Genomic DNA, 72,089 nt, shown 5'->3' with positions numbered 1-72,089 from the left:
AACTGGATATATTACGTACTTATTATACAGCTAAACTAATGCAATGCCCATATAAGGATGATGAAAATACCTGTAACATGGTAAGTCTATTCTACCTGTCTTTCCCCCTGCTATGTAAGTCCCTAATAAGTTCTGGGCATTTACAGGTTAATTAGTGGGCTTTTGTCCCTTCTGCAAGCTCCTCTGTGATGGACAGAGTTGAGGTGGTGACTCATGGCCTGGGTAAGCCTATTTGTATTGGTCTAGATTCTGAGCCCGCCCCCTCTGAATCCTAATCAGGGGAGTATCCAAATTTAGTCTTCAGTCTTGCTCTAGAGAGAAAGGAGAGAGCATGTGCTGTCAGTCTCTCCCATTGTGAGGATGAGCAGGCCCACCCCAGGCGCAGGCCTGGGGAACATCAAGACTCATTGCCCCTACTATCGGGGTAGGCACCCTCTAGAGGTCTGGGACTTCAAAGACTGTACAGCACTGTAGGAAGAGTTGCAGTGGCTGTATACTATGCTGCTAATAAAGAATCCTGGTTCTAATATATTCCCCTGTCTGGGTGTCAGTCATTGGACAGGGGGGGGAGAAGGATGCTGTGGTGGGGGCTGATATCCAGAGCACCCTGGAGCCCACTACAGCTGGAAACGTTGAGAACCCGAGAAGAACTACAGTAATAGAACCCAAAAGTCTGTCCTGGTCTCAACAACAACTCAGAGAACTCAAGATCTCCTGCTCCATACAGGTAGTGCACCACACAAATAGCGTAGACTGTAGAATCTCCCAGAGAAGGTGGGAGGAAGGGAAGGAATACACACCAATTATGCCAAGCTAAACAGAACGAGGTTCTCACTCACTATTTCTACTACGACAACTGTAATCTTGTTACTGGCAGATGACCCTGAAGTAGCTCTTCTCTCTTGGCAAACAGACTGGTCTAGAGTCTCCTCACTATCTCATGCTCCCGACCTCCTCATACATTCCTTACAAACTGGTCTACACTGATTAACCCTTTTGTATACCATAATGTGTCTCAAAGACCCCACACCATAATCCAATTCCCAGGCCCAATTTCAACACTACCACACTGAGATAGTGCTGATCTGGGAATTATAGCACGTAAAACTACCATTGACTTTGCCATCGCTGATAAATAACCCGCATTGTGTATAACAATGCAGCTATAAATATAATGTAACAGGAAGAGGAGTGGGGGGGGGGATCTTAAAATAAACAGAACCCTACTAATATATCACACCCCTTTAGTTTATGTTTTTCACAATGTTACAATTCTGTCTGAACACGCTGGGCAGCTGCCTGTGTGAGGTGGGCAGAAGGGAGCAGAGCATCCACTAAGGTGAGTGAGTGAGGAGGGGGGGCAGATTCCATTGGGGGGGACAGGACAAAAGCCTAAAAAAGACCTAAATTGAGATCATACGAACTTGAACTAAACCCTAAAGTGGTAAAAAAAAATGATCCCCACAACCGGCTGGTCAAAAAAGGTGAAAGCAAGAGAAGGGAGAAAAAAGCTGCCTCCACTGCACAAATCCCCCACCTGCTGCTAACATGTAGGGGAAAGATTATATAAGGCAGCAGGGGGGGCAGGACGGGGAAGTCTCCCACAAGATTCTGTTTAGTGGGGTGTGTGTGGGAGGGACAGATTCGGTTTTGGGAGGGGATGCCATTTTGTGTGTGCTGTGTAGGGGGGTTCCATATTGTGTGGAGGGGGCCGGGGGGGATTACATTTGTGTGTGCCGCAGGGGGTGCTATATTGTGTGTGCCGCAGGGGGGGGATGATTATATTTGGTATATTGAGGGGAGGGCAGTATTATGTATATTGCGGAGAGGGCGAAACAAAAAATGTAGGGGCGGCAAAAAGGTACAGTATGGGCCTAAGGGTGGCAAAATTGTAAATCCGCCACTGTGTGCGCTGCACATATCTACATACTGTAACTGTCGTATAAGATGTTGTGGGACTTATTCTACATGAGCTGATCGGGACGTTTTGGGCGAAAAATTCCCCATTTACTTATTTTGCCTGAAAACAGCCCGATTGGCTGTTTTGCCTCATATAAAAAAATTAAAAAAAAGTCACTAAATGCAGAAGGTTATTTATCAACGTTTTCCCATTTGCAAAAACTCACTCAGTTTTATTTAATAAAGTTTTTTTATATATATATTTTTTGTGATGAATACAGTGCAGTTTTCCTGTGTAAGTTTCGCTCTGGTTTTGCAGAAGGGAGACTATTAAACTCCGGAATTGTTTATGGAAACCCTGACAGCCTAGGCAGGTTAATTTGCGTAGTTTCCCAGAAGCCTGATAACTGCTGCTGTTAACAATGGATGATGTTTGAAAGACTGGAGCACACACCTGGGAATCATTAAAAGCTACAACCTTCCTGAAATCTGCCCATGGGGTTTTCTACTTCAGAAAATTAAAAAAAAAAACATTTTCAGACACTTTTTTGCCGCTCAAAAAAACATTTTTTTTTCTGACTGAGTTTCGAGCACTTAAGTAGCTCCTGAAAAAAAAGAAAATGTTGTGCATTCTGTGATATAGGAGATCCACTGTATCTGTGTACCCTAGTCATAAATGTAATAAACAGACGTTACATCAGGGGTGTGCAAACTTTGTGACTTTTCGCCCCCCCCCCCCCTGCCTGCTCTTCCCCCCCTGCCTGCTCTTCCCCCCCTGCTCACCTTCTCTCCGGCGTCATAATGTCATTTGACCTCACGGCATCATTTGCCGCCACGTTGTCATGGCGACGCGTCGCCAGAAGCCGGCTGAGATCAGGTAAGAGGGAATTACAAAGGCCTCGCGCTCCCCCGGCATTTAATTTAAATGTTGTGGGTAAGAGCGCGGGGCCTCTGTAAGCACCGCGTAGCCCCCCGGAAAATCTTACGCCGCCCGGTTTGCGCACACTTGCCTTACATAATATAGCGCAAAAGTTGTTTAATGGCTGGAGGCTTTTTAAAATTCCCATTGTTGCCCTTTCAAATATATGAACGATAAAAAACCCACTTACTTTACTCCAGTTCTCAAGGGCCACCAACAGGTCAGGTTTTCAGGACACCCCTGCTTTGGTACAAGTGATTCAATCAGTGGCTGTCAAAGGCTGAGCTGCAGATTGAGCCATCTATGCTGAAGCAGGGACTGATTGAGCCACCTGTGCTGAAGCAGGGACTGATTGAAACACCTGTGTTGAAGCAGGGACTGATTGAGCCACCTATGCTGAAGCAGGGACTGATTGAGACACCTTTGCTGAAGCAGGGACTGATTGAGACACCTGTGCTGAGGCAGGGACTGATTGAGCTGAGCAGGGATATGCTGAAAACCTGACCTGCTGGTGTCCCTTGAGGACTGGAGTTGCCCACTCCTGCTTTAGTCTCACGTAGGCACTGATGCACTGAAGGGTGCTATGTTTTAGCACTCAACTCCCATTCCTGTGCTGAAGGTTAACACCCTTCCTGGAATCTGGGCCTTGGGATGCAAGCTGCTCTGCTCACCAGTTTTTACCAATTTGGCATTTCCCCCTCACCCTTCATTAAAGTTACGTGGGTAGTTTCAATGAATGCACGAACAAGTGGCATTTATATGATTTGTGTAGTAAGGTTTTATTGTCCTTGTGGATGACTGATTGTTAAAATATTTATAACTCAACTATAAAAAAAAAAAAGCAAAAAATAAAAAAAAAGCCGCTGTGCGCTGTAGAAAAGTTTCCAAGTATAATTATTTATCATTTATTCATATGGTGACACTGTCAATGTATTCCACATCGCAGGACAATCTGAGGACAGAAACCATGGGATTATTACAAGAGAGAAACACAGTCACAGCACAAAGCACCAGTGCAAGGAGGGGCAGGGGACGCCATTCACTGACAAGGTGCCTTTATGATAAGAATTAAAAGGTGCAATCAAATTGCACGTAGTTAGTCGGCCTGGTGAATTTCTTAAGGGTCCCTAAATGGGGACGTTTTTGTCAATCAAGTGTTTTCTTTCCCCTTATCCCCCAGATAAGGGGAGGTGACATCACACTCTCTGACATCACACAGTGACATCACATAAAAGGGAGCAGCCAGAGGAGACCAAGCCCCTCCCAAGTCTCACTATTTATCTATACATTTCTGAAAGTGTTGTATGCGTGTCTGGTTGTCCTATGTCTAGGGGCAATCACATTGGATCTTTGGCCCGTCACTCTGCCTCAGGCCAATGAGATTGCTCCCTTGGCCCGCCCGCCCCCGCACACCTCTCATTGGCCTGAGGCGGAGTGACGGGCCAAAGGTCACACACACACACTCATACACACACACTCTCTCACACACACTCTCACACACACTCTCTCACACACACTCTCACACACACACTCTCACACACACACTCTCACACACACTCTCTCACACATTCTCTCACACATTCTCTCACACATTCTCTTACACACACACACACACACACACACACACACACACACACACACACACACACACACACACACACACACACACACACACACACACACACACACACACACACACACACACACACACACACACACATTCTCTCACACATTCTCTCACACATTCTCTTACACACACACACACACACACACACACACACACACACACACACACACACACACACACACACACACACACACACACACACACACACACACACACACACACACACACACACACACACACTCTGTTGCTTGGCCTCACTCTCCCCCGTCAGTCAGACCGCAGCTCACCTTCCACCCCACCTCCCCCCCCTCTCCCCTCTCCTGGTGCCCCTCACTCTCTCCCCCACCTCCCCCAAACCCGCACGCTCCGCAACATCCCCAGCCGCAGTATCACGTGCGCTCCCGGACTGAGGGGAAGCGCGGCCCGGGCCTCCTGCACTCCCCCGGCCTCCTGCACTCACCATCACGTGCACCGGCTCCCGGACGGAGGGGAAGCGCAGGCCGGGCCTCCTGCACTCACCCTCACGTGGCGCGGGTCTCCTGCCCCAGCCTGTCACTCTTGCCCCCCGCCAGATTCCGAAACCACCTCCTGCCCCAGCCTGATGTCACGGGGATATCCGTGCCAGGAGGGGAACCATCTGCCGCCAGGAAACACCACCCGGTCAAGGTAAGTCACCCACCGTCTCCCACCCACGCACTGTCACCCAGTTACCCACCGTCTCCCACACACTCACTGTCACCCAGTCAAAGTCACCCACCCAGTCACCCACACATCCACCCAGTCACTCACTCACTCACTCACTCACCCACTTTCACTCACTCACCCACTCACTTTCCCCCAGTCACCCACTTTCCCCCAGTCACCCACTTTCCCCCACTCACCCACCCACTCACCCACCCACTCACCCACCCACTCACCCACTCACTCACCCACCCACTCACTCACCCACCCACCCACCCACCCACCCACTCACCCACTCACCCACCCACCCACTCACTCACCCACCCACCCACCCACTCACCCACCCACCCACTCACCCACCCACCCACCCACTCACCCACCCACTCACCCACCCACCCACTCACTCACCCACTCACTCACTCACTCACCCTGACCACCCACCCACTCATCCATCCACCCACCCACTCATCCACCCACCCACTCATCCACCCACCCACTCATCCACCCACCCACTCATCCACCCACCCACTCATCCACCCACCCACTCAGTCACCCAATCAGTCACCCACCCAGTCAGCCACCCACCCACCCAGTCAGTTACCCACCCAGTCAGTCAGTCACCCACCCAGTCAGTCAGTCACCCACCCAGTCAGTTACCCACCCAGTCAGTCACCCACCCAGTCAGTCAGTCACCCACCCACCCAGTCAGTCAACCACCCACCCACCCACTCACCCACTCACCCAGTCACCCACTCACCCAGTCACCCACCCACTCACCCAGTCAGTCACCCACCCACTCACCCAGTCAGTCACCCACCCAGTCAATCAGTCACCCACCCAGTCAATCAGTCACCCACCCAGTCAGTCAGTCACCCACCCAGTCAGTCAGTCACCCACCCAGTTAGTCACCCACCCACCCAGTCACCCAGTCAGTCACCCACTCACTCAGTCAGTCACCCACTCACCCAGTCAGTCACCCACTCACCCACCCACCGACCCCAACCACACCCACCACACCCACCAACCACACCCACCACACCCACCACCCCAAACCCCACCCCCCCACCCCAAACCCCACCCCCCCACCCCAAACCCCACCCCCCCACCCCAAACCCCACCCCAAACCCCACCCACCCACCCCAAACCCCACCCACCCACCCCAAACCCCACCCACCCACCCCAAACCCCACCCACCCACCCCAAACCCCACCCCAAACCCCACCCCAAACCCCACCCCAAACCCCACCCACATCACCCCAAACCCCACCCACATCACCCCAAACCCACACACATCACCCACCGACACCGACCGACCCCACAAATCCACCAACCCCACCAATTCACCGACCCCACCCCCACCCACCCACCAACCCCACCCCCACCCACCCACCGACCCCACCCCCACCGACCCACTGACCCCACCCCCACCGACCCACTGACCCCACCCCCACCCATCCACCCACAGACCCCACCCCCACCCACCCACCGACCCCACCAAAGTCACCCACCCACCCAGCGACCCAAAGTCACCCACCCACCCAGCGACCCAAAGTCACCCACCCACCCAGCGACCCAAAGTCACCCACCCAGCGACCCAAAGTCAAACCGACCCAAAGTCACCCACCCACTCAGTCACTGACCCACCCACCCACTCAGTCACTGACCCACCCACCCACTCAGTCACTGACCCACCCACCCACTCAGTCACTAACCCACCCACCCACTCAGTCACCGACTCACCCACCCACTCAGTCACCGACCCACCCACCCAGTCACCCATCCACCCACACAGTCACCCACACACTCAGTCAACTGAGTCACCCACCTAGCTGTCAAGGGGGGGAAGCCCAACCCTGTTGCCCGCCCCCCCAAAATTACATCCCGGGCAACGCCGGGTATATCAGCTAGTAAATAATAATACTTATATTGTAGGTGCCAGATTTGGGCACACAATGTATCAGTTACCCAGGCGAGCTGCTGTCGGACATTTCTTCCTTCTGGGTTTTCCTGTCTATCAAAATGAACTGTTTACATACAGTCTGCCCCCTTACATACAGTCTGCCCCCTTACATACAGTATGCCCCCTTACATACATTATGCCCCTTACATACAGTATGCCCCTTACATACAGTATGCCCCTTACATACATTATGCCCCTTACATACATTATGCCCCCTTACATACTGTATGCCCCTTACATACTGTATGTCCCCTTACATACTGTATGCCCCCTTACATACAGTATGTCCCCTTACATACAGTATGCCCCCTTACATACAGTATGCCCCTCACATACAGTATGCCCCCTACATACAGCATGCCATCTGACATACAGCATGCCACCTGACATACAGCATGCCACCTGACATACAGCATGCCACCTGACATACAGCATGCCCCTTACATACAGTATGCCCCCTTACATACAGTATGCCCCCTTACATACAGTATGCCCCCTTACAGACAGTATGCCCCCTTACAGACAGTATGCCCCCTTACAGACAGTATGCCCCCTTACAGACAGTATGCCCCCTTACAGACAGTATGCCCCCTGACAGACAGTATGCCCCCTGACATACAGTATGCCCCCTGACATACAGTATGCCCCTTACATACAGTATGCCCCTTACATACAGTATGCCCCCTTACATACAGTATGCCCCCTTACATACAGTATGCCCCCTTACATACAGTATGCCCCCTTACATACATTGTGCCCCCTTACATACAGTATGCCCCCTTACATACAGTATGCCCCCTTACATACAGTATGCCCCCTTACATACATTGTGCCCCCTTACATACATTGTGCCCCCTTACATACAGCATGCCCCTTACATACAGCATGCCCCCTTACATACAGCATGCCCCCTTACATACAGTATGCCCCTTACATACAGCATGCCCCCTGACATACAGCATGCCCCCTGACATACAGCATGCCCCTTACATACACTATGACCCTTACATACACTATGACCCTTACATACAGTATGCCTCCTGACATACAGTATGCCCCTTACATACAGTATGCCTCCTGACATACAGTATGCCCCTTACATACAGTATGCCTCCTGACATACAGTATGCCCCTTACATACGCTATGCCCCCTTACATACACTATGCCCCCTTACATACACTATGCCCCCTTACATACACTATGCCCCTTACATACAGTATGCCTCCTGACATACAGTATGCCCCTTACATACAGTATGCCTCCTGACATACAGTATGCCACTGTGATTACTTTCCTTTGGCCCTCGGATGGTGAGAGCACAGCTGTGCAGTCATTCATGGGAAGGAACATTACAAGGTAGAGGCAGTAAGAGAAAAAGATGAAGTGTAAGAGAGTATTAGAGGCCAATGGAGAAGAAAGGAGACAGCCATGCGCGGTGAAAAAGCGCTCTCTGGTAAACATGTATCACATTCTGTACCCATACATTGTTGATACTATTTTGTAATAATGCACATTGCTGGTGTTAAAAAAAGCCTCATCGGGTGACTTCAATTTTAAACAGATCACATTCTTCTACGGATCTTTAGTTACAGATAAAGATTGTTTTAACCAGGAACATTTTTGACTTTTCATCTCTTCCTTGGTTTGATTCTGGGAACCCAGTGAAGAATACATTAGTGTTTTCAGCTGTCTGCACTTTGCTGCTCTGACTTTTTTTAAATCTGGAGGCTAAAAGTGCAAATTTTTTTGCGGAGACAAAAATAGAAAATGTAGTGATAAAGTGAACCTTTTGAGTTGTATTGATTCCTGATGGGAAGGGGTTACCCTTCTTGTTCACAGGGTTACAGCATGCATCTACGCACAGTAAATGTTATTTTTAGAAGATCAAGAATGTTGAAAACCTGCACACACTTAAACAGGTCTTTATCTTTGTTTTTTGGTACATCTTTCTTCCAATCTGAAGCTAATCCAACGAGTTATCGGAGTGATCTGTGCCAAGCAGATTGTACGTGAATAGAAATAACACAATTTCAATATTCTCTTCCGCCATGTCTGTCTTTCTCAAATTTAGTCAACTTTGGATAATATTTGTTGCAAGTTTCCTAGGCAGATGAGCTGAAGGTCAGCAGTGATGGTTTAAATAACGCTAAAAGGGGAAACAATACCAGTCACTGTACAGTATATACAGAACATCAAGGAACTTCTGGTCTGACTCCTATCGATCCATATCACCAAAACCCATATCACTAAGTCAGGTGCAATTCATACACATCACTGTGATACATTGATGCAGATTGGTGTATGAAGCTTTACAAACATTTTTTGCTCATATGGTTGGAATGGTTTTAAGTGGGGGAAAAGAATTCTGACAATACAAGAAGCACAGTGCAATTCTATAGCGGGAACTTGCTGGGTATTAATGTCTTTTCACGGTTAATAGTTTTCTAACATCAAAGCCCCCCCTTTTTTTCTAGATGCTTTTAAATAACAAATAATGCAAAACTGTGCAATCTTTGGGTTTGGAAAACTTGAACAAACCGACAAACTCCATTATTTACCGGGCTGGGAAATTAAAATGTTAGAATAGTCTTATCTCAGAACTGTGTCAGACACAGGTGGTTTACAACATGAACCAATACTACAGATTTATTACGTTTATTGTAATTGTGAAGGGAGAAGAGAAGAGTGATATCTTAAAATACCAGGCCCAATACATTAAGTGGTTTTCTGCCACACAAAAGGCTCAATGGAATAATATTTTCTCACTGATGGCTACATTCCTTTATTTAGAAAAACCATTCTAAATTCCATTTTTGCACCTGCCCATTTGTTGTACAGATCTCATATTTGGCATAAAAATATTAGTCTGATTTGTATCTTCTTTTTTTTGTTCTGCAAAAAGCATTAGCTCTGCACATTGAGGCGAATCTTGGCAGGAAGACAGGACCCGATACCAGTGGACATTTGTCTCATGCTAGGGATAGTGATATATGCCACCAAGCAAAAGCAGCTTAATACTTTATAACGGGGACCTGAAGGACCCGGAGTCAATGTGTGTTAGAAATCCGTTTATTATATTAAAATGTATGAATGAGAATTGATATCAAGACAATTGAATGAGAATATGTTTTAAGGCTTAGAATTCATATGGAAGCCAAAAGAGAGGAGTTGCAGTTACGGTTTAATGCATAACAGATGTTGGAGGTTGACTTAGCTATCACATTTCAAGGCCTAGTCTGAAATGCTAACATGGAGTAAAAGTTATTTTTTAGGCCGAGTCCATAGACGGACAGGCCGTGCTGAGGCGTGCGGACGCTCTGCGCTGAGCCCCTGCATCCTCAATGAGGATGCCTTGAGAGGGGGCTCACGCGAGCGTCCGCAGGCGTGCTGACGAGTTGGAGGTTTCAGCCGAGCGCCAAGCTGTTTTTCAGCACGCTGTCGGCTGAAAACCTCCAATCACAGCACAGCAGTGTCGACGTCACGGCGCCGTGACGTCGGCGCCGTGATGTCGACAACACTGCGTCGCGGGCGATTGGCCCAGCGACGTCACTGCCCCGCCTCCAACCACCTCCCCCCGGCTCTGATCACGCCCGCTGGCTCGCCTGTATGGGCATGAAATCGCGGAGATTTCAGCAGGCGAGCCTCAGCGTCAGCGCGGCTCGGATCGCATCACCCCTCTATGGCCCGGGCCTTAGTGAAACTGCGAGGAGAGAGGGGGCGGAGTTCGTGATCAATAAATACAGTTGTACCCCGATTTCCAAGACCACTCTGTGCAAGAAATATCTAAGCTGCAATGTGAGAGACAAAGGTTTCTCTATCATTACCATCTGACCACATGCTATCATAATTGGTTGAATGATCACCTGGAAGTAATGCTATAAGAATAAACCATAACGTTGTCTAGTGGACAGCAATCTCCTGAAGTATTGGAATCTTTGTGAACAAGGAATAAGGGGAAATGATTATAACAATGTGAACACCACATTCTACACACCACATTGTACTGTCTTTGCAGTCTATAAGGCAGATACCAGTTAGATATGGCCTACTGTCTCATGCACCCAGTCTGTGAAGTAACATATCTTCAGAGGAATACTTCCTCCTCTTCCTCACTTGTGATGAGGAATTCCTGTATGGGTGTAGCCCATCCCAAGAGCAGTATGGCATCTCCAAGAAGAGAGAGAATCGCTGGGACAGGTGGGGCAGCAGAGGCCTCTCCCCGGTACGAGGGGTGGTGGGTGTCCGTGCCCCTGGGGAGGGAGAGAGGAGGGGAAAGCATGGCGGTGTGACTGACACTGCAGCTGAGGTGGAGATCCTACAGCACAGACACTGGGACCCAACGGAGAGCTGAGGCCCCTCCTCGTCTCACCTTCCAGCATGGAGGCCCCATCACCCCGGGCATTGCATTTTCGCGGGGAGGGAGGGCTCCGACCTTGGCCCGGGGCAATAAGGAGATGTGATGGGGAGACTGGGAGTCTGGGATGTTTTGTGTGTGTGTGTGGGGGGGGGGGGGGGTTGTGTGTGGGGGGATGTTATTTTATGTTGGGTGGGTGTTATTTTGTGTGTGTTGGAGGGGGGATAATTTGTGTTGGAGGGGGGTTATTTGGTGTTGGATGGGTATTATGTGTCTTGAGGGGAGGGGCTATTGTGTACTGGGGAGGTGGTGTTGTTGGGTGTATTTGGAGAGAGGGGTCACTGGGTGTATTGGGGAGGAGAGTTATTGAGTGTGGGGAGAGGTGGGGGAGAGAGGAGGAATGCAAGGGTGGGGGTGTAATAGATGGGGAGTAAGCGTGAGGAGGGGAGGGGGTCAGTGGAAACTTTAATCCGGGGCCCCGGGAAATCTATCTGCAGCCCTGGATATTTGTATTTGGGGGATTTAGTAGTAGTTAATCCTCCAGTTGGTTTATGGGCCTGGCTCGTGTGTGACATCATATGTTATTCTGTCCATAATATGATGTCATCTTTTTACTATGATATATGTATGCACTGTGCACTTTTCTTATTAGTGGCTAGAGGTATATGACACTTTAAGTGGTTGGGGGTCTCATTATAAAGAAGGAGGGCTTCCTAAAGCCTCCTGGAGTGTGGCCTGTCTCCCCCAAACCTTGACAAAGAGGAAACAGGAGGGTAACAGCTGTTGGATTGTGGAATGTTCTGTTCTGTCCGTGTTCCTGCAGGATCTGCGCGCACAGCTCGTTGTTGTTGTGACTTTAGGTTTGGGTTGTGGTGTAGTGCCAGGTCTTGTTTATATCTTCATAAATAATGCCTGTGTGTCTCCTTTGTCTGTTTCTAATTGCAGTCTAAGACAGCTATGGGTTTTATGTGATATGGCGTGCCCCAGTACTTCTCCCTCTTCCAGGAACGTAAGTGAAACACTGAAGGGAATAATTTTAAGGGTAATCACCCAGAATGTTCACGTCCGCACTTCACCCCATTTGCTGTTAAGGAAGCTAGAATAGACTAGTAAAAACAGTGCTCAGCCTTTCGAGTATTTCTAGTTTCTAGTGTATTAGATATAATAATAGTCTGTACTGGCATGCTTTGACAGAATCCAGTCCACGTTTTCTGACTTGGTCAGTCATATCTTTGCAGTAGCGGAACTACCATAGGTGGAGTCAGTTCAGCTACACGAGGGCCCTGACTGTTAGGGACCCGTGCAAGCATACAACTACTCGCCCCACTATAACAGTGTTCTGGCATTTCTACAGGGCCTCCGTTCTCTCTTCCTGCCACCAGGTCCCTACCTGTGCAGTGGAGCATATGGGGCCTTACCCAGAGGTGGAGTCCCAACATGGCAATAAAGCCTCAATGGAAATCCAACTTCCACAATCGGCGCCTGGGTGTCTCTCCGCCGGGTAAGGCACGCATGCCCCACTGCCCAGGTAGGGCCATGGGGCAGGGGGGGGGGAGACGGGTGGAGAAGAGAGACACTGCTTAATTTCTATGACGATGCTCATCTCAAATCAGTAAGCGGATCCACAGGGCTGAGGTAGGGATGCAGAAGGACTGACCAGAGCCCAGCGACAGTGTCCTGTTAGAAAGGGCTAGTGGTAGTGGTGCAGAGTCCAGGTGACAGGGATATTTGATGCGGTGGCTCAACTGGAACATCCTACACGTTTCGTGAAGTTCATTCACTTCATCAGGGGTTGAACTTCGCGAAACGCATAGGGTGTCCCAGTTGAGCCACCGTACTTGGACATTGACGTCATTGAACGCATCACACCCAGCGCAATCTCGGCGAGGAGGGAATCGGGACAACCAGAGCACAGCCCAGGGTGAGAGCCTGGTCTGCAAATAGCCTACAAACGGAAGGTGTGTTACCTGCACTGAGGGGAGCGGACTGCCCCTGAGAGAGAACCCGAACAGCTGTGATGGAGTAAGCTGTAGAGATTGCAGTAGCAGTGCCTGGACAGAGGATTCCCTTTAATGCCAAGCTGGAAAGCTAATATTCAACTGCACATTAACCAAGAACGAGTTTGTGAGTTTGCAATCGCAAGTTTCTTTAAAATTGTTTATTAAAACGGTGTTATGCTATGGTGTTCTTTGTATTCTTTTAATTTAATATAGTGCTCCATCATCTGAAGCTTGCAGAAGGAGTCTACGCATCAAATATCCCTGAGGACATTTCGTATATTGAGCGAAGTACTTTCTATATACATTCACACTGTATCAGTGTTGAATATGTTTAGGTTTCTTTATCTTCCACATACTTTTACATATTGTGCCGCAGCCCTTTGCGCTGGAATGTCAAAATTTATTTAGCTAATCTGTGTGAGGGGATTTGGAAAACCCCCTGGTTTGGACTTTGGTAGCAGGACTCTACAATGGACCTTTATTAATTTTATTATTTATAGTGCGTTTTACTGGTCTTTTAAGGCAGGGGAGCGCATTCTTTTTTTTTTTTCCCTGCGCCCCCCTGCCGGCTGTCCTCCACTCCGTGCGCCCCACTCTCTTCCTCCTCCTTACCTTGGTTCCCGGCGTCATGACGTCACGTTGCCATAGCAACGCGATGTCACATGACCCCACGGCGTAATTTGACGCAACGTTGCCATGGCAACGCGTCTCCAGATGCCGGCGGAACCACGGTAAGTAAGGTTTACATAGGCCTTCGCCACTTCCCCGGCACTTGATTTAAGTCCCTTCGGGAAGCGCGCAGGGCCTCTGTAAACCCCGCGCCCCCCGCCCCCTGCAGTTAATCTCCCAGTTTGCGCACCGTTGTTTTTAAGGTACACATATTATTGTGGTTTTTATCTTTGTGGTTTTTATTTAGAGTATTACTGTGGTTCTGAGTTTATTAAGAGATCAAGACTGCTAAAGTGTTGTAGAGCTTCTTACAGCGTCTTTCCTTCAGTGGAGGGACCATGTTTGAAAACAGTGCAGAAAACACATGGTTCACCTGCATTCTGCTTTTCATATCCCAGTGAAGAGAAAACAAATATCATTTCCAAAGAAAGAAAGAAAATAATACTTTTTTTGCTCTACCAAAAATAAAAAGAGAGAGAAATGTGTTTTACGGAGTCACACAGTAAACCATTTTATAAACAGGCTTTTATTCCGAAACTATGTTAATCCGCCCCTTCCGCGCCATGTGCAACGTTGCAAACTAAACTGTCAAGGACCTTCCTAAGCAGTTCATAATTAAAATATTACGCCTAAAATATTGCCCGAACTTGGCAACAGAATTTGAATGGAAGGAGAGGGGGACTCAGCATGACGTGGCAATGTGCCAGTACTCAGCCTCTGATTAGTATTTCAACAACATTATGGTAATGACTCTGACTAATCTTCCCTGCTCTAGTAGGCATGAAAAACACGAGGCTTTGCTGTGGTTATTGTGGTAATACGATACTATAATTTGCCACAGATGCTGGTCCTCTTTGGTACTTAGAAAATGTACACTGCCTACTTTTTATTTCTGGTTGTAAGGTCTTCCTGAAATTATTGAGCCTTAATGTTATTACCGTGTGTTCATATTTACTATTCATTATATTTACAATAGTCAATATTCCTTTGTTTATTATTCCTTGTGATGTCACTTTCTCCATTAGGTAATGTGGTTAATGCACTGGGACGATGGGCGAGATTTGGATCTTTGGTAGCCTAGGACAAATGTATTTACCCACTTATGGACCCTTGAATCCCATTTGCAAATGTAAGCATGAAACTCAATATCCTAGAACTTGGAAAAATTAGTCAACCTGGATATTAAAGGCCGTTTTTACTTTTGTTACTTATATCACATTCAAGTCAATGGGTTGTAAGGGGACTTCCCAGGAGATCGTTGATCAATTAAGGGCATAAATCTATAAAGTATGCATATAATCCAATGAAGTGTGGGAAAACAGTGACTCTTGGGGATTTATTCAATAAGCCTGAAAACAGCTGATTGCACAGCGATCGGCCGAAGACGCCTATTCAAGTCATCGCGAGTTTATCGTGAGCAGCCACTTCTGCGCTTATGTAATAATCTCCTTTGGGTAGATTCTAAATTTAGACCCTCGCAATATTATCCCTAATTTTTGCTGTCCGCAATATATATATTTTTTTCTTCAAAAATCCGTGGAGAATCTGATAACTGGAAGTAAAAGGACAAGCTTCTGGTGTAGGAAACACACTGGTGAGTAGAGCGGAGAATGGTCTTTAAAAGGGCTTTATGACATTTTTCACAAACGTTTTTCGCAGAATGTTTCCACAATTTCATGTTCTTGAAATTAGCTAAATTTTGCCAGTGTTGTGTAAATTTCCCAAAAATGTAGTCAAAATGGCACTATATAAAGGGTCAGGTTGTACAATTGTTTTTTACCAAGCATTAAAAGCAAATTTGGCAAAACTTGCAGATTTATACACAAATATTCACAAAAAACGTCAAAATTCACCGGGAATCTCAAACTTTGGTGAAGATTTTGCACCTCTCTACAAGATGAGTCAGCGACTTTTAGAAAATCTTTTGATAACTGAGAGATGCCAACAAACTATGACGACATCCACCCAGTTAGATATGTGTCCAAAGTGAGATCGTATCATTTAGAAGGTAGTTCTTCTGCGATGACCTTTAGTAAAAGGACAAGTTTCTGGTATAGGAAACACACTGATGAGTAGGCTATTTCTAGTGTCATATTTTTTTGATTGCTACTGGGTTCCCTCACAGTCTGAAGCTTTCTGCTCTCCTCTTATGTTTTAAGAATATCCAAAACTATGACTGCACCATATTTCTATTCAGGTGTGTTTCTTGGGTCATATATATATATATATATATATATATATATATATATATATATATATATATATATATATATATCCCCTTGTTTAGCTTTAAAATCCCTGAACATGAGCCTCCTTTTCGTGGGTGAGTTTAGAACCATGACATTCTGGGTAATTACTTTTAAACGGCTAGCCATACCGTTGCTTAAAGTATCTTTATAGAGGATTTCTCTGAGGCTGATCTTTTAGATCTAGAATCTCTCCGGGGGCTCCCTTGTTCCAGGGAGTGTGTCTTTTTCCCTGTTTCTTGGTTACGAAAGACTGAGTGCGTACAAGTGGACAAGACGGCGTGGAATCAATAGACTGGGGATTCCTCTCAATATAAACTAGCCCCCTTTTACTCTTATATATGCATCCGTATAAGCATCCGAATATGAATACTCAAGTTTTTGCCAGGTTACGACAGATCCAATGTGATCATTCTTCCTGTAATCATACAGGTTAATAAGAATTTATTGTGTAAATAACCCTTTTTTCAAGAGAATATATAGGTATTGCACTGTGTATTTTTGTTATATTTGAAGTAGCTTTGGGCATCTTTGTCTGTTTTTTGTTGTGTAGAGTTTTAAGGTTGGTCAGTATTAAATCAGAAGGTTAACACCATTTACAGGGGAAGAGATGCAGGGAAGCTTAGGGGAGATCCCCAGCAGCAGGAAGGAGTAGATAGAGGGTGTGAATAGAGGATTTGTGTGGGTGTTTTTTATTGAGGGGTAAAGAAGTTGTTGGGAGAGAGGTGTATAAATAATGGTGCAGTGGGGAGTGGGAAAGTTGGAGAGAACAGAGATGTTCACAAAGGAGTGAGGAAACAGTAAACAGAAAAAGCAATAGGGAGGGCATAGTGAGATGCAGGAGGAGAGACAGTCCAGGTATTGGAGTATAGGAAGAGTACAAATAATCACAGCATTTAGCAAGTCAAGTTCTCACAGTTGCAAAGTTGTTGTTGTTGTTATGCAGAGTCCCGATCTTCCTCATATCTTTACCTCCAATTTCAACTCCAAAAATAACTCTACAGACACTTTCAATGTGACACTTAAGATGTTACAAGGCCATGTTACTATAATACACACACATTCCATCTTGAGAGTTAATTGTAGAGAAGTATCCTGTACTCATCTCCTCACAGGTTATGAAATCTACAATGATATTATTTAGCAGAGTAAAACCACGGGTCTAAAGCTTTAATCCACTCACTAACAAATGTTCTTTTACCTCGTTTTGATCTGGCTGCAAACCAGTGTGGAACCACATTTTCTTGATTTTCATGGACTCCCTGGTTCCCGAAATATTTACCTTTGAAAGCTTGCCCAGGAAAACCATATGAACACAAGAAAGGAAGCTAGAGATTCGTCTTATTGATGCACACCCTAATTAACCAATCATAAGGGGTATCTTGGAAGTAGCTAGTTTTAATGCAATGTTGAAAGCACGGGTAAACTTATATAAATAAATCTTTAACTAGACGTATTCAAATAAAACAGCTTCCAATAATAGCCCTAGTGACACTTTAAAATGTTAGAGAGTGCAGCTGTGTCACACCTGATGTGATGCGCTGGGAAGGGTGTGTCTCAAGCACAGTGCCGTTCTCATACAATCGTGTAACAATCACTTGTGTTGGTTTCTAGCGATAATGTGCTCCCCACTATGACAAACAATGTGACTGCTGGGGTCAGCATCCCTCCAGAGGCCAATAGAAAACTGTTACGTCTGGGGAGAGGACATCCTCCATTTCTATTGGACCATACTCTTCCCTGATGTATACTCCATCCCACCATGAGCAGCCACTTTACCTTTTGTTTCAACATTTCCCCTTCTTCTCTCTAGAGTGTAAGCTCCGAGGAACAGGGCCCTCGTTACCTCTTGTATCTGTTTGCGCGCCTGTCCTTATTTGTATGACGTTCTACAGTATGTATGCAATCGATGTTACTGTGTAACCCCATTGTACCGCGCTGTGGCATAGGTTGGTGCTTTACAAATGATTATTCTAATAATCACTGGTGACCTCACCGCCCATCTATCCCTGAGAATGACGGGGTCCCCAGAGCTTGGGGTAACGTGGCTCAGCTCCTGGAGGCCCCTCTGCATCACATGAACCCTTTCTCTGCAAGGAGACCAGTGCCACTCACGTGTAGCCTGGCCTTTGCGGGATTGCGATCGCTTTATCGCTGTGGGTAGTAATCACATAGTCATGGTCGACCCTGTGATGGAAACGGGAGGGTCACCCCAATTAAAAATAAACATTAATAGCTGTCCCTGAATGTGGTGAGGGCCCCTGGCATGCTGGTCCTCCTGACGTTCGGCGGACATTATAAGGGCAACCTACAGGTAAAGGTGTCAAAAATAATTATTTTGAGCAGCGTAGATTGTAGCTTTAACCTAGGGGTGCTGAACTCCAGTCCTCAAGCCCCCCCCCACCAACAGGACAGGTTTTCAGGATGTCCCTGCTTCAGCACAGGTGGCTCAATAAGTCCCTGCTTCAGCCCAGGTGGCTCAATCAGAGGCTCGGTCTTCGACCGAGCCTCTGATTGAGCCACCTGGGCTGAAGCAGGGATATTCTGAAAACCTGACCTGTTGAGGGGTGTGAGGGGGGGGGGGGCTTGAGGACTGGAGAAGGGCACCCCTGCTTTAACCCATTGCTTTGCACTGAAGCGCAGGCAGCTCCTGTAATGAAGGCGTTGCTGTCAATATATTTTCTTTTTTTTATGCTGAAAACTTGGCAAGGTTCCCCCTCGCACTAATTCCGTTCCTCAGAAAACAAATAGCAGCGAAGCAGAGAACTTGATGCGCCACGGGAAGGTCCCAACCTGATGAAATGCAGGTAATTGAACTGGTCTCAACAGAGGCAGATGGTCCGGCAGACTAATGTATGAGTTGTAATGGCACAGACTTTGAACAATAAGACATGACCAAGCATCTGTTCTGCGGAGCTACTGCAGCACTAGTAATAATTAATGGGGATTAAACATTATTTATTAAAAGAACATTCAAGGTAAAAACCCAACAAGAAGAATAGGAAAAAAAGAAGATGACGCCTTCCAGTAAAACATATCTGGGGCTATATATACTGTAGGTTTATCATTTTCAGTATCCATTAGTATTACAGTGGTGGACTTTACACTTAGCGATCATAGGAGTGCTACACAGAATGAAGATGAGGATGAAGATGGCCTTCATCGTGGGTGCCTGTAAAACTCTCCTGAAGTATTGGCACTAAGAACTTGGTGTGGCTATTGCTGGTTCCCGGAGGGACTTCCTGTGCAGAGGCGCCGAATTGGAGAGTCGTCACTTCCGGTATCTGACTGCATGGATGAGAGACGCGAGCGGACGCCATTACCCTGATCGGACGGCACTTCTGGCACATGAGAGCCAATCTCATATCTGCTATTTTAAATCGTACTTTTGTGAGTGGGCATTTGTTGATTTTAATGTTCGATAAACACTTGTTATAACGTTAATGCACTAGGTGTGCGCCTGTTTTCTTTTTTTCTCTTTTCACAGGTATAACAAGGGAGTAGTGAACCCTTGAAACGGGCTGCAAACACCTGGAGACATTATTTTTTTGGAATAGGACTCTGTTTTTTCAAAGGACTTTCAAAACAAGGTTTTTTATTTCAATTTTTACTACAAGTTTTTATTGAGGCAACACAATTTTTTATATTTTTTATCTTTATTATTGCTGTTGATTGTTAGTATCCTTGATTAATAGGTTTAAAATTTAATAGCTTCTTTCTCACCACCCCGTTGGGTGCATATACAGGCTACTCTTCTTCAGCTTTGTTAGGATAATTAGAGGCGCTACTTCGTTGCTTTCTGTGTGTATATATATATATATATATATATATATATATATATATATCTACATATATATCAAACTGTAGAAAATCTATAAAGTATTTTAACAGCTGAGAGATTCCCACTTTTTTTTTGCGTTTTTGAAAACGTAATAAACTTAAGTAGCAAGTTTGTTGAATTTGACATTAAACAAAGTTATTGTGGGTAAAAAATAAAGTGACAAAAACCCTCCAGTGTACAGTGTACAGCAATTAAAAATACCACTTGTGGTGCATCTGCATGTTTCAGGCAGGTCTGCAACCCCGTCTTTCCCCATTAGCACTTAGTACAATGGTGCTCAACTCCAGTCCTCAAGCCGCCCACCCCAACAGGTCAGGTTTTCAGGATCTCCCTGCTTCAGCACAGGTGGCTCAATCAGTCCCTGCTTCAGCACAGGCGGTTCAATTAAAGGCTCGACTGAACCTCTGATTGAGCCACCTGTGCTCAAGCTGGAGTATCCTGAAAACCTGACCTGTTGAGGGGCTTGAGGACTGGAGTTGAGCACCCCTGGCTTAGCAAACAGTGCTTCCACGGCAGCCAGGGATTCTGGGTATTGACATGCAACTGAGCGCAGTGTGTCACTCTTTACTTCTCGTCCATTTTAACATGGAACCCCTATAAGCTCATGCCTGCTATATTACACAGAATTTACCTGGCAGACGAGGTTAATGGCAGCTGAGTTACGGCAGAGATAATCGTGGTACAAGATAATTTTGGTAAAGATTGGAAGAAAATGATACATCCTGTTTTCCATGTGTGCATGCACTAATTCCCCTTAAACTCCTCCCGGTTTTTCCTATCCATGCTCCTGTAAGGTTTGGTGACTAAAATGACCCAAACACATTAACATGACACAAAGCAAGAGCAATACAATGTATTTACCACAGTATGAACTTTGCGAGGAAAGAATGACATTCTTACCCGCCATCTTTGAGGTAGACGTATTTGTATCAATCAGACTAACACTGGGCTCCCGTGTTACAGTGGGAAGGAGAAGTGCTTTTCATCCTTTGGAACATCTGTAACAGCTGATCGCTCAACTTTCAATCAACTGCAAGTAACGAAATAACACGCAATCTCAGGGGCCGGCTTCATTTCGACAAACCAAAACGTCTAGATCTCTCTCTTCCAGAGGTGGCCGCCTCCAATCCGCAAGGGCCACCATCTGGTCAGGTTTTAAGGATATCCCTGCTTCAGGAAAGGTTGCTCAGTTGTTGACTGATCCACTGATTGAGCCACCTGTGCTGAAGCAGGGATCTGTATATATAAAATGCTTGGGTATGTTTCCGTACAAAGGTTCAGCTGTTACAGGCCTGCTAAGCAACAATAACGTTTTAAGAATAACAATAGCAATGTACACACATAGATACACAGATGGTCACACATACACACACAGACACACACACACACACACACACACACACACACACAAAGATACACAACCACGCTGGCACTGGAAGTAGTGCCAGTCCTCCTCCTCCCCTGCTGGTAGACGTCTCTTTCCAGCCATGCCCAGCCTAGGAGAGATAAGAGAGCCAGGAGTTGCTGTCTCCTGAGCTACAGAACTACTGTCTGCTGAGCTACTGAGCTGCTGTCTGCTGAGCTACTGAGCTGTTGTCTGCTGAGCTTCTGAACTACTGAGCTGCTGAGCTATTGAATTGATGTCTGCTGAGCTGCAGATAGCAGAGGAGATACTACTACAGCAAAATAAAGTTACTTGTCCAACTTCACAAAGAGAGGACACTGGGATTTCCATTATTAATCCGTTGCCTTCAACCCCCACATCATGGGTGAGGGTACTTAAATATGCAATCCCTAGTATGTGACAGAAGCACAACATTTTGTAACCAACTTAATCGAACTGGCTTCCTTAAACAAATGTGTAACATGGCTGGTCCAGATTGCCCCTCTACCCCCTATCACGTAAGTCCTTTGTAGCTACAGGCTGTGAGAGGCCATCCTGTGGGCATTTGACCCCCCCCATGCTACTCTCTGAGTGACAGAAGTGGGGATGACTCATGGTATGTATACAGCCTATCAGGGTACAGACCTTGAGCCCTCCCCTTCGGGTTGTTCAGAGAGGAAGTGACAAATTTTAGTGAGTCTGCTGATCCAACCCTCCTAGGCAGTGGAGGTGTGTGGACGGTCTCCTCCCGGCTGGGAGAGGGACAGGCCAGTCAGTCCCTCATGGGCTGGCTGGCCAGGAAATATCAAGAGGCCTCAATTAACAGAGAGCCAGCACCATCCAGAGGCCTGGGATCCTCTGACCCTCATGCATCCGCTGTATAAGAACAACTGCAGTGACTGCCACAGCCAATAAACCCCTTTGCTTTTATATACCCCTGCCTGAGTGTTCAGTCCATTTGGGTAAGGGGGAAAGAACTGTGTTTTGGTGGGGACTGACTCTGGACACCATGGAGCCCACTGAAGCTGGAGGCACTGACCACCCTGAGTAAAGGAACATCAGATCATCAAAAGCCTGTCCTGTCTCCACTACATCGCAGACAACTCAGCTCTCCTGGACCCTCACAGGTATGGCCGCACTACTGACACCTGTAGCCGCAACAGTATCTTCCAGAGGGTGGTGGTACATGTTTTACAAATGTAACCATGCTTAAAGCAGAAATGTAGTGGCATTTGCGTCTAAATCAAGAATTCCTTTAATAGAATGGAAGGAGTCCATGGAAGGAGTCACTGTTGATAGCTTTAAACCCTGTGACGTTATTTCTGATTAAACCAATCCAAATGTTCTTGCTTTCATTCTCACGTGCATTTTACCATCAAGGCTGATAAGAATGAGCATTAAAACTCATTAACAAGTGAGTGTTGCACTTTCATCTTGATTGAGATATACCGGTCAGAAAATAACCCTTAAGAAGTAGGGGGGGGGGGGGGGAAAGGGATCAGATGCTGTCAACACTATTCCAACTTTTCAAGAGTAAGCACCAGCAACCCATCCTGAACTGTCACTCATTTGACAGCTATGGCTGTGCAAAGCCCCATAAAACCTCGGTAAGACACTGGGACCAGTGCCAGCTGAAAACTGTCTTACCTTGAAAGACTTGCGCTGGACAATATGATTGAACAAAGAATCTAACATCCTCAGTGGTTTTATCACGCGTGTGCATCAGAGCTACAAAGAAAATGTGAAGATTACCAGGGCGCCAGGTACTGCGTTTCACTCTCAGATGTCCTGGAATGAGATAGCCATCTGAAATGAAAGAAATGTATCAAAAATTGGCAAAAATGATAAGAAAATCATGTTTTGCTCTCGAAGTTAAAATTGGGTTTTCTTGGAGGGAGAGGAGAGATAGCGGAAATATCTCTAATTGAGACACGTTCAATGAAAAGAGACAAATTAATCCAGTCCTATGCCAGCGATTCAGAAGAGAAAGGAAAATGTTGAAATCATCCGTTTCAGGGACACCCATTGTCTCAGGATGCACTGATTGACGATGGTTTCCTTTTAACGGAAGAACAATGCGTCCAGCACGGAACAATTCACCAAAACAGATGCATTGCTAAAGCAGCAGTCCCCTTTACACGGTGTAAACATCAAGAACATTGTTTAGATCAGGGGTAGCGAAACTCCAGTTCTCAATGGCTACCAACAGGTCAGGTTTTCAGGATATCCCTGCTTCGGCACAGGTGGCTCAATCAGTGGCTCCCTGCTTCAGTACAGGTAGCTCAATCAGTGACTCGGCTGAAGACTGAGCCACTGATTGAGCTACCTGTGCTGAAACAGGGATATCCTGAAAACCTGGCCTGTTGGTGGGACTGGGGTTGTGTACCCCTGGTTTAAACGATACCGGTAGTTGAGGTGGTTTAAAGAAATTTAGTACTGTGCCAGACATGGAAAAAAAAATCTGCATTTTGCAGAAAAGCTATTTGGGCAATATTTTAAAATACTTGCACAATATTTACGCTTAACAAACAGAGGCGGGGTGGGTTTCTTTTAGGAAGCCTATTTTTCTTTAAATAGAAAGTGGAACAGTACAGGTGAAATAAAAGAAGTCGTGGGAATGTTCATAAATTAAAAGTAGTGCTACTGTTAGTGTGTAAATAAAAAAACTAGTGGTACTATAAATAACACACAGAACCCCAGCAAGCTCATTTTAGGAACCCCTGAGCCCCCACAAAATATATATATATATGTATATAAGTGTCAAAAAGGAGAGCTATTGAGCGTGGCACATGTATACAACAAGCCACAGAGAAGCCCAATGCTACATCCAATATGACAAAAATACACAGTAAAATACTTATATATTCTCTTGAAAAAGGGTCAGAAAAGTTTACCCCTTTGGCCAATGTATCGCAAGCCTGCCACGTGGCTTGCATGCTTACGATGTTTTGGCCAAAGGGTTAAACAAAATGACCCTTTTTCAAGAGAATATATACGTTTTTGACTGTGTATTTTTGTCATATCAGCACTATAAATACCCATACCTCTCCTCCCCCCTCAGTACCACAACGCTCCGACCACTGGATCATTCCTAGGTCATTCTTAGGCTGCGGCCATGGCGATTGCGCCGTGCGCGCAGGATGGCGCGCACGGGGCGATCACATAGATGTGCCTCTATGATGCGGTCTATAGAGTGCGCGAACGCGCACGAGAGCAGAGGCGCCGGCGCTCGCGATGCAGTTGAAGACAGAAAAACCTGTTTTCATGCACGGCAGCCCGGTCAGGTGAGCGGTTCGCCCAATGAGGGCGAACCAGCTCCGTGATGTCACATAAACGCCCCCCCCCCCCCGACACGCCTACCCGTCTCCTCTGCATGCAGGACACAGATCTCTCCTGCTGCAGGCGGCGGGGAGAAGCCGAGCGAACGCTGTCGCCCTCTCCAGCGTTCACCATGGCCGCAGCCTAAGAATTCTAAGTCTCAGCCATGTACGATTTCTTTCTTTCTTCTTTCACCTTGTTTGTGTCTGTAGATCTGATTCTTTCAGACACAATGGCTCCTGCTTCCTTCTCCTGTTGCGCGAGTCATACAAATCCGGGCTCTGTGATTAAGTGCGTATTGTATCATTTCCAAGGAGAAATTAAAATGAACAAAAGCAAAATATTGACTATTTTAACAGTGCTTTAATTTTTTTCTTCTTCTGTTTTTACCCTGAAAACAGGTACAACGGCTCCGATGTTACAGAAATGTAATTTGAACCACAATCTACTTTTCTAATCATGGCACTCTGCGTTATTGTTCAGTGGAGAGTGTGGTCCGTGCACTTGAGACTCTCTAATCATTGATTTGCTCTGAGCAGCATTAAGCACTGGATGGAAGGGTCAGCTCCTAACTCTCAGAACAGCAGCACGTGCTGTTCCATCTCGGTCATTTTATTTTTGAATCACCAAAGTACATGCTAGAAAAAGCCTATGACGAAGGCTCGTTATGCTGCACACATTGTACTTAAGGAAGAAGCTTCTGGAACATGACGTTCCCTCGGGCAGTTGCATCAACGTTTTATATTCTATTTTTTTTTTCTTTCAATAATTCCATACTTTTTCTAGCTCATTAAGTAAAATGACAGGAGAGTGATAACAGATAACAGCTAAACTCGGCTTTTTCTATCGATGCTCATAACTAAACGACTGTAACTGATGATAAAGAAAGCAAAATTCATTATTAACTGTGACATGGTTTTTGTTTGGCAGTTAATTAAAAGACCTGCTTTTGTTGAGAGCCATAGATGCCCGTGCGTATGGTGTTTGGAGTGCGGTCAAGGACATTTGGCCATGGTTGTTTTGCCGTGAACAAATCTCCGTTGGCGTTTCGCCGCAAGTGACCTCGCCACAGGGATCCTTTGCCGCTAATATAACTAACCTTAGCCCTTACTCTAAAACACCCCTAATCTTAACCCCCAATTCTAACGCAACCACCTAACCGTTAAAATCCCCCAAAGTTAACCCCCTACCCTAACTGCAAAAAACCCTAAAGTTAACCCCCGCCCTAAAACGTACCTTTAAAGTAGAAGCGGTTGGCGGTGGAGCGGCGGTGGCGGACGGTCCTCCTCCGGCCAAACGGCCATGATCGAATGTCCCATTCCATTTGGAGAGTGGCAATTCTATTTAGCTATGATCTGAAACATGTTACACTGTAACCCTTTCTCTGCAAAGCCATGCGCTTCACGGCCCTCTGGCAGAGAGAGGGTTACTGCAAGATAAATAAGAAAATACACGAAATCCAGGGGGAGCATAAAGGAGAAACACACAAAAGCACAGAAAATCTAAGTGCCGGAGAATTGTAGGGTGGACAATATTCAGCTCCAAATCTTGGCTCATATAGAGTGTCTCCTTACAAAATGTAAGAGTTGTAATAGCAATAGAGAATCTAAGGCAGTCAATCCATGGTGGGTAACAGCTCGGGGTCATCAAGGGGCCTGACGAAGCCGACGTGATTACGTAGCGAAACACGGAGAGTGGGAGTCACCTTGTTGCACGGAGCAGCCTGGAGAGGAACCGCGGGAAGCTGGGCTGCCACCGGAGTGCAACCGGATCTGACGTCAGACGCCCGGTCTTGCGGTGACGCGACGGAGCAGGGGCTGGAGACGGAGGTCTATCGGGAGCCACGGGACGGTGAGCTGGCTTGCTGACGGTCTCTCTCATGCACTATTGTAGTGTGACATGCCCGATTTTAACTGACACATTGTAAGGGCGCATTTTTAACATTTAGATTAAAAGTTTATACCTGGTTGATCTGTGCTATGCAGTGTTTTCCTCTCTCTCTCTACATTTGGGGTATATCACCTTGAGTACTGTGTTTGCCTTCCTTTTGATGACCCAGAGCTGTTACCCACCATGGATTGACTGCCTTAGCCTCTCTATGTCTGTTACAACTCTTACATTTTGTAAGTGGACACACTATATGAGCCAAGATTTGAGCTGAATATTGTCCACCCTACAATTCTCCTGCACTTTTGATTTTCTGTGCCTTTGTGTGTTTCTCCTTTATGCTCCCCCTGGATTTCGTGTATCTACTGCAACATTTGGGACGAGTGAAGACTAATCCTACCAGAGGGTTTGAGCAGGGGGGGAAATCTCATTATTTTTATGTTACCACCATTTGGTATATCACTATTATTCACGTATATGTGTATGATTCTTGCACTTTGATTCTTTACTTTATTTAAAGTGTTATTATCACTTCACTTTTTTCACAGTGAACACCTGTTTAGTTGTTTTGCGCCTACTTATCACTTTTTTACCAGATAAATAAGAAAAGACCATAAAAGTAAGAACTGATATTTATGCAGCAATGGTCGAAACTGGTAGAATAAGTGACAGGAGTTTGATAAATACCATCAGTGCTTTTCCCCCCTAAGCAGATAGCCAGCACTCCAGCCGGTAATCTAAGTAGTGTCTAGCTGGTGTTTTGTTGATGAATTCCTCTTGATACATTTCCATATAAAAGTGTGAACCCACTGCAGAAAAACTCAGGTCCACACCATAGTTCTACGTGCTGAATGGCTTTTGCATGCAAGCTTAAAAATGAGTAAGGCTCTGGCCTTTGTTGTGGGAGATCCTGGTTTCTGTTATGGTGCCAGCTCCAGGTGACCTTGGAAAAAATCACATTATCTTAAAGTTACTTTCAAACCAGCATTGGATTCTCTTTGGGGCAGGGGTGCACCCTGTGAGTATTTATGTCAGGGGTGCACCCTGTGTGTATTAATGTCAGGGGTGCACCCTGTGAGTATTTATGTCAGGGGTGCACCCTGTGAGTATTTATGTCAGGGGTGCACCCTGTGAGTATTTATGTCAGGGGTGCACCCTGTGAGTATTCATGTCAGGGGTGCACCCTGTGAGTATTTATGTCAGGGGTGCACCCTGTGTGTATTTATGTCAGGGGTGCACCCTGTGAGTTTGTCAGGGGTGCACCCTGTGAGTATTTATGTCAGGGGTGCACCCTGTGAGTATTTGTCAGGGGTGCACCCTGTGAGTATTTATGTCAGGGGTGCACCCTGTGAGTATTCATGTCAGGGGTGCACCCTGTGAGTATTTATGTCAGGGGTGCACCCTGTGAGTATTCATGTCAGGGGTGCACCCTGTGAGTATTCATGTCAGGGGTGCACCCTGTGAGTATTTATGTCAGGGGTGCACCTGTGAGTATTTATGTCAGGGGTGCACCCTGTGAGTATTTATGTCAGGGGTGCACCCTGTGAGTATTTATGTCAGGGGTGCACCCTGTGTGTATTTATGTCAGGGGTGCCCCCTGTGAGTATTTATGTCAGGGGTGCACCCTGTGAGTATTTATGTCAGGGGTGCACCCTGTGAATATTTATGTCAGGGGTGCACCCTGTGAGTATTTATGTCAGGGGTGCACCCTGTGAATATTTATGTCAGGGGTGCACCCTGTGAATATTTATGTCAGGGGTGCACCCTGTGAGTATTCATGTCAGGGGTGCACCCTGTGAGTATTTATGTCAGGGGTGCACCCTGTGAGTATTTATGTCAGGGGTGCACCCTGTGAGTATTTATGTCAGGGGTGCACCTGTGAGTATTTATGTCAGGGGTGCACCCTGTGAGTATTTATGTCAGGGGTGCACCCTGTGAGTATTTATGTCAGGGGTGCACCCTGTGTGTATTTATGTCAGGGGTGCCCCCTGTGAGTATTTATGTCAGGGGTGCACCCTGTGAGTATTTATGTCAGGGGTGCACCCTGTGAATATTTATGTCAGGGGTGCACCCTGTGAGTATTTATGTCAGGGGTGCACCCTGTGAATATTTATGTCAGGGGTGCACCCTGTGAGTATTTATGTCAGGGGTGCACCTGTGAGCATTTAACAAATGCAAAACCGATGCAATACTACAGCAAATGTTACTATTTTTTCTGTTCCTTTTTCACCAAATATACACAGGTTTTGCGAAACCTTGGTAACTATCATAAAGGTTCTACATTCATCCGGAAATTCAGATAAAGATGCACTATAAACTCAGATAAGTATAAAAGTGCAAGGGCACAGCTCCTTCCTGCAGTCCAGCCCCTATTGACTTTAAATACATGCAATTATAATATATTTATAAGGCAGCATAACCTCTGTAGTGATTCAGAGACTCCATAATATATATTGTCTCATTCTGTGTATATATGCATATAAAAATATATATAGGGGTCCATGTCAAAATGGATTTGAAGCAAAAGGTGGCATCATTTGCATGTCATTTCCCAGAATCCCTTGCTGCAGTGGAAGCACTGTATGTTGGGTGATAATGGTGAAAGGCAGGGTTGCAGACCTGTCTAAGACATGCAGATGAGCACACAGTAATATTTCCATTTGAGATATGTGTGTACACTACCGACACACTTTATTGAAGTGTGGTCGGTACCGCAAGCCGGGAAATCTCCCGGCTTGCTAGTGGCCGCCCCTCGGCGTGCCGCGCGTCATAGACGCGCGGTCACGCGTCATCGGGAGCGTGCGCCCTCTGCACGCGTGTCCAGGGGCTCCCCGAGGGAGCCCTGGTGTCCCGCGATCGCGGGACAGCGGCAGGGGGTTCCGGGGGACCCGGCGGACCCGGCAGCGGTAGGGAGAGCGCCCCGATCGGAGGGCGCTCTTCCGCTGCTTCGGCGCGCGCCCGTCACACTCGGGCGCGCGCCAGGCTACTGCTGCGGCACAGAACGGGCAAATGCTCGAATAAACTGTGCCGCAGCAGTATATATATATATATATATATATATATATATATATATATATATATATATATATATATATATATATATATATATATATATATATATTGGTATTAACCACTTCCGTGCTGGTGTGCTGCATTCGGTATTCAGCCATCTGATGAGCATTAGAAGTTAAAAAGAAAACGTACTCCTACTGTGTTTAAAAAAATTACAAGAAGTAGAAATTAACATTTCATAACAGCTACAGTTTTCAATTAGCTTGGAAAATTATTTTCAATGTTAAACTAATATGTTTTATGGACGTACCAAAATAAAATTAACTGAATCGTCACACTTATTATGTGGCCCTAATTTTCAGTTTATTTTGGAATTAGAATTACAAGAGATTAATTTGCTAAATGACTTAATTATGATGGGCCTCTATTTAGCACTTTTTTTTTATTTGAACAACTGTAGGGAAAGTGGTGTTTCATAATTTAGAGTAACTTATAATTGTTTTCATTCATAGAAGAAACCGTGCAATGTAATATGCCTTTAGTTGCCTCTCACTCCGCTGTTATAATGGGGTCTGCTAATCATGTCTTTGCAACAGGTTGCTGCCTCTTCTGGCAGGGAACGGTATAACAGTGAGGGTTTTAAAACCGCCAATAGCCCTCAATAGTAGTAGTAATAATAATAATAATAGTTTTAACATGTTTAATTTCCAGAGAACGTTACAGGTATACAATCGGCTGTAAGCTGCTACGGACGGGGTCCCCATATATGGCAACTTGTAAATACATCTGGATGTCATCCCCTCCTAACGCTGCAGCATGTGTTGGCGTCTTAGTAACTCTAGTTATTGCCAGCACATTGCTGCCACTCTCATGAGCATCTCTAGCCCTTTTTGATAAGTGAAGCATGTAAGGGGGTCTGACCGCTGTCTAAGGTGCTGGAATTGAGGGTTGGAAGACCTTGCAATACCTGTGCAGCTGCTCATGGAAACTGGGGGAAGGGGGTTGGGGTGCTGTCAAGGGGAGGGGGTTCTATTTGTGAAAACCAGGTCCAGGTAGTGGCCGTCCTTGTGGGTGCTGGCTGCAGTCCACTGTTGAAGGCTAAAAGAAGAGGTTAGAGAGAGAAAGCTGTAAGTCCAAGGGAGAGAGGGGTCATCAATATCGCCGTTGAACTCCCCAAGGAGAAGAACAAGGGAGTCAGGTGAGGGAAAGAAGGAGAGCAAGAATTCAAAGTGAGAGAGAAAGACGGGGGGGGGGGTGAGAAGAGGTAGGTGGGCAATAGATGACCACCACGTGGAAAGGGAGAGGAGAAAAAAGCTGGACAGTGTGAGCCTCAAAGGAAGGAAAAGAAAGAGAAGGAGGGACAGGAAGGGTTCGGTAGCGGCAGATTAAGGAGAGGAGGAGCCCCACGCCTCCACCCCTGCCATCAGGGCGCAGAGTGGGGGAGATGGAAAGGCCACCAAAATGTTTATATTGTATTTTATTAGTTTACTTATTACAAGAAAATCAATAGATTGCATTTTCATATTTCTAATGTACTATATACTGTATTTAATTAAAAAAACAAAATTAAATAAATATAAGGAGGGTAAAGAGCCGGCTACCTAATCACAGCCACGTCATGCCCCCATCCCCCCTTTACAGATGGGTAAGCAGCACTAAAAGTAGATTTACTGATGGCATGCTCCCTAATCAATGTGTTGTTTCCATGTCAGGGAAGCTCTGAGCTCCATTCACTTAAATATTACATTGTGCCCTGTGTGCTTAATTAGGATCAGAAAGAAAGAGCTATGTCTGGTTGTTCCTATGCGGTATTGTGCGAGCATAATCTCCAGCAGCCCAGACCGTGGAGATTTGCTGTGCCAGGCAGTCAGAAGAATGCCGCTGTGAGTAGTCAAAAGGGAAGATCATAGGCCTACAAGTTAGACCTCAGGAGACTGCTGCCCCATAGTCTGATATTTATAGGGTCTGCATCTCCGTTCCCTGATAAATATCTCCATGACCTGGAACCTCCTAGCCCCTGTGTACCACTACATATCAATGTGGTGTTTAGTATTTCTCGTATGACTTGTTGTCGTCATTCACACTGATTGTACTGAGCGGTGGAATGCGTTGGTTTCTTCCTTTCTAATGACAATAAAAACCTACGAAGACTACAGTCAAGAGGCACAAGATACATTGATGTTTACTTCAATGCAGATTTCCGTGTGATAGCCCTGGATAAGGGCCAGAGAATCATTGTGGCTGCAAAATTTGATGTACATCACTGCGTACACTGTCAGAGCTGTATAAGAAAAAATATAAATATGAATATTATGTAATTCAATACAATTGGCAATTTCCCACTTATTTTGTCTGCGTTTTGTTTGTGATTATGGTTTTACTATAGTACCACATATACACCCATATTTATTAAACTGGCTTCTGCCATAAGAGCTGGAAGACTCCTTAAAGACCATTGAGGTCAATGTATTCATATTCAGGTCAATGGACTGTAAGGTGTCCTTCAGCGCCGGAATCTGTCTTATGGCAGAATACTGCTTAGTAAATATGGGCCATAGTACTTATTGTGTTTCCATTTTTTTAACCAGGTACCCGTATGTCTTTGGGACACTACCCCTTACAGGCCATTATTGAATACGCTGGGGAGCTATTTTGTCCCATGTGGGAGAAGACTTTAGTTCCATTGTCCATTACTGGGGAATGGCTTCACAGCATACAGAATAAGGGCCATACAGAATTCCTGTGTTACTAGACTCTTTGTAAAGACTACTAATAATACAAAATAATAATAATATTGGGGCTATGGCTGATGTGTGAGGTTCCTCATGGAGTCACCTTGAATAAAGTATAATGATTATTATACAGCACTGTTTGTGAGCACACATCGGCACAATAAAATAATTCACTCCCCGTAGCTCTTTTAGCAGAGAGCCTCTCCAGTGTTTCAGTAATGACCTATATTGACCCATTCACACAGAGATTCAGCAGCTGTGACTTACAGAAGGAGGTGTGTAGACTGACATTTTCAGCATCAAGGTGTGCACTGCCATTTGTACACCACGTAAAATAATAAGAAAAACCCCAGCAATGTTCATCCAAATTGCTGTGCTGTATGTACAGTAGAAGGGAAATAAAATTGCAACTACTTTTAAGATGAGCACCATGTGAGCAAAAAACAAACCCATTCTACCTTTGCCTAATACATTATTTAACTGAAAACAGTGGGAACACAAAACCACCAGGATACATGGGGTTTCGCACAAAATCCATTTGCAGGTAATTGAGGATTGAAAGGACATATTTTTGGCCACTGTGCTGCACAGAAATGAGTGGTCTGTTCTAGAGACGCCATTATAAACAGATGCTAAGAAAGTTACCCGTGACAAAGACAGAGACAATGGCAGGATATGAATTCCAACATTTTAATTAAGAAAAATGTAATATTGTGTACACAGGCTGAACAGGTGCAATTTCACTGCTGTACACACATATTTACACACTATTTACGATGATACTATATCTCCTTTTTAAAGCATGATAGGGTGTAAACATATCTTTAGGATTTTTGTTTCTTTAGTCATTTATTAAGGTTCCTCTCTATAATTAAATGGAAACTTTCTTCTGTATGAATAAACCTTCTCCCCACCATTGCACACATGCAAACAAACAGGGTTTTAAAACAAAATAGAAGAAGGTTTGGTAACGTTTTGTTTGGATGGATAATAGGCCAAAAGACATATGTATACTATATGTGCTTAATAGTAGAGATATGTAAACCGTTTGCAGACCTAAGCAAACGTTGCAAATTTAACCTTTTCTAGGTCTGCAAAAAAGTTTGCTTCGATTCAAAAAGTTCTCAACAAGTTTGCTTAGCGCTAAAAAGTCAGTAGCAATTGCATGTTCGATTAATTTCCATTACCTTTACTTTTGTCATTAGATTTAACTTTGGATTTTTTTTTGCTATTATTGAAATATCAGTGGGTTTTGCGAATATTTTAGAAAATTCACTTTAAACTGCAGAGAGGCGGTTTTTGGTCATAGCCAATAGGAACATCATAGTGATGCAGTTGCTGGAGTGTAGCATGCTGGCATCTATGTGTAGCCCCCTCAAAGTGTGCAAGGTTGCAAGGAACATGGAGCATCTGGGCACACATGTGCTTCAAAAAAATTGCCACGCCTTTTCTAGACCAACCAATGAGAGAAGAAGAAGACTAAGACTCATCTTGACCTGAGCGTCCATTTTCCTAATTTATCTGATGTGACCCCTGGAGTAGGGAGAGAGGGGGTTACATTTGGATAGACAAGAATGTCCTGGGCACAGAGTTATAATGACAAATACATGGTTACAAATATATAGTTACGTAAGTGAACAGGGTATACATTATATACAAGACATTGCATGCACAGTAAGAGATAGTATATGTTGTACGTGTATTTAACAGTTACAGACCAGATTAAAACGTGAGACAGCTTTAGTTTTGAAAGAACTTAGACTGGTGGTGGCTGTGAGAGTTTCCGGTAGATTGTTCCAGTTTTGGGGTGCACAGTAAGAGTAGTCATCAAACTCCCTTAAGGCAAAAAATGTGATATTGTAGGCAAACAAGCATTATTTTTATGGTGCAAATCATTAATGTTGTACCGCTAAAAATAACGCGTCTTTTTACCGTGGCCAATAAAAATATCGAGAATGGCACCAAAATGACTAACAACTGCGGATATTGTCATTTTGCTGCAAGACATCAAATCTTGCTATTTATCGAAATGGAGCTATGTCACGGTAGCTTATGACAAGATATAATGAACACCAAATATCTGGGTTGAACTGAACGAGGCTTAGATATAATAAAATATAATTTATTCCTTAAATAAGGTGAACACATCAATATAGTACAATTAACAGGCAAGAAGATAACACTTACTTAGGGTTGGGGAATGGAGAAGTATCCACTAGCAATTCTCCAGCAGTCCAGTGACATTCAAGATGGTATCAGAAGCACAACTCCAGCACAACTAAAAACTGTAGGGTTGACACAGTTTATATACCTGTGCAACCCTATTCTTAACATTGAACACAGCCTGTTGGTGAACAATTATCTGTATCCACTCTCTAATGTGGAGACACAGACTAACCCATGCCCTCAGGTAACAATTAGACTGGCAGAGTTTGTTGATTGAGTAATACTTAATCCCTAGACATTGGGTAAACAATCAAGGCAGTTAGCTTTTTGATCACCGTGCTTAGGCTACTCAGCCGTCTGGCCTTCATGACCTATTAGCCTAGCAAATGGCGTCTGCATTTTCAGAACAGATCCAAAATAAAATACATATACACTTTAATATCTACACATATTAATAAGTTCCATTCTGGTGGGCTCAGTGGGTCGACCTTTGCCAGTTTTTAATGCCTACAGTGACTCCACATATTGGCCAAATATGAACTCTCTGCGACCTCCAGAACTGGAGATACAGAAATGCACTTTAAAACATTAAAATACCTGCTTATAATGGAACAGGGGAACATACATTTTCAAGGTACAACAAGGTGCAAACCTCATCCCTGGACCGCAGTCCAGTTAACCTCTTGTCTCTCTGGTGAGGTCAGGGGATGGCCATATGGGGTGCAACCCCTTTAATACCGGGCCACCCCCTTTCTCCCTCTACAAGCTAACACCCCCAAAATATTGCAGATTTTAATTACGTATTCCAGGCTGACGTGATCCGTACCTGGCCCAATGTGTATAATGGCCATTACATACATGAGCAAAATAAAATAAACCAACAGGGAATAGATGATAACATATTAACTACAACACATTTAACTACATTTTAACCCCATAGTAGCCCAAGTGGTCAGCTGGTCATGGCGTTATAATGAACAAATAGAACAAGGTTTCAAATGTCTCAGAACTGCAAACCTGGGAAGAACAGAGACAAGTGTCATGTATTTGGTTTACACAGTTGAAATCTGGAGGTTGCCTATGTACAGTACATACTTTAAAACAACAACCCCAAAACACCTGAGTTAAGCACTATTTGGAATCCTGTGTGGCAAAGTCGGGTCGTGCACACATCCCTGTGAATTAATGGCCCTGTCCTGTGGGTTAAACTAGTTCACAATCTCTGGGTTTCTGCCAAAGTTACTGGTGCCGTATTTTTTTGTACTTCTTGAAATCCCCCGCGTCACGTTATACGGAGGCTTTTTTTTGTATAATAAAGCCATCACATTCTTCCAGATGAATATGTGGCAAGGAAAATATGCAAAAACGAGAAGGGAAATGCTGGAGCAGCATAATCAAACAGAAAGATAATGAAACTTATGCTAATAACGCAAGCTGAAGGGGATGACACTGAGAATAGACAGGGAAAGATTGAGCAAATTCAGACACTTCGAAATTCCTCCAAATTTGAGCTAATCTCGACCGATACAGTTTTCAGATCAACCTGTTATTGGCGTGTTAATAATCTCCAGGATTCATTAAAATTAGAAGGCTTGGTAATGTTCTCTGGCTGTGTTTCGTTGAATGTTCAGCTCTATCGTACGTTACATTGTCTCTTTCTCAGTGATGCCAATAAACACGTTCACTGCTGTCGCCTCTTGTGATTGTTTTGCATTATTTGCTAACATTATTGAAGATACAGTAAAGCAATGTTTTACTATGAAGCTTCCAGTGGTTTCACTGGATTCCGTACTGTGAAGGCAGAATATCATATATGATCTTACTTTGCTGTGGTCTGTCATGCACTGAGGAGAGGGAGTGAATTGCTATGCACTGTGTGCTTATTTGCATGTCATTACCCAGAATCCCTGGCGGCAGTGCAAGCATTGTATGCTAAGTGATAATGGGAAAATGCATGGTTGCAGATCTATCTGAGATGTGAATGTGCTCATAACTAGTATCTTTATCCACTGTACTGTGGAGAGTTTTTGTCACTTTTTTTTTTTACTCATCTTAACATATTTAGTTCTGGTATGTATCAAGGCAAAGGAAATAATAAGACATGCAAATGAGCACACAGTAATATTTCCATTTGCTATATGCTTTACTGTGGAGGGCTTTCTGTCACTTTTTTTAACCGCCATAACTTAACTAAGTGTGGTGGAACCAACCCCTGCTTCATTTTGCCAAGCCAGTATAACCAACCCCACACTGAGGAGACCCATTAAGGTCGGAACAGCTGTCTATGGGTGGGTTTACTGGCTATGCATCTTAACCCTGGCTGTGCTGAAAAGCTGTGCAATGCAGCAAGCATACGCTTACAGGGGTCCATGTCAAAATGGATTTGAAGCAAAAGGTGGCACTGTGTGCTCATTTGCATGTCATTTCCCAGAATCCCTTGCTGCAGTGGAAGCACTGTATGCTGGGCGATAATGGTGAAAGGCAGGGGTGCAGACCTGTCTAAGACATGCAAATGAGCACACAGTAATATTTCCATTATATATACCTTTTTGCAAACACGCTCAGATCTGTATTTGAAGAGGACCTGTTGTCGAGCAGAAAGCGAAGATTGTTTTCTGAAAGTTTGTGATGTGCAATAACACGAGGGAGAGGAGTTTTATATTTCTAATATATATTTGTTTTAAGATGGACAAGCCAATTTTATTAAAGGAAAACTCTTCCGCACAAAGAAGTTACTGAAGCATACTGATAATACATCTGTACATAAAAGGATCTTAATAATTTATTTGTTTTATGAAGGGAAGGTTTCTGCAAATTGGTAATTACTTTTTGATCTAGTAGTGTTTCAAATTAAAATCTGTTTTTATCTTGTACTATCAAGATGAGCCTGGACAAGACAGTTTTCATCACAATTACTTGCGATGTCCTGACTATTGAGTGCAGTACAGTACAATGCACCAGAGACATTAATTACACCCATGCTTTGTGATGTAGTGTCCTGTACACAGAAACAAAAGTTTAATTAAACAGCACGAAAGGCAATTGTAATAGTCTGAATTATCCCTCCAAAGCTTCGCCCTATATCATTGTATAATAAATAACATCTGAGAACGCTACATTTGGTATACAACAAAACTAGCAACTTTCATATTTTAAAGTTGGATTTTAAAGCTGCAGTTCAAGCAATATCCTACGTGTGTTTAAAAAAAAAAAATCAGTTCTGTACTATGAGAAAATACTTGTAGCACTTACAAAAAAAAAAACAATTTTAAAAGACATTTTTAATGTATTCTAATGTAACAGGCATTTTTGTTACTATAGCAACCATATACAAAGTCACATCTCCTTCCCCTTCTGAAACAGCATCACCTTTTGAGCCCTGCCATCTCTCTAGCAGTAAACCAATTGAATCTACTGCCTGCCTGGTCACATGATCTTCCTTACAGAAGTTTGTCTGTCAGTGCAGCAGAAGATTACCCAAGATGCATTTAGTGAACCTCTAGCCGATTTTCAGCGATCGATTACAGGAGAACGTATCGATCAGAAATGTAGCTAATTACTTGTCAGTGTGCAGATTGTTCTGATGTACATATTGAATAAAATGTATTTTTTTTTTTTTTTAATACTGCAGCTTTAAAGTACTGTATGAGGGAACATTTCTCCCTATATGAACGTACTGTATATCTCTTCCAACTGATTTTATATATATATATATACTAGCTGAGAGACCCGGCGTTGCCCAGGATGTGAGGCTGAAGGTGAGTCGGGGGGGGGGGGTGTGTGTAGGGGGGGGGGGTGTGTAGGGGGGGGTGTAGGGGGGGGGTTGTGTGTGGGGGGGGTTGTGTGTAGGGGGGGGGGTTGTGTGTGTGGGGGGTTGTGTGTGGGGGGGGAGGTTGTGGGGGGGGGGTTTGTGGGGGGGGGGGTTTGTGTGCCACCGGAGTGTTTGTTGAGTGTTGTGTTGCACGGTATATTTATGTATTTGGGGCCGACAGGAGGGCTTTATTTTTCCGGTGAAGAGGTGTGTCGCATGAGGCTGAAGGAGAGTTGTGTTGGTTCCGGAGGGATTTTGTTTAGTCCTACGGGAGTTGTTTGTTTTATTGTCGATGCACGTGTTTATTTTTTGGAGATGCCAGCCGGGTTGTGGTCACGGTAGTTGGCTACGTGGAGTGGTGTTTGGGCTATTGGGGGGGGGGGGTTTGTGGGCCACCGGAGTGTTAGTTGAGTGTGCAAACGGTATATGTATTTATTTTGGGGCGACAGGAGGGCTTTATTTTTGCGGTGAAGCAGTGTGTCGCATGAGGCTGAAGGAGAGTTGTGTTGGTTCCGGAGGGATTTTATTTTGTCCTACGGGAGGTGTTTGTTGTATTTTCGGTGCACGTGGGTTGGGGGGGGGGATTGTTGTGGGCGACGGGAGGGTTTTGTTGGTGGTTGCGTGGCACGGGAGTGTTTTGTGAGTGTTTGGCGTGCTACAGGAGGGCTTTGTTTGTCCGGTGAAGGAGTGTGTCTCATGAGGCTGAAAGTGAGTTGTGTTGTGTCCTGCGGTTTTCAGGTGCTTACACAATATATATAGAGAGTCTGTACCTGATTCCTTTTGGTGGTAGCAGCCGGTGAGGGTTTAGTGCGTTGAGAGGTGAGAGGGTTTAGTGCGTTGAGAGGTGAGAGCTGTCAGAGCAGTGAGAGTTAGGTGCGTTCCCAAAGCTCAGTGAGGGCTGGGAGAGTGAGGCAGTGGTGAGGTGTGCGGGGGCGGGCCAAGGGGGCCTTGAAACAGTGGTGTGAGTGTGTGAGGCCAATGAGAGGTGTGGGGGGCGGGCCAAGGGGGTGGTGTGAGTGTGTGAGGCCAATGAGAGGTGTGCGGGGGCGGGCAGGCCAAGGGACCAATGAGATTGCCGCTAGGGACAGGGAACACAGCACAGACAGAGAAACATACATACAATGCTTTCACAAATATATAATATATATATATATATATATAGGGAACCATGTTAAAAATGGTTATTGAGGCAAAAAGTGACACTGTGTGCTCATTTGCATGTCATTTCCCAGAATCCCTTGCTGCAGTGGAAGTGCTGTATGCTGGGTGATAATGGGGAAAGGCGGGGTTGCAGACCTGCCTAAGACATGCAGATGAGCATATATATGTATTCCTTAAGTGGTGTTTGTTACATTTTACAGCAAAATAGCTACTTTGTAAATGAGGTTGAAAAAAAAGACATAAGTCCATCAAGTTCAACCTGCGTTAAATTTAGTTGACTGAGACACTCCTCTTATATTCATTGTAATCATAGTATAGCCTATGTAACAGTACTGTATAGCATTTCCCTTGGTGCATGTTACCGGCAGCCAAGTCTCTTCACCTCCTGGTCACTCTATTACCTCACCTTCAGATCCCCCTGTTATCCAGGGAGGGAACCTACCAAGTTGATCCATACCACGTTTTGCCTGCAATTTACTCGGGGCCATTATGTCTAATCCAAGGGTCCCCTAGCCTCAAGAATGTGCTGTATTTGTCTTCCAGGAAATTCCATACGTTTTTCTGACATCATTTTATCCCCGATCTTGTTTTTAACCACCCTGATTGTTGGGATTACGGCTTGTTTCCAGTTTCTAGCGATGGCAATCTTGGCCGCAGAGAGGGTAGACGCTTCTCTTCTAATATAACCAAAGCTAATTTGGTAGCCTTTCCTCATACGTGAGACCTTTTATCACCCATGTTCATTTGGTGGCTCTTCTCTGCACTTTTTCCAGTTGTAGAATGTCTTTTTAAAGGAACGATGCCCAACACTCTACTCAAGGTGTGGTTTTCCTAAGGATTTATAAGGTGGCAGAATGATGCTGTCTTCTCTTCCATCCACACTCCATTTTATGCATGAGAATATCCAATTAGCCACGATCACAATGACCAGAACCATCATTGACAGTATGTCTCCCTTAGGCCACATTTTCAATGCAGGAGCTATTGTGTGGCTTTTTTTAGACGTTCAAAGGATCCGAGTGCAGCTACATGTTGCTTACGTCGAACCGTTGTGAAACAGTGTAGAGCAGGTAACCCATCTTGACACCTCTGCTTTAAGAGGTCACATGACTCACCGTCACAATGCAAAGTGACACAGAGCCTTAGATAGTCATGTTAAAGAAGTTAAAGAGGGGTCATAGGCTTAGTAGTCAGAGAACACCGTGTACTCCCACAAGTGGAGATGGAGACAATGGGTCCCTGTCACATGCTTACAATTGGCCCATTGTGAACTTGGTGATCTTGGTGTAGCAATGATGATGGTGTGGATGCTAGCCGGCGCTGCAGCAGTTTGCAAACCAGACAACATTTCAGTGCTACTACTACTAGTAGTCCAAGCAGCCAGATATGCAACCCAAAGAGACAGCAGCTCACAGTTCGGGAAGTGTTTTAAAAGGTAACAAATGCCACTGCACCCATGACAGAACTCTGCTGCTGAATGGCGAGTTTGCTAAATTGCTTGCTATAGAGTTGCTGTCTTTTAAATTTGTAGAATCTGAGGGTTTTAGAGAGATTATCTAATGTGAGGAGCCACGTTGGGACATCCCAAACAGATAATATTTATCTAACCAGGTGCTTGCTGGACAGTACAGCAAAGTTGTTGCATCAGTGGTTGAGGCTCTTGCGCAGTCATAGGGCAGTAGTGTACATCTCAATACTGAAATGTGGAGTAGTGGTCTTGGAGGTGGTGACTACCTGACTGTTAATGTCCATTGGATGTGTTTTACTTAATGTAGTAATAATACTGTTAAACCGCAAATGGAGGTAAAAAATACAGTCAGCGTCTGCAGCAGCAAGACGTGCCATAGACATGCTACTTTATGTATGCAGAGTTTGGAAGAAGAGGCCCACACAGCTTCTGATGTCTTAGCAGAATTACAGAATGGGATAGAGCGGTGGGTATCTCCCAGGGCACTTGAGGTTGGGTTTGTTGCGTGGGATAACGGTTACAACTTGGTTGCAGCACGAAAACAAGGCAACATGACACACATTCCTTGTATTGCACACAATTTAATAGTTACTCATGTCCTAGCTCAGTGTTGGAATGTGCAGAGCTTTTCCAGAAAAATATGTGCTCACTTTAGCCGATCGATCATACACAGCCTGCAGTGCCCTGTCTAGGCTGCAGGAGCAAAACAACCTGCCTCGTCAAAAGCTGAACATGGAGGTGCCAACACTCTGGAATTCCACATTATATATGCTTGAGGGTCTCGATGAGAAGCAGAAGGCGGTCAATGATTATGGTCTGAGCATGCCAGGTAGCTGCATAAGGCCTTTCTGCAGCCTAGTTAGGTGCATCTGATGGGAGAGCTGTGTAGACTGCTGAGGCCCTTTGAGGAAGCCACCACACCTGTGATCTGCGATGATGCTGGTATAAGCCAGATCCTCCCTCTAATGTTCCTCCTTTAAAAAACATTAATTGATATGCAACATAATGGGGATGCCGAGGATAATGATGATGATGATGATGATGAGGATGAGGATAATGATGATGATGATGACATGGTGGCAATGGTTGATAAATTGCTTAAATGCCCAAGAAATAACCCCAGTGTTGTCTGTATGAAATGGAGAGAGGAATACTTTTAGGGTACACTTTTAGACACTCACTTCAAAGACAGAATTAAATAATTTTTGCCCCATGGTGAAGAGACTGAGGCAAATTGCATTGAGAAGCTAACGGATTGTGTCCAGGCAGAGATGGAAATGAGGTCAATAAAGTAATAGATTCACAGAGGGCAGCGTCCATGGTGGTACATTCCACAAAGAAACAGACAACACATTGTTCATCACCATCTACACCACTTTCTTCCTCTCGGGCCTCAAACCAAGTCGCTTTTGGTGGTATAAATAGTGGTGGTAGTGGTTCTAGGGGCAGTGGCGGTGGCAGCAATAGAAGTGGAAGTCATCAAGGAGGCCCAACACTATGGGAAATGCTCCATCACTATGGCATGATTCATACTAGAGCAAAAGCAGCAGACACCTCTAATGGAACTACTGTAGTGCTATGAACATGTGGAGGCATATATCGGTGATCGTTCATTCCTGCCTCCTGACTCTGATCGTTTTGAATACTGAGCTGCTAAAGCAGAACCATGGCTTGCTCTTGGAAGGGTGGCCTGTGAAGTGAGTTTTTCTCCATCATTCTACAACGACTATAGCACATGTTTGCACATCTTCTGTAGAAGGATCCTTGTTTAATCTAGTTAATATTGTTGTCATACTATACACCTTGTTGAACAGATATTTATGGTGCTTGTTAAACATATTCATATTTGAACTAATCTGAAGGGTTAATAGGTCAAACAAGAAGATTTTAATTGATATAAAAGATGCTCTACTTATGGGGATGTTATGAGCTCTGAAACAGTAGCAAGTGATGCAGAGGGACACTGAGATTTGATGTAATGTAATCTGACTAGTTATGCAGTGAAGCGTCATGAAGGTAATTTCATAGAAATCTAAAGTCATTATTTTCTTAGTGTACAAAAACAAATTCTTGCAGTCTAGAGACATTTTATAAAAGGCTTTAAGAACTTCAGATAGAGGAATGTATTAACTATGTACAATATATAATTATGCCATCCCACACTTTTCTTTATTTATCATGAAATGAAAGAACACAGGTGATGTTCTACTTACCTCTTACAGAAGCAATCAGTTTTTCATTACAAGTTGTTCTATTTTGTAATTACAACAAAGTATATTTTGCCTTTTTGGTGCAATTACACGACATTTATTGTAAGATGACGGGGTTCTAAGGCTGGGTGGATTACTGGAATAATGTTACTCTAAACAAAAAGTGAAAATGAGCAAAACAGTTTAGTCACAAACCGAACTTTCAGAATATCAATATAATTGTCTTATATGGTAGATAACATTTTAGTTAGGATTGTATTTCACCCCAAATGCATTATTTTTCTTTGAAAGAAAACATCAAGAGGAATTGTGAGGTAAGTTTCAAGTAGAGTGTAACGGACGTGCTCACCACAAACCTGGACCGGACCGCGGGGCTGAGGTGGGGATAGATAAACACCGACCTGAGACCGCGAAGCCTGGTCCGGATTGCGGATTTCGTCATCGTGGGTAGCCGAGTTGGGGTTGGAGATAGCAGTAATAATGATATCCAGGCTGAGGTCAAGGCAGGCAGTACAGGAGTGGAGGTTGAGGTCAAAGGCCGGGGTCAGTACCAGGAAGGCTTCAGCGTAGAGCTTCAGCATAGGCACATCAGCGCAAGGGAAAGCCTCCGGAACAGAGCAGTTGCAGCGCAAGGGATCCAGCGCTGATGGTCCAGCACGAGAGGACCTCTGGAACAAGAAACAAGGAGCTTCAGCATAGAGTTTCAGCATAGGAGCTTCAGCATAGGAATGGTCTCTGGATGGAGGAGGGCACAGGAACACGCAGCTTCAGCACAGAAATGACCTCCGGATGAAGGAGGCTTACAGGAACACGAAGCTTCAGCATAGGGCTTCAACACACAAAGACCAAGTCAGGCCAAGCAGAAGTGCTTGTGACACGCACAGATACAGGGCATAAAAAGGATCGAGGGCCTCTGGAAGCAGGGTATGCAGACAGGCCACAGGAATATTGAAGCTTTAGTGCTGGAGATCCAGCGCTTCAGCACAAGAACGGGAAGGCCCAAGGTAGGCCAAGCAGAGGTGCTTTTAGCAAGCACAGGTTACCAGGGAAACAGGAATTATGCTCAGCCCCTTCCTGGGGGGAAGGGCTGACCCTAAATAGCATAGACAGCCAATAGGGGAAGAGCTGCATAGAAGGCAGCATCAAGCAGACTACAGTGTAAGTCCAGAACCAGGTGATTCCAATTGCCCAGTACAGGGAGGGCTTTGCCAGGAAGCTCTATAGCCCTGCAAGGGTGAGTTCCAGCCGAACCCAGGACTGGATCCCTTACATAGAGTTCATGAACACCATAAGTCTTTTTCAGTAGAGGTGTGATTCAACAACACTGGATCTCTTCTCGACTAGAGGTGTGATTTGGAAACACCAGAGCTCTTCTGGAGTAGAGGTGTGATCCAACAACACCAGAGCTCTTCGTGAGTAGAGGTGTGATCCAACAACACTGAACTCTTCTTCAGTAGTGGTGTGATCCAACAACACGAACACTAATCGAGTAGAGGTGTAATCTGCCAACAATAGAACTCTTCTTGAGTAGAGGTGCGATCCAACAACACCAGAACTCTTCTCGAGTAGAGGTAAGATCCAATAACACAGAACTCTTCTCGAGCAGAGGTGTGAAGATGAAGTTGCAGTTTGCTTCTCAAATGTAAAGAAGTTTGCACATTCGTGAGGTTTGTAGCAAGCATAGAGGTAAAGGGCAACTAGAAATATATTGGATGGGCAACGGAAGGGAGCAAGGACTTTATTAAAAATTATGTGAAGTTGCTTCTCCGTGACAGAATATTTTAGTCTCATTCATTTGAATAGAGCTGAAATCATAGACCCTACTTAATGTACATCTTATATTCTGCCCCTTATCCCAGTATATACAGTTACTTAGTTATGCATATTTTAGTTATTTTACTATATATTTGCCCTTACTACTGTACTTCCTCTGGGGGGATTTCCCATTACTCTACACCTTTTCAGTTAATAATCACTTACACCGTTTCCCCCTGCGTATCCCACTGCCCAGATTGATAGAATTCCCCATTGTACTGGTGTTTATTTTATTCTCAAACCCCAAATAGCGGATGTTGGATATCTACTAAAGAGTCCCTGGCTCACTTTCTTTTAGTGCCCATTTGTCTTGGTGGTTTGTGTAATTTTTTACTTCTTCATAACTATGTTAATCATGAACTGTTTTATGTCCCCAAAAGAATGGAGCTATCAGAATGTGGCCCGTCTCTTAATGGATGAGTCCCTTAGTCATAAGGATATCCCTCTGTGGGCTGCATACAGTATGGAAACGTCTCATGTAATTCAAGTTCTGGGCCAATTAGGCTACGAACGCCTGGTAATATATTCCACCCGCACTTAATAGCCTAACATACTTAATTTGTGAGGCCTTTTCGCTGCAGAAAAATATTATGTTGCAGATACTGTACCAACATCCTTCATGTGAATAATATTAAATCTTCTAACAGGTTAATGAAATAAAGTATCACAGTATGTTTTCAATATATATATATATATATATATATATATATATATATATATATATATTACAGTGTACACTGGAACTTATGTGGTATGAAATAGAATTGTAACTACATTTTACTATTGTGACTTCTTACATTTCCATAGTGTATGTATAATTAATGTTTAGAAAAACACTCATAATTAACCAGATATGGTTAAAAGGATTGATGCCGTTTTAAAATACTAAATATTAAATGAAGCTTTAAATGAAAGCTTCTTACTTGACCAGGCGGCACTGTTATTTTTAGGAAGTGAATTAGCAGAATACCAGAATAACTGTACAGGTCGGAATATGCATTGAAACTTTTTATCTGTATTTCCGCTAGTTTATAGATACTATAAAATACGTGTTATATCACATGGTTAACCACAATCTGTATATTATCTCAATTACTGTACGCTATATTTTTTCTACTAAGGCTATAGTCTCACCTCACAACATATATTTTTTCTTTATGTAGCACTGATAGTCTATGTAGCGCTGTACATAGAATTTTGCAAGCATAGTGAGTCTCTGCGCCATAGAGTTCACAATCTATGTTTTTGGGTGCCTGAGGTACAGGGAGACAAAGTGACTTACGCAAGGTCACAAGAAGCTGACGCTGGGATTTGAATCGGGTTCGCCTGTTGCTTTGTTTTCAGAGTCAGAGCCTTTATCTCAGTGAGACGCTCCTTCAGCCCATATTAAAGCTGTAAGCACTGAGCGTTTGTTTCATCGTTTAACCTTTGCGGTGCCGAGAGGTCTCTACAGACGTTCCAGCATTGTGACTTCATCTGTTAGTCACAATCTCCTGAAATTCTCCTCTTCTGTTCTTCACAGCTTCCTGGGAGCTGAGGAAAGCAGGTGGGTATCCCGGCCAATCGAACAAGTGAGAGGTTCCGTGTGGACCTACGTTTGCCAGATGTCTCGTACGTACGGGATTGTCCCTTATTCCATGTACTTGTCTCATTGTCCCAGAAAGGCCTGTCGTGACACATCACTGTCCCGTATTTTAGCGCCACCTGAGTGTAATAGTTCCCTTTTCCGATAAATGTGGCCCTACTAAAGTATTCAAATAATAAAGTTAGGACACTGCCTAGTCATCTCATAATACCATGACACCCATCCCTGTAGGCAATCATTTTTCTCCCACCGATATTTGGTTGAGCGCGTGTCTGCCCGCGCCCGGCCAAGCGCAGAGATGATAATAAATAAAGAATGTAGCACTCATGTGGGGAATACCAGCCAGCTCCAAGCGTTTGCAAATCATTTATCACTCATTATGACGTATCACTTTCATATTGGATTTCGGCGTCCCTTATTATAAAAACCAATATGGCGACCCTATGCAAACCAGGGATACCTTACAGTTATTTTTTTTATTTGAATATATAATTAATATCATAAATGTAATTAACGTTTAAGTTAATGGCCAGGTAATGTCCTGTTTTGGGGGGTTTGAGGTTAGCAGAAAGGAGGACTCTAATGTTTCCACCATGATTTCAAATGATTTTACAAGGGGTCTCACTGGGACTGAGCTGGTGCAAACCTGAGCCACCATGAATTCAGAGGCTCATACTGTACGTACATCACAAAACAACCTCTCATCTCTAGAAAATAGACTGGAAAACAAGCCATTGAAAAGAGGACTCTGGGAATTCACCTCCTTTCACAGGCCACTGACATTTTTTCCCCGTGTAGCAGGAAAACCATGGTTCTTTCTTCTGCAAAGCATAAAAGTGCACTATTGTTTGAACACTTTGCCAAGGCGTCTTACATAAACCCTAAACAAAAAGAGCTGTCTAAAAAAAAAACCCAACACTTAATTACAGTTTTTGAGCTTTAGAATGTGCTGGATATTTGGGCTGGGATCAAGGCTGTAATTTTCCCTAGGAGCTGCGAGCTTTTTTGCCGTGTGACCTTCTGTTTGTTTGGGATGGAAGTTGTTTGAGTGACAATACATAATTACGCGTTTTGTTGTTACAAAACAATGTATGACATGCCGTTCTTATGGCTGTGCTAGCACTGTCATTAATCTACACGTTTGCCTCTGAAGTGTGGGTTAATACGACGTGTGATTACTGCATACATGTACTGTAAGACAGGAGGCGTTAGCATACGGGGTGTTCAAAGTAGAAATGTACTCCACGCCCCCTCCTTGCCTGTGCCTCCACCCCTGAAATGTTAATCTTTTGATGCCGGGAGCGGGAGAGGGGGCCGAGGTATTAATTAGCACTTTTGTTTGCATGGGGTTTTTATATATTTTTAAATACTAGGCGAAAGGAAAAAGAATCACACACACCCCACCACTCAGGATTAGGAAATAAAAGGTTATATGAATTGTATCTTTTTGGAGTTCTCGTACTTTCAGCATTGCTCATTTTACTTAGATGCAAAGTGTCCCAGAATTGCTTCAGGGTATGACTGATGCTGCTAGAATTGTGCACAAATAATCACTACACATGATCCAGACGAAATCCACTGGATAAACAATGCAATAAACGGTTCCCCTTCAGAGTCCAACCATATAGGATAATGAGCAAAAGTAAGTCTTATGTGTGCTCTGTGTGATAACAGGATTTTCTGCTGGATGGGGTGTTTAAGTGGTAAGGGGGATAGATATAAACGGCGGTGCCGTGTCTCCAGCCAGGAGACTATGACCGGCAACACACACCGCAATCCCCCACCACTGCCCTCACTGTCCCAGGGTCACACACACAGAGCAGTCCCACTGCGGGGAGAAAAAGAAGGGTAGGTACTCACGATCTTGACACGTCGCCTTCCGATCACTGGATGAATTGAAGGTACTCTGAACCGGGTACTCTGATGCGTGCTCCAGCCCATGCAGGTATGACAGTGAAAAGAATGACAAAAGAATGACAAAGTCTCGAACGAGACGAAACGCGTCAAGAAGTACCTTGTAGCAGTTTTGTTCTGTGCTGTCATGCACTCATTAAACATGGACTTTTAGACAAATAGCGTGTGGACTCCCTGTTTCATATCCTGACGGCAGCTGTGCACCGCCTGATTACCCGCTTTTCACTCTCATTTTACTTAGAGCTGGCAATATCATCACTAGCTTTAGGCTGCGTCCATGGTCGGGCAGACCGTGCGGAGGCGTGTACACGCTGACCGATCAAACTGCCCAAGGCAGTGATCGCTTCCATGCGGTGTGCGGGCACGCGGATGCGGGAGGGGGCGCGCGTTGCGCAATAAATCAGTTCAAACTGTTTTCTTGGCGCGACAGGCCGGTCACGTGAGCGGTTCGCCCAATGAGGGCGAACCAGCTCCGTGACGTCACTGGCACGCCCCTAGACGTGCCCCCGGATGGCGCGTGTACCATTGCCAGGAAAAGCACCCGCTTTCCCTCAGCTTGCGGGCGCCTCCGCACGGCTGAACTTACTATGGACGCAGCCTTAGACTCCAATACACAGTTGTTATACAGAAATAAGCATCAGATATTTAAGGCTTTTCTTGCTTTCTACATGAGATGTGATCTTTTTTTCTAGAAGGGACTTTGTAAAGTACTATATGCAGATAGCATGAAGACTGGAAGAGTGGCATGACAGGCCAGGTAGCCATGGAGCATGATACTGCTGTATTCTCTCTTCCACAAACAATAAAACAGCTAAGTGCTATGCTAATCAGGGTGGTTTAACTAGCATTCTTTCAACACTTACTGTGCTGTAATACCAAACTGGACCAGCCACCTGAGCACAGAATACTGCATACAACGATCCCCTCCTACCATCTTGTTTCTTGTTGACTAAATGTGACTTCGTACGAGCCATATTTGACTACTTTTCTTTGCCAGTGAAAGCATTTTAATACGTCTTTGCAACACTCCAGAATTTAAATCTTAATCGAAAGCTTTATTGCCGTTATGATATATCTTCATTCACATAGTCGTGCAACTGATGTTTGTTGCGGCCGGAATAGAATTGCTCCGAAAACCAATAAAGTTGCCATAGGACATATATAATCAGCCTGAGACTGGAGCCTCATTGAACTTCCTGATCTGAACCCCCAGGGATTTTTCATGTCCTTTTGGTAATAACCCTCCTCTATAAACAAAGACCACCTGTGCCCTGAACCTTCTATAAACCTGGAGCTAGCAATGAATCATATTGAAGTAAAGGGTAGGGGGGTAGGGGGGGGATAACCCTTGCATTTGTGGCTTGCAAAGGAAACTGCATTAAGGAGCAAATGTGTGTTCCACTCTGTTTCCAGCCTTGAAGGGGTTAAACAAGTGGCAGAATCGAAATGACAGAGAAAAATGACAGCATATTACTACCAGCTGCATGCGCGTTTCATGACCATTACCTCGGGTCCTACTCGCTTTCTTTAGGCAGCGAGAGAGGATGAGTACCATGTAAAAGCAGAAACTGACGGCTCTGGTCCCTGAAAATGAGATGTTGTGTCCTGCATTTGTTAAGTACATCACGCTGCTGTGTTATCCCCACATCATGCAGCAGAGCTATCGCCACTGAAACACTGGGCCTCATGCAGAGAGCATCGTTATTTCGAAATTCGCCATTTTTTGTACAATTTCGCGCAGAAACCGGCAGAAAATGGCGAGTTACGAAAAACGCGCCATTTTGTTTTTTCTATTGCTAAAACTCGCCTCGCGGCTGGCGAGAACCTCCATCTCGCCATTTTTAAAACTCTCCGAATGCAGAGAGGTGCGAACGGCATGTAGCGGCTGTTCGCGCCAAGAAAATGGCGCGATTCTCGCATTTTTGCCGCGCCAGGAAAAGATGGCAAGATGGCGCTCACCGCCTATAGTAAAGGGGAAAAAAAAGGCGCGAATTTGTTTTTACACGTTTCTGAAGCGCGCATCTCGCCAATTTAAACTCGCCACACGCATCCATGTTAAACATAGCAGAATTCGCACTTTTCTGCATATGGAGAATAAAACTCTCCAAAAAATCTACTTTTTATGAAATTCGCCAATTTTAAAATTCTATGCTCTCTGCATGAGGCCCACTGACTTTCCATAATCTAAAGCAGGGGCTGGGCAACTCCAGTCCTCAAGGGCCACCAACAGGTCAGGTCTTCAGGATATCCCTGCTTCAGCACAGGTGGTGTAGCCGAAGACTGAGGCACTGATTGAGCCACCTGTGCTGAAGCAGGGATATCCTGAAAACCTGACCTGTTGGTGGCCCTTGAGGACTGGAGTTGGCCGCCCCCGTTCTAAAGCTTTGAATAACCAGTATTTCCTCTAGAAATAAAAAAAACATTATACAAAACATGAGATACTGTCGCTGTTTTATTGCAGTGTAAGTGGTTGCCAACATACAGTACATTATGAGCAAATAATGCACAGACTTGATGTGCTTTGGCGAGGTATTCGTAACTGGGAGGGAAGCAGACCTGGAAATTAACAAAAGGGACGCGTTGCTCAAAGCCTTATGGATTCTGTATATACAGTACGTCACCCACTGCCTTGTGAGCCTTTTGGAGTTTGCTGAAATTAACCATGTCAAAAATAGCAGAAGCACACAGACATAAATGAAATAAACTTATACTATCGATCATTGAGAAATGACACAAAATAAAATCGATGTTTCAGTCTCACAAAGAGGCCGTCTTCATTGTGTTTCTTTTGTGATTTTCCTTGACACCAAAGCACACCGTTTACTTAATGATGTATTAGTGTTTTTGAATTTGTGGTACTTTTTAATGACAATATAATAAAACAAATAAAACGCGTTGGGGCCTATTCTCGTAGCTCTTAGCACTTAGAAGTGTATTGACATGCTTTGCTATTCTGTGAGCCCTTATCACATGTCCAATCCGTGTTTAAAACGCTTTTTTTCCCCACTGCGGTTCTGCCAATCCGATCGGTTTGTCAAAAAAGCCTCCAACTCACATTTTTTGACAAAAGCTGCAATTATCGAAGCTTTGTTCTGCAAACCGCTTCTAAAAACACGCATTTTTTTCACGCAACCTCAAGGGGGCGAGATTGGCATTGCGAATTCCCTCCAGAGCCTGACATATGGGTTTGGCCGAGAGAGCAAAGTCAGACTGGGATGGAGTTAGCGCCACGTCCGGTCATTCCACTTCTAAAGCACGTGCAATCCGGGGGGTTTGGCTGTTAAACTGCGCAGTTTGTTACTTTTTCGAGAAGCGGTTTAGAAGATGCGATTTGCAATAGAGAATAGGGTTTTTCCTTACATTTAATTCTGCTATCTCTGAACATGGGAAACCGCGCGGTTTGGCGATGATAACTTCGGAGCCGCGAGAATAGGCATTATTCTCTATAGAATAGGGTTATTCATTTAACTGCAATAGTGCCAATCGGGGCAATGGAATCTCCCATTGATTTTAATGGGAATTTTTTCCACGATTGTGCCCCACTCGGCACTATTGCAGTTTATCGAATAACATGCAAAAGGATAATAATAACAAACTCATAAATGAGATCATTAACAATGTGTCCAATCACAACTTAGATATATGAACACTTAGATATATGAATCTACCAACAGAGGTCTTAATAGATGCTGACTTCTCTTCTTGGATTTCGCATTATGGATGGATGCATACTCACGCAGGAAAGTGATGCATCAGATCTAAAGCAATGTATCTGCTGGTCTGAAGGAAGACATTGTCATCATGACCTACTAGAGAGAGCAGGGGCAGCTAACTCCAGTCCTCAAGGCCCACCACCAGGTCAGGTTTTAAGGATATCCCTGCTTGAGCACAGGTGGCCCAATCAGTGGCACTGTCGTTGACTTGGTGGTGGCCCTTGAAGACTGGAGTTGGACACTTCTGCACTAGAGAATGCAAATAATACACCCACTTTCTTGAAAACTCTTTGTTTAGACCTTATTTTTAAAAAAAAATGACATTGTAGGTCAGTACAAAATCAATGTAAGTAACAAGAGGGCAGTCACAGCGTAGCCACAGAAGAGAGGATGGGGAAGGGTACCGAAAATAAGTAAGGGTTAAATGGGGGAAAAGTAGGTCGCAGACATAGACGTTCAAGATTAATGTATAAGGCAAATACTTAAAAGAGAGTAAAATAAATAACAGTGGTCTCAGTCTACACAAGACCAAACTGCTAATTCTTTCATTTGTGTTTTAAACTGAGAGACATGGATAGAGGCCGAATTATGCTGATTGAATAAATCAAAACCAGGGTTCCTATTGTACAGTATAACAGTTTTGGTAAGTATTGTGCAGTAGACTTGACAGTTTGTCTATGGTTAGAACATCGGTGGTTCGATCCTTTATGGTTGCTGTTGAAGTTGGAGTATTTCTTTTCCAAGCCTTGGCAATGTCACTTTTGGTGGCAGTTATATATTATCTTCGAGTAATTTTCTGGAGTGTCTGTCTCACCCAGACTTGTTCAATATAAACATCAAAAGATCCAGCGATACATTAAAGGTCTAACATGTTGATAATTAGTGTTTGGATGCGTTTAAAGTGATTTAGGTGTTGGGACTTGTCCCCCACATAGAAAGCATTGTGCATTTATTCCCACAGTACCTACAACAAATCCTTACAGGAACAAATCCTCCCTAAGTCTGCTGGTCAGAAAGCGTATTGTACAGCAGTTGCTAATGCCAATAATAGACTATGGGGACATAGTATTTAGCACAGCACCCCAAACCCAGATTATCAAATGTGATGCCATTTTGTTCTCCAATGCAACTACAACAAACATCACTGCGAAATGCCAGAATAACTGGATTGGCCATCACTTGAGTCTAGGCGCAAAGTTCATCTTTCCTGTCTTGCCTTCAAATACTTTCTGGGCAAGCTACCCGCCTATCTACACAAGTTCCTCACCTCTACCACGTGCAGCACTTATCATCTGAGATCTGAATCCAAAAGACAGTTCATGGTCCCACGGTTCAACAAAGTATCCGGCCGCTCCTCCTTCTGTTACCGTGCATCCCAAAACTGGAACAATCTACCAGAAACTCTCACAGCCACCACCAGTCTACTGTAAGTTCTTTGAAAACTAAAGCTGTCTTACATTTTAATCTGATCTGTAACTGTTACATACGCCTATAATATATATTATCTCTAACTGTCCATGCAATGTCTTGTATATAATGTATAACCTTGCTCACTTAATGTAACTATGTATGTGTAACCATGTATCTGTCATCATTACTCTATGCCTAGGACATACTTGAAAACGAGAGGTAACTCTCAATGTATTACTTCCTGGTAAAACATTTTATAAATAAATAATAAAGGGGGAGTGGGAGGGATAAATATTATATAGTCACATAGGGGTAAGATGCCAGCTATGTAGGAGTTTAATATTGGTTTCTTTTATTACAGAACATATGGATGACTTGGATGTCATCCCAGTCCTCCGAATCCAGTTTTGCGTCATCATGAGTCGCATTTTCAGATCATGGTCATCTGGCACTGTAAGTTGCTAAAATTAATCTTTTGTGTGCTTATTATATTGAATTTACGGTAAAGGTTCTATTCATACATAAAGAATAATCGAGTAGCTACTTGAAATCAGGATTCAAAATAAAATGTCTAAGTTGGAGGTACTGAAAGAATAACCTGTTGGACAGGTTACGGCCAGCATGAAAGTAGCAGAAGGGTTTAATAGGGCCATTTTCAAAAAGGTCCTTGACTTTTAGCACTCCCATTCGTTTCCATGGATTCAAGTTTTTGTTTCTGTCCGGTATACAGTTAGGGTTTTCAAAGAGGAGCGTTAAGAGGGAGGAAACGGATGAGAAATTGTTTAAATCGAGTATGTGGTAAGCTGGTTCGTAGGTGCTTCTTGAGTACTGCACCCACAGGAGTGAGGAGAAACCCTCAATTTTGGCTAGATCTCTCTCAATATCAACTCGAGGTCTCAGACCTGCCAGAGAGGACCAATAAATAAGGTGGCTTAATTTACAAGTCTTATAGTTTCTCTGAAAGTCTGGCAACACTAGAACTCCCAGTAAGATTGATTTAGTCATTATGGAACTTGTTCTTGGCTTTCTCCCTTCCCACATACACTTAGATACAAATTTCTTTAGATTATTAATGTATATAGATGGGATACTAACTGGGAGGACTTGGAAGAGATACAGAACCCGTGGCAGGATATTCATTTTAATAGAGGCTATCTTGCATATCTAAGAAATGGATACATTATCCCATAATGCCATAATATAATGTATAACCCGGTTCATTTAATGTACCCATGTATTTGTCATCATAACTCTGTGCCCAGGACATACTTGAAAATGAGAGGTAACTCAATGTATTACTTTATGGTGAAACATTTTATAAACCAATGTGTGGGCTAGTTTGCATCAAAGAGAAAATCATACTTATTAGGGACATAAACACCTAGATATTTAGGGCTCTTTTTTTTTAATACATTTGTTTATTTGTATGTTTTGGGGAGGAAGTGACCAAGTGTTTCCGGCTTAGAAAACGTTACCTTAATATTAAGTGCAATCCAAATGTATGAATCCAAGTGTGGCACCAGCCACGAGAGAAATCTTATATTCTCTCCTTTTATTTTGGGGTCCCTTATTATTATTTTTAGCACTTTATCTTGGATACCATAGTCTCCACAACTATGGCAACAAAAGGGGACATCCCTCACTGGTCCCATTTTATATCGAGAATGGTAGTGAGGTGAATCTGTCAGATTTCACTTTTGCAGAAGGTGATGAGTATATTGCTCAGATACTATTTAGAAATTGGTGCTCTAAACCAGGGGTGCTCAACTCCAGTCCTCTAGACCCAACCCCCCCCCCAACAGTTCAGATTGGAAGGACAGTCAAAGACTGAGCCACTGATTGAGTCACCCGTGCTGAAGCAAGGACTGATTGAGCCACCTGTGCTGAAGAAGGGGCTGATTGAGCCTCCTGTGCTGAAGAAGGGGCTGATTGAGCCACCTATGCTGAAGCTGCGGTAAACCCATTTTATACAAGACTTCCAGCACTAAAGCCCAATCAACCCTGTCAAAGGCTTTTTCCATGTCTAATGCCAAAAGCACAGTAGATTATTTAGATGAGTTATAATGCTGCTTTAGATTAATTGCCCAATTGATGTCCACTGCCGGTCTCTCTGGGATGAACCCAACCTGGTCAGAGTGGATCAGAGTGCCGGGATGACCATGAAGTCTACTGACTGGCATTTTAGAAAATATTTTTGTGTTTATTGAAGTAAATGGGGCAATTATTGGCGGTATCAGATTTGACAGAATATGGGACATAATCTCATTTTCCGCTCCAGTTTGGTATTCAGCAACTGGCCCAACTCTGTTTTCCAAAGCCTTGGTTCTCTTTGAAACTGTTCATAGTTCATCTTTAAGATCTGATAAAGCTTTTTTTGTAGTTCTTTTTGAAAGGTTTGTTTTATTATTTTAGTAACATTTTGGTCTTTTTTTCATAGCAAGTCGTTTCTCTGGGTCAGAGTCGGAGTTTCTGGAATACAAGGTGAGCCATCCCCCACCGATGATGAGGCATCTCCCATTGATGATGAGACATCCCCCATTGATGATGAGCCATCCCCACTGATGATGAGCCATCTCCCATTGATGATGAGACATCCCCCATTGATGATGAGCCATCCCCCACTGATGATGAGCCATCTCCAATTGATGATGAGCCATCTCCCATTGATGATGAGCCATCCCCACTGATGATGAGCCATCTCCCATTGATGATGAGACATCCCCCATTGATGATGAGCCATCTCCCATTGATGATGAGACATCCCCCACTGATGGGCCGGTGATGTTTTTGGTCTTTTTAACTTTTGAAGTATCCTAGGTTTAATGAGTAGATGGCTTGTTTGCTCCACTAAAATCTTACTTTGCCATCTTAACTGGTGCTACGTACACGCTCCCACCCACTTTGATTAGGTGGTATTTATATATCTTTTGATTATCTTCTGCAATTCAGAGTATTTTTATCACTAAGATATTGTATTGTATGTCATTTATAATCCTTTTTCATACCTGAACTTTGTAATGACATCAGAAGAAAATACTGTTAGTAAACAACTCACTGTAGGAAGAACCTTCATGTTATCCCGTTAAAGTTATCCCAAATAAACCTATAAGACATTTGTATAAATGACATCAGAATTATTATTCTAAGGCAAGCATTAATCATGTGAGTCAGAGCTGCTTCTGTAAATGCAACTTGTGTATTAAAGCTGCAGTTCAGTCTTTCTTTTTATTTTTTTTAAATTTATTTTTTTACTTCAATAGTTTCATGTGGGCAATCTCTAATTACCTAAAGAACTGCATAGCTGCCGGTCAATTCGTTCTCTGTCTATTGATCGGCAAAGTTTGGCGACATCTTTAAATATGGGGAATGTAAATCGTTGCTATAGGAACAAGCATGCTTGTTAAAATAGAATACAAGAAAATTGGCCTTTCAAAGTTGTTTTTTTTAAAACAGAAAATGCTAAAAGTATTTTTTCTTACTGCAGAACTGATTTATTAAAAAAAAACCATATGCAGGATATTGCCTGAACTGCAGCTTTAACCTGGGTGTTTTTTATATCCCTTTGTGAACACACAGAAAGTATGTTACCTGTAGAAACAGGCATTGTTAGTGTGTCTATGGTGTGATCATCTGAATTGCAAGGCAGAGCTTTAGCATGATACATCCATGGGCTGAGATGTTTCCAACGGTTGTTTATGATATTTGTACTGTGCTGGATGCACAAATATATATCTAGCTGACAGTAATCATACCCTGCATATTGCAGCACTCCTGCTGAGTCTAGAACACAACAACAAGTATGGGGTGGGAACCACATTGCTAAGTATATAGAATAATCTGACAGAGACCTCACTGCTAAAATCCCACATTTAAACTTCACAAATGGTCACTTTCGACTGTCGCCAAAAACATGAAAAATTGCATGATAGAAAAAAAAATGGTATCCGTTTGGTTGCAGCGTGTTGCAATGTTAACTAAATAAAAATACTTAAACAGCGTATCAAATATCATTCTGCACCAGATGTATCAGCAAACACGTATTCATATGGCTTATTCTTTATAAATGAAATTGCCTTTACTCTTTCACAAATGTTCAGCTCTCCACATTTCTGCTTATAGTGTGTTTAGCACAAAGTGGATTTTGGTTGAGGATGCGCCATTAATGCACCCGGTGCTGTTAATCGTGTCCTGACCCCCACGTATCGCAGGCCAGTGAGTAATAAATACATATAATCATCTCAATTAAATCACAAGACATTTCACTTATTTGTCAGTGAATGAAACGGGTAATGACCCTGAGTCTCCAGTTCACAGAGTAATGCTTTTCACATAGTAATGTTCTATAAAAGACAATCACCCACATAAAATAATAATAATAATAATACCGTAGTAAGAAAAATGGCACATGCACGGGAACCATTGACTGATAGAGAAGCCAGAAAGTAACGGCTCTAAGATCAGTCAGTAATTGAAGATCTCCGTTTACTGCCTAATGCCCATGTGTCCACAAACACCATCAAAGACCAACACAGCAGCTGCCACTATTAATCTGTCTTAAAAGAAAGCGCAATGATTGAATATGTACTTGAGCACTGAACTAACTTGTCTCCCTTTAGATGTGGTCCCCCTGGACTGGTGCAGACTCACTTGAAAAAGCTTTGGTAGATGCAGAAGACCATGGACTGATGTGGAACAGCCTTGTGGTGAAGAAGCCGCTCTTTGAAATGAGATACTCTTGGTTTAGACCAGGCTCTGTGTGACCTTGGGCAAGCCATTCCATTTCCCTATGCATCAGGTGCTGACATCAGAGTGTAAGTTCAATATGTCACCATGTATGTGCTTTAATATTCTTTTAGAAAGAGCAGCACATCCAGCGATATCATTCTTTAAAAAAAAGAAGAAAAGTATGTCGTTTAAGAAAACGTTGTAGAGATACTAAAGCAGTATCTTTAAAAGAAGTATTTTCAGTTTCCCACAAATATTCTTAAATATTGAAATATTCTTAACACAACTAGTTGCCGTTTGAGAGACTGGAAAAGGTTTGTGTAACTTGTATGGGTAGTGGCGTGAGTGTGGGAAGACCGGTGTTTTGGGTGCGTTGTGCAGTGAAAGGCTTTGGTTACTTTTCTTTACGTACCATAACCTTATTGTGTTTCGTTTAAAACATAGTGTAACACAAGCTGCTTTGTGGCTCGTGCTTTTCTCACTGCTTTGCTATTGTAGCCTTTAGAGAGACGTCACATCCAACTCTCCGATCGTGGTACACTCATCTGCTGGAGTTGGGCTTCCACATGGTGATGGTGTGGGTCGCCTGTTGAAGATTTGCCCATTCGGCTCACTAATATTTGCGTATCATGACTAGTGTCAGCTTTCATTTACATGTATGTTGGAGGGGGTACCCGGGCGCTATCTCTGTAGAGCTATGTCAGATATGCGGAAATATAAAAAAGTGGAGTATGATACTGCCTGAGTGTGATTTTCAAGTGATGTCCTCCTGTGACTCGGAACCCCAGCAGGATCTATCCAGGACCCTTGTAGGCAATGAATACAGAAAGGATGGGGGAGCACAGTTGTGGGAAACAGGCAGTGTAATGGGTCTAGTAATTAACACTAAAATAGAGCGGTTATACCCTGAGCGAACGTAATAGCTCAGGTGGCAGATGTCCAATTGAAAGGGCGAATATACATAAATGTGTATATGTGGGTGAGAAGGTAAAAATGGTAATATATAACTTACACGGCCTTGTGTAAGCTCAGTCACATCAAGGTTTCTTTGGGGATCCCGTGATCTTGCAATGATCCTTTTCTCTCCGCGATGTGAGTTCTTCTTCTTGATGCGGCCGCTTCTGCTGTGGTTTAAAGCACAGAATTTCACAGAAGTTTCCTATTCCAGAACCTGCCTGAAGACAGGTTCATGTTTCTCAGGAGGATTGCTTGACGCTCGGCACAGAAGCAAATTAACCATAGAAAGGCGGACAAAGGTGGCGCTACTGTGGTGCTCGACAGAGAATATTATGTAGCAGAGGCGCATCGTCAGCTGGATGACCTAGAGGCCTACCGTACCCTTGGCGGGGATCCCACCCCCCAATTCAGCAGAGAGTTTTTGGATCTCCTGGATGAAGGAAATCCCTCTGGAGTGGAAACACTGAACCACGAAGCAATAAGGACATACATCAAGAAGAAGAACTCACATCGCGGAGAGAAAAGGATCATTGCAAGATCACGGGATCCCCAAAGAAACCTTGATGTGACTGAGCTTACACAAGGCCGTGTAAGTTATATATTACCATTTTTACCTTCTCACCCACATATACACATTTATGTATATTCGCCCTTTCAATTGGACATCTGCCACCTGAGCTATTACGTTCGCTCAGGGTATAACCGCTCTATTTTAGTGTTAATTACTAGACCCATTACACTGCCTGTTTCCCACAACTGTGCTCCCCCATCCTTTCATTTACATGTGTAACTGAGAATATATCTTTTACTATATACTTACCTCGTGCGCTTTTCGCCTTTATTTGTTGTGCTATTTCATGTTTGCTGTTATAGCCTGCCAGTTTTAACAGCAACTTCATCAGTGGTAACAAACATGGCTCAAATATTGTATATCCGATATATTTAACACATACTGCACAGGTTGTTATTATTATACGCATATAAACTGAACTTCCTGGTATCAGTTCTTTAACGAACCGCAGTGAATTTTTCATTGTAGGGTTTGATTGTTTGTTCTTTATTTTATTTGGGTGATGAAATTTAGGACAGTGAATGATACTTTTCATTACTTCAATTGACAACTTAATAAAAGCAATCTTATTTTAAGAATTTGTAGCGCGTGCTGTTTCTGATTGACGTTCGCTCTCGGATTAGATTGTAAAGTTATGGTTTTAGCATTGTCATCCAAAAAGGAAATGTACGTAAATCAGTTGCTTCACTGTTTGGAGAACATTGTGGCAATACAAAAATAACACACTCCTTTGCTGTCAGCTTGACTTCGATTTCTGCTGTTAGACACTTTTCAGCTGTCGACTTGTGGGTCTCAGATAAATATTATACATGTAATAAAATGTAACATTACAAATGCTTATACAGGAGATTATAAAAATTCCAATGTTTATGGACATACCTTTACAGATGCCTACTACTACTAACAGTGCATTCTCTCTTTGGTTGGAACAAAGGCCAAGACTCCATACTGTAGATCAGGGGTGTGCAAAGTTTTTGGAGTGCGCCATCATGCCTGGGAGCGCCAGCGTTCGCGCCCCCCACCCTGCATCACATGACCCTGCAGCGTCATTTGATGCCACTTTGCCATGGTGACGCGTCACCGAAGACCCGGCTGGCCGCAGGTAAGGGACGTTACAGAGGCCTCACGCCTCCCCCGCTTTTGAATTAAAAGGTGGCATATGAAGAGAAGCTGCTAATACAGGTGCGCCGACGAGTATTCTAAAACTTTGCTTAAATTTGCCTTGGAAAATCTGGGGCTATCACCAACAAGACCCAGGTACATGCTGGGTACATGCTGCAACATTTCAGTGACATTTCTGCAGAGACTAATGGCCCATCGGTGTAACACAGCAGGGGTCCCTGGCAGTCCCATTCAGTTTGAATGGGACTGCCAGGGACCCTTGCTGTTAATCCGATGGGCCATAAGTCTGTCTGCAGAAATGTCACTGAAATGTTGCAGCATGTACCCAGCATGTACCCAGCATGTACCTGGGTCTTGTTGGTGATTGCCCCAGATTTGTTTTAGAATACTCGTCGGCACTACAGTATAAAGCAGAGTCCCCCTTCCCCGATACGGTAAGTGACACAGCTTGACAACATAGACGTTGCCTAATTGACATCACATTGCATGCCCTCTTTTCAGGCATGAGAGGAGAAACTAAAAGAAACAAGAAGTAGTAATCTGCAGTTTTGTTCTGCATGAAAAATGCACAAGAAGCACGCGTACAAACCAAGTCAAACTTTGCAAATTCCCATCAGTGACATTAAGGGACGAATCCATAGCAAAATTAACATTAATTGGAAGTAGGTTGAAAGTAGCATCTGCGAAACTTCATGTTCAGTGACACACTTGATTCAATTTTAAAATGCACAGTAAGCAAGATGTTTTCCCACCGGTGAGAGAGCGAGGTTAGCAGACTTACTTAGACACCATTAGCAAGAAATCCTTCACTCTTCCATTTCCTTGCAGCACAATTGATGGGAAGTTTTGGAAGAAAAGTCTTCGTCAGTAAGTGCACCCAGTGTCAACTGTCAAAGAGACACAATGATAGATAGACTGTCGGAAGACCACAAGGTAAGTATTTTAAACATTTATAAGTTGGTCAATGGAGTTTAAAAGCACTCAGACAGACATGAATTAAACTGGTGTATGTGTTATATGGAGCAAAAAGTCAATTTTCAATTGATTCCGTCTAGCAGCACCTGTTTAAGTGAGAAATTATGGTATTTGTTTAAATATAACACAAATTTACAACATTGTATGTCAGGAGTCTAACTGCATTGTATTTTGCTTCCACTAACATCTCCATTTTATTCATACTGTAAAAATCATTATTTATCGGATTTAAAAATGTGCTTTTATTTCCCCAGAACTTCGTATGTTTTTTCTAGATGGCTATTTATCTTCTAATGGTACAAGTATAACCATTATTGATCATTTATAGTAGATCATCTTTGGATTATGTTTACATTGTTTAGTCTCAATGCTAGAACTCGCTGGGGATAAAGAGCAGCAAACAGCCAACTCTGGTTTTATATCATAGGGATGAAAACGATAAACCTCCATTGATATTTTTATTTTCTTGTAATATTTGCAAACCATCAATTGCAATCGCCCTGCACACATCCTGTATTACTAATGAGATAATTAAGTAACTAATTTGCTCCCTGAGGAACCTGCTACACATTGACCAATAGTGAATTTCACACATTATTAGACAGATTTACTGTTTAGAGACATGCCTCACAAATATATATTTACTGCATTTCATGTATTAGGACTCTGCATAATATGTTATTACTCACTGTAACCCTAACAATGGAAGCAGTAATATTATTAAAAATACAAAATCCAGAATGCAACCCCTTAATTAGTGTGTGTTATCAAATGATCAGTTGTTCTTTCTGTTTGTGTATATACTTATATCCATACAGTATGTATTGTTGCTTGTGACTTCACTTCCCATAGATTTAGCTGACACATTACTAATGTATAAGACAGACTACACCGGAAGTGAGCAGACCACGGGAACTCGTCTTAATAATATAATCAACTCATTATAAATAATGTGCTCCCATATTCCACAGCGAAATATAAGGTGTGAGTGGCAAGAATAATAAAGCATTGTAGAGATTTGTTATTAGTTCTGTTGATTGTCACTGTGGTCCTCAAAAGCCCGATCAAATGATTTCAGAGGACAATTAAAGACCAGACAAAGACATGTAAGAAAAAAACCCCACCTTCGTAGCCCAGGCAATGGAGGTTCCAGTGTTAGCCAATTTTGGGATCAATATAAAATCGTATTAGGTTTGCACAGCCACCCAGCCTTTATCCTTCAGGAAAATGGATGTTCTGTACTAGTCGGTCATGGAAAAGAGGTCAGTCTGGATAGGTTCTTTTACCTGCACATTACTAAAATGAAGTGTCACTCTGTCAGACCTGTGCATCGGCGAATAGCCAGGATATCCAGTATTAAGAAAACAAGTGTCCACCAGGTTTGAGACGCAGATGAAAATTACAACTCCCTGAGACATTGCATTGCTGGACTCTCCCACTTCCTGATTAAGTCCTATTTAAAGATCAGGAAGTACTGTGTTCCTTGCATTGCAACTTTGGTCTTCTCTACTGTTCATGTCTCTGTCCTGTATTCTGCTAGCTAAGTATTCTGCCTGCTTCCCTTGTGTATGACCTCGGAACTGTTCTGGACTTTGCCTTGCCTAACCCCTCAAGTAACTTGCCTGCTCTATTGTTTATAACTTTGGATCTGTACTGGACTTTGTTTTGCCTAACCCCTCATGTTACCTTGCCTGATAACCTGTTAATGTCCCTGGATTGCTTTTGACTCTGCTCTGTCTAATACCATTACCCTGATTTTTCCTTCCAGAGTCTTTGTCACCCCCAGTGTTCTCAGACACTCAACAAACTGGACAAGTGCAAACTCAAGAGAAAGGGATAAGTGTGGAAGACATTCCCCTATAACATCTTAGTGCCATGGAAAGTGTTAGTTCCATAGTTAAAAAATATACATAATTATGTAACAGTTCTGGACTATGTAAAAGTTCTGGAATCAGAAGATTGTGTATTCTAAAGCAGCAGTGCGCAAACTGGGGACCCGCAAGATTTGCTTGTGGGGGCGTGGTGGTTACAGAGGCCCCGCGCCCTTCCCAAAGGCATTTCAAGTTATGTGGTCATACAGACTCCTCCATAATAGAGTCCCAGGCAGCACAACATTTAGGACTCTCTGCTCTTCATGGAAAGAGATGGAAAAGAGGTGACCACATTGACAGAGTCCACGACGGGTTAACGGAGGTATATGGAGATAAAGACATATTCCAAAGTCCATACTGTGATGGTGGCAGGCGCTGGGTGGAGCAAACAACACTTGTGTATTTAAGACATCACCTACCTTTTAATCATTGGTGCCAAAATCCAAGCCCCCAAAAAGCTGAGATTTTGGGGACTCTCTCTCAACCAAAAATGGACACTTTCATAGAAAATGTTTGAGTTTAAAAAGTAAGGTCCCATCGAAGTCTATATAAATATGAGAATGAATCTGTATAAAAAAGACCGGACAGGCCTCCTTCACCTATCACATGATGCCCGAGTACTGAACACTTCCCTAATACTGTGGTACCTGGGAAAGGATAGGTTGATGGGGGAGGGCGGAGGGGGGGGGGGGGGGCGAGGGACGAGGTCCTATGCCCCTATGTAATATACTGTCAAGCCGTCATCCCCTTCCTTGGTAAGATTTCAGCATGAAAGGGGAAGAGAAGGGTCAGGAGGTGTAATTAAGATATATTAGAAAGGATACCATTGGTTTTATCTGCATTTAATAGGGTGTCGGTTTGATAGTAATGATTAATTTTAAATGCAAGTGAGGGAAACCAGGTTTGTTTATCAGTTACAGGCATACCCCGCATTAACATACTGTACGCTATGGGACCGGAGCATGTATGTAAAGCGAAAACTTACTTAAAGTGAAGCACAACCTTTTTTCCACTTATAGATGCATGGACTGTACTGCAATCGTCATATACGTGCATAACTGATGTAAATAACCCATGTGTAACAGGCTCTATAGTCTCCCCGCTTGCGCACAGCTTCGGTACAGGTAGGGAGCCGGTATTTCTGTTCAGGATGCGCTGACAGGCGCATGCGTGAGCTGCCGTTTGCCTATTGGGCGATGTGTCCTTACTCGCGAGTGTACTTAAAGTGAGTGTCCTTAAACCGAGGTATGTCTGTATATTGTTTGCTATAAATGATACTAAATGTACAAGAAACGAAATCTGTTTTTCTAAAAATTATTGGTAGAATTTGGACTCTTTTCTAAGGATGGGTGAATTCGCCCACACCCGTTGTCCGGATTTTCGCTGATGTAACCTCCAAAATCTGTTTCTTAACAATCCGCCAGCGGAGCGCTGAATCCGGAAATTGGATTCTACCAATGCGTCCACGGGCTGCGGAATCCAAGGAGTGAATGGGCAATAATAATTTTAAAATCCACAAAGCGCGAATTGCCCCTTTTCAGATTGACGCGCTGAAATCCGCGGACCACAGGAACCGGGCAGATCCAAATCCGACCCCAAAATGTGACCATCTCTACTCTTTATTCCCAGGTGGCCGACTTAAAACAGGTGAGAATTGGAAGCAAGGGAATTTAATGCAAACACCCCGAAGGACTGAAAAGTGACATAAGGATAATTCAGACTCTTACCAGCAGCCAATGTGATAAAATAAGTGTTTGTTTTCAGTGTTGTAGTTTGTTCATATTCACATTCATATAAAGAACGCTCAGTCATGCAGAAGCTTTCAAGCTACTAAATTGCACAGTGTATTTGAGTATAAAGCAAATCTCATAATGCCCATACTAACATCCAGGTCTGAATTCAACGCATCACCCGTATGGAGTCTGATTATGAATGCAGTATAAAGCCGCCATAATGAAGGCAGCGATGGCTTATGTATTGATCACCTCTGTGCAGCCAATGGACCTGCACAGCACTACTCTGTAAAGAGACTAAAAAGGCAGATTTTCAGAGGCATCGAGCTCTAGTAAAGGATTTACCAGAACGTGTCACTAGGGAGGAATGTTATCGAATGAAACGTGCTGTGTTATCCGACTGCTATAACTACTCCTTCTGTTGGTTGGATCCTTTAGCAAAGTCTATTGAGACGAATGTTCATTTGTTTTTGGTACAGATAAAACCTGAAGTGGGCTGTAAAGTTAAATAATCGATTTTGGACTTAAGAGCAGAACTGAAAATCAATGTATTACCACTTAGATATTAGGTTATTTTATTTATTTATTAATAAAATGTTTTACCAGGAAGTATTACATTGAGAGTTACCGCTCATTTTCAAGTATGTCCTGGGCACAGAGTTATGATAACAGATACATGGTTACAAATACAGTTACATTAAGTGAGCAGGGTTATACATTATATACAAGACATTGCATGCACACTAAGAGATAATATATATTATATGCGTATGAAACAGTTACAGACCAGGTTAAAATGTGAGACAGCTTTAGTTTTGAAATAACTTAGACTAGTAGCAGCTGTGAGAGTCTCTGGTAGATTGTTCCAGTTTAGGGGTGCACGGTAAGAGAAGGTGGAACAGCCGGATACTTTGTTGAGCCTTGGGACCATGATCAGTCTTTTGGAGTCAGATCTCCGATGATAAGTGCTGCATGTGGTAGGGGTGAGGAGCTTGATCAGATAGCTGGGTAGCTTTCCCTGAAAGTATTTGAAGGCGAGACAGGAAAGATGAACTTTGCGCCTAGACTCAAGTGATGACCAATATAGTATTTTGAGCATTTCTCAGTGATGTGTGTTGTAGTTGCATTGGAGAACAAAATGGCATATTGAATTGTAGAGGGTATCAAGTTTATTAAGGTGAGTATGGGGTGCCGTCCCATATAGTATGTCCCATAGTCTATAATTGGCATTAGCATCTGCTGTGCAATGCGCTTTCTGACCAGCAGACCTAGGGAGGGTTTGTTCCTATAAAGTACACCTAAGCAGCTTTGGCATAGATGTTGGATGTCAGAGTATCAATGTGCAAATCAAATGTTAAATGGGAGTCAAACCATATTTCTCAAATATTTGAAACTAGTAACAGGGTCTAGGGTTGTATTAGAGCTTGTTCTGATCTGGAACTCATTAATTGGTAGTTTTAGAAATGTAGCCTTGGTCCCAAATACCATTGTTACAGTCTTATCAGTGTTTAAAACAGTTTGTTTTGGGAAATCCAATTTTCAAGTCTCAAAAAGTCAGAACGAAGTATGTGTTCAAGGTTGGAGATGCTAGGGCTGTGTGCATATAGGATTGTGTCATCCGTATACATGTGTATTGAAACTCCCTTACAAGCTGTAGGAATATCACTGAAATGAGTAGGGGCCCCAGAACAGAGCCTTGCAGGACACCGCTGGTGATATCCAAGGGGTTGAAGTTAGTGCCCAAGATAGACACATGTTAAGATTTACCTGATAGGTAGGAATGAAACCAGTTTAAAGCATGCTTCCCTATTCCAGAGCACTGGAGTTTGTTTAGCAAGATAACATGATCAACAGTATCAAAAGCTTTTGTAAAATCTAGGAATACTGCACCAGTATGTTGTCCCATTTCCATTCCACACTGGATCTCATTGCAAACATTTAGGAGGGTAGTTACCATGGAGTTTTTGGGGTGAAAGCCACATTGGAATTGGCTAGGGAATTTTTTACTTGGTATAGTAATCGCTTAATTGGGAGTGAACACATTTTCCCATGACTTTGGATAGTATTGGGTGAAGAGAGATTGGCCGGTAGTTTGAGACAGTGATTCTGTCCCCACTTTTGAAGATTGTGACAACTCTAGCAGTTTTCCAGGTTTTAGGGATATGGCCTGCAGACATAATAGATTGATTAGAGAGGCAAGCGGTTTGGCAATGGCATCAAGTCGTAGGAACTTAGATTGTAGTAAGTCAGGTCCACATTGGCTGCTTAGTTTTAATTTGAGGAGCAGTTGTGTAATCTCTTCTTCAGATACTGGCAGATACTGGGGTATAGCAGTAAATCACCCACTGGAATCCTGCTCATTTCCAAGTGAGCAGGATATAAGTAGGGTCAATTCTGTATACGTAGAAAATCTAATGAATTTTATGAAAAGTATCCCCAAAATGTTGGGATAATACCCTCCAACCTACCCCCACCAACCTACCCCCATCCACTAACCTATCCCCACCCTCCAACCTACCCCTATCCAAAAGAACGTTGCATCCAATGGATTATATAGAAAACAAATCCAACTTCTGTATCAAAGGTAGGTGTGAATTGCAGGTTAGGCTATTCACAATCTTGTGGTTGTCCATGTTTGGCAGATTGAGCCAATTAAATCATTAGGTTTCCACCTCCAGCTCTATTGTATTCCTTCTTTTCGTCACATTTATAAAGAGGGTTCAAATCCTAGAAGCTTTGAGAAAGTACATTATTTGTGTAACCAAAGCAAAACATGCTTACATAAGGAGAAATATTGATTGCACAGTGTTCCGTCTGTTTCTCTCGAGGCTGCTCTGGCTGTCAAAAAGTATCTAGACTGGTGTGTATAAGCAGATCCTCTATAGTTAGAATGATCTCTGTGGTGTTATGAAATACACCAGCTAACATCTCTTTTACAGATCAGTGAATGTACAAATACAAAACGGCCACCAGTGAGATCCAGACTTCTGCATGGGGTCTCTTTCCTTTGAATGTATACAGGTATCTGACATCTGAATCTGGGGGAGCCTCGGAACATGGTGTGGCCTTGATGTAAATCTCTGTGTTTATGAGAGCTGACAAACAGTGAAATCCACGTTGTATAAACTATCGGCCCGTCTTCTTTTTCTCTCTCCTAAATAAGGTCTGCAAGTAGCAAAACAGAAGTCACGGGAGGTAATGAAGTTATGAAACGCCACAAATAGATGCGCTGCTCCACACCGTGTGCGGTATTTTGTAGCAAAGAACAGGATTGCTAACCATCATTTCTGGGTTAGGGATGTGCAATTTTTTTTTTGCTGAAGTTTGCATACCCGATGAAATTTGCTGATATGTTTTCACCACAAATGTTGCAATGCGCTGGCATTGTATGCTAAGAAATAATGGGGAAGGGCAGGGTGGCAGACATGTCTAAGGCATGTGAATGTGCTCACAGGAGGTATTTTTATTTGCCGTGCACTGTACGGTGGAGGGTTTTGGGCACTTTTTTTTTTTACCCACCATAACTTATATAATGTGTGGTTGAAGTCAATTCCAAGCTCACATGGTCAAGCCAGTATAATCAGCCTCACAGACCCAAATGGTTGAATTAGCTGTCTCTGAGTAGGATTACTGGCTCTGCACTTCTTTAACCCAGGCTGTGCTGAGAAGCTGTGTAATGCAGCAGGCATAGGTTTATAGGGGGTCCGTGTTAAAACGGACATAAAGTAAAAGGTGACAGTGTGCTCATTTGCAAGTAATTTCCCAGAATCCCTGGCTGCAGTGGAAGCACTGTAGGATTACAGATAATGGGGAAGGGCAGGTGTGCAAGCCTACCTGAGACATGTGAATGCACTCACAAGTAGGATTATTATTTGCGGTGCAATACACATTTGAAGACATTTACATGAGTAGGACCAAGTGCCCGAGGTTACATATCTGTTACATGCATCTGTTTTGTGCAAAATCCTGTTGAAATTTGCAACATTTTGCAGCTGCTGTTCCTGCGAAGTCTTGCGTTTATTTCCCCACATTGCAGAGCGGGTCCAGAACAAGAACTTTCAGGAAAAGGTTGCAAAAATAAATAAAAATGAAGGAGAAAGTTGTCAAACTCCCAATGCCTTCTGGTGGGGGATTGCCCTTATTCTGTACGGAAAATGTAAACTTTGAAAACCAGAACAAGACAACACTCACCTGTTTTTCGCTGCAACATCAGTAGACACTGTGAGGTGTGGTAAGCCCATATTTACTAAACGGTGCTAATCTATATTACACCTTCTGGCCTATTCAAATGAATGGATTGGAACAGGGGAGGCCTACTCCATTCCTCACGGGCCACCAACAGATCAGTTCTTAAGGATATCCCTGCTTCAACACAGGCTGCCCAATCAGTGACTCAGTCTTCGACTGCATCACTTGTGATGGAGCAGGGATATCCTGAATATCTGACCGGTTGTTGGCCCTTGAGGACTGCAGTTGGCCACCCATGTACTAGAAGGTTACCTATGGCTTACCACCACCATGTCTGCCATCCTTTGTTAAATACACATGAAGAAGAGACTTGTGAGTTTTCAAAAACTCTACGCACAATGTTACATCTATGAAGAACTCTCCAGTTGGTCCATGCAAAAGTATCATGACGTAGAATGAATCTTCATTTCTCCAAGACCAACACAGCAACTAGTACATAATACAAACATCAATAGCGCTTTATCAATATAGGATCACGGAGTTTCCTTTGGAAATATGAACTGTTTTTAGTTTGTGTTTCATCAGTTGCTTACCAGCAGATAATAAGCATTCGGTTTGAGTCATACATTTAATAATCACATTTGGAGATTTTCATCATCATTCTAGCAACTGTAGTGTGTCTCATTGCGTGTCCTGACAGTGCGGGATCCTCCGAGGTATTAAGGAATAATGACATCCTCTACCTTAGACTGCAGCTTCCCAACTAAAGCAATTAAGTGCTGTATAAAAAAAAGTATCTATTTTGTGTTTCATTAAGATGAAAATGTTATCCATTTCTTTATTGTATTTAAAATTCCCTTTTTGAACGAACCAGAAAAACGGAGTGTAATCAGAGATCCAGCGGGTTTGTTTTATGGCATTAAATGACAATCCCTTTATCTTGTAGAACTGGTGGCTGCTGCTAATTTTATGGGGAAGTGTTGTCAGTCAGGAGAACCTTTTCAGCATTGCTTTAAGATTTTTGTGTTTTTTTAAAGCAATATCTTAGTCACAGCAGAGAAACCTTCCTAGGAGCAGAACTCAACTTGCCACCAGAAGCACGAATACCATCTGATTAGATTGTGTGGATACACTGCTTATAGACCTACATGTATTCTTCATATAAATCTCTTCTCACCAAGATGAAAAAAATAGTAATCTTAGAGAAATTGCTTTTACTTCTCCTTTTCACCCTGATCACAACCTTCAATCAAATCCAACAGCAATATTCCATTTCAAAGGACTGTATGTAAAATAATTTATGCAGGGCTCCCCAAATATGCCTGGTTATATGAGTTTTCTAACTAGATATGTGCAAATACAGGACTTCACAAAACCCCAAAACATTTAAACGAGGGCTAGGTGTACATTCACAGATCCAAAAATAGGTACAGCAAATAAAAATACCACTTGTGAGCACATTCTCATGTCTCAGACAGGGAGGGCCGCCGACAGAGGGGGATAGCCGGGACAGGTGTCCCGGGCCCGGTGGCAGAGGGGGGCCCGGCAAGCGTTGGAAGTTGGGCACGGCTCTCTTGCCCGGCTTGCCCCGTCTTCTTGTTACCTCCGGGCCTTGGCTCTCCCCACTGATGCTGTCCCATGCAGAGTCTCTGACACCGTCGTGCGTCGGTCCTCTCTGACATCAGCGCGTGCCTTAAGCTGAGCCCAGCTTCTGGCATGAGAGAGAGGCCCCGTGCGCGTCGACATCAGAGGCTCAGCGTGGGACAGAGTCAGCGAGGGAGGCCTGCGAGAATTAACGATGGGTGAATTTTTGGGGGTGGATTTGGATCTGCAGCGGATGGGCTGGCTCTTTGGGTCCACGGAGTTCCGCGGATCAGTCTCAAATAGAGCGTTTTTTTATTATTATTACCAATACACTCTGCAATCTGTGGATGGATTTGTAGAATTCAATCTGTTGACGGATTCTTAAGAATATTGTGCACATCCGTACTAATATAACAGCCCTGTAATTTTCAAATCACTGCAGCATTTTTACATCATTTGGATGGTCTCTTTGTTGCTCGTAAATTTAGTGCGTTTTGGGTGAAAAGTGTTGTTAAACATCCTCGATTCTACATTTGAAAAGCCAGTTCTAAAAAAAAAAAAAAGAAAAAACAACTTAAAA

General features: G+C 43.6%; 2 long non-coding RNA genes across 3 annotated transcripts; one reads left to right on the top strand and one right to left on the bottom strand.

Annotated features, from left to right (window-relative positions):
* Positions 1 to 19,462: 19,462 nt before the first annotated feature.
* On the bottom strand, positions 19,463 to 23,383 carry LOC142470232 (uncharacterized). The gene is made up of 3 exons (XR_012789245.1): positions 23,229 to 23,383; positions 21,098 to 21,227; positions 19,463 to 19,644 (listed from the first exon to the last, which is right to left on the bottom strand). It is a non-coding gene; the product is annotated as an uncharacterized LOC142470232 (long non-coding RNA).
* LOC142470231 (uncharacterized) lies at positions 22,292 to 64,650 on the top strand. Of its 2 annotated transcripts, XR_012789244.1 has the most exons (8): positions 22,292 to 22,708; positions 46,684 to 46,707; positions 54,145 to 54,236; positions 56,221 to 56,264; positions 58,400 to 58,594; positions 60,971 to 61,138; positions 61,987 to 62,091; positions 63,902 to 64,650. It is a non-coding gene; the product is annotated as an uncharacterized LOC142470231 (long non-coding RNA). The 2 variants fall into 2 exon arrangements; XR_012789243.1 differs by lacking the exon at positions 46,684 to 46,707.
* Positions 64,651 to 72,089: the final 7,439 nt, after the last annotated feature.

Source organism: Ascaphus truei, chromosome 19 (genome assembly GCF_040206685.1).
Source record: "Ascaphus truei isolate aAscTru1 chromosome 19, aAscTru1.hap1, whole genome shotgun sequence".
Classification (NCBI taxonomy): Eukaryota; Metazoa; Chordata; class Amphibia; order Anura; family Ascaphidae; genus Ascaphus; species Ascaphus truei.
Note: the sequence above shows the minus strand (reverse complement) of the source record. Positions and strands in the feature narration are given on the sequence as shown.